At 42.3% G+C, this 62,706-nt stretch overlaps 2 protein-coding genes across 5 annotated transcripts; one reads left to right on the top strand and one right to left on the bottom strand.

Moving 5' to 3' along the window:
• Positions 1–14,195: 14,195 nt before the first annotated feature.
• Positions 14,196–33,824, bottom strand: LZIC (leucine zipper and CTNNBIP1 domain containing). Of its 3 annotated transcripts, none has more exons than XM_019541650.1 (7): positions 33,801–33,824; positions 32,356–32,485; positions 28,775–28,910; positions 26,931–27,029; positions 26,115–26,210; positions 20,107–20,188; positions 14,196–19,037 (listed from the first exon to the last, which is right to left on the bottom strand). In XM_019541650.1, the coding sequence occupies exons 2-7, from the start codon at positions 32,454–32,456 to the stop codon at positions 18,979–18,981; spliced, it is 573 nt and encodes a 190-aa protein (XP_019397195.1). In that variant the 5' UTR covers positions 32,457–32,485; positions 33,801–33,824; the 3' UTR covers positions 14,196–18,978. The 3 variants fall into 3 exon arrangements, with proteins under 3 accessions (XP_019397195.1, XP_019397193.1, XP_019397194.1); XM_019541648.1 differs by lacking the exon at positions 33,801–33,824 and adding an exon at positions 33,687–33,784; XM_019541649.1 differs by lacking the exon at positions 33,801–33,824 and adding an exon at positions 33,286–33,357.
• Positions 33,825–34,032: 208 nt separating this feature from the next.
• Positions 34,033–60,721, top strand: NMNAT1 (nicotinamide nucleotide adenylyltransferase 1). 2 transcript variants are annotated; one of them, XM_019541652.1, is made up of 6 exons: positions 34,033–34,422; positions 47,204–47,382; positions 51,635–51,787; positions 55,407–55,590; positions 56,692–56,837; positions 58,806–60,721. In XM_019541652.1, exons 3-6 carry the CDS (start codon positions 51,670–51,672, stop codon positions 59,201–59,203), a joined length of 846 nt encoding a protein of 281 aa, XP_019397197.1. In that variant the 5' UTR covers positions 34,033–34,422; positions 47,204–47,382; positions 51,635–51,669; the 3' UTR covers positions 59,204–60,721. The 2 variants fall into 2 exon arrangements, with proteins under 2 accessions (XP_019397197.1, XP_019397196.1); XM_019541651.1 differs by lacking the exon at positions 34,033–34,422 and adding an exon at positions 46,770–46,963.
• The last annotated feature ends 1,985 nt before the right edge of the window (positions 60,722–62,706 follow it).

Below are 62,706 nucleotides of genomic sequence, written 5' to 3' on the forward strand. Positions count from 1 at the left end.
AATATACATAATTTTATTAAAGATAGCTTAATATCTAGTTGAGAACAGTCTAGAATATTCACTTTGTGTTATATCTACTGCAGTATGGACCATTTAGACACTTTAGGGATTTTATTATTACTGATACTGTGTTTTTTCCAAACAGATCTGTTCACTGCCCCAGGAATTTTACCAAGGGAGCATTCAATCAGAAGTAATTTTACATCACATATTACAAATTTGTGAGCAGTTAATTTCATAATTAGTCTATATAAGTGAATCTATTACCTCTTATCTCTGCTATAAAGCATGTATGAAAAAGCACTAGAAAGGGCCTAATATTTTCCATTGCAACTATTAAATGAACACACCCAGCTTTCCAAAGGTATTTGTGGGGTAGAGAAAGGGAAGAAGAGAAGAAAAAAAAGGTTCCTTGTCCTTTTTTTTTTTCCAGTTGGAATTTCTAACATCCACAAATCCAATATACAAACTCCTAATTATATATTGGTTTTGATGCAGATGTTTTACCATCCGTAAGTTTTGGCTTTTTGTAAATGCATGCTATAAGGGTTTTGATAGAAGGTAGCACCGAGGGAAGGAAATCTTGCTCTCAGGAGGCTCCCTGCTTCCTGAGAAGCAGGGATGCAATTTCCTTCCTCCCTAGACACAATTCTATATGTACAGTTACATTAGCCCAAACTGCAGAATAATTCTGAATGAACTCATTGATTTGACAGTCATATTTTTCCCTTAGCAAAAACCTACCAACACATGAGTTTAAAAAAAAAAATCTCCTTAAAAGTCAACTTTTTTTTACTAAGTCCTAATGAATGTTGAATTTATTTCATTTGTGCCTGGAAGAATAATAGGCATCAGTAAAGAGAATAACTAGATTAGTAGCATGGAGCACAGAGTCTCTCACAACATCTAGAAAATGATTTATTTATGGATTAACATTAGCACTGTTAAACATTTTAAAAAATAAATTAATCGTTTCAGAAGCCTTAAGTGCTTACTAGAGAGACCATGCTACTACCCAACTGCAAGAGATGTCTAGAGTTCCAATGATAAATACACTGTTTAACCAATTTAAGCAGCTTAATAACCAAAACTGGATTATATATTAGTAACAACTGTTTCAGAAACCCTGGGACTATCAACCATCACACTTGGTACAAAGCAGATCCTCTTGCAAAAGTTGAATATGATTGAGTTCTTAAATTAGCCATCGATTTAAAACGTTTCCCTGCTCTATGTTACATGTAACCATATCATTTAAAGGGGGAAAAAAAAAATCCAGGGAAGTTTGGAGGTTTTTTCATGTCCCACCTATCTTAATCCAATCACAATCTTGAAGTGAAATACCACCCTAAAGGGAAGGAGCAGATAGAGATTACTATAAAATAGTTGTAACTACCAGAAAGTTACCAGTTTATCATCTGTCCTTCATAAACAATTAATTAAAAAGCACAAAGCTAAATTCTTCCACTGTTACACATGTGGAATTTTAGGTAGAATTTACACCTGAAACATGGTGGTCTGGTAACTAAAAACAGTTATTGATAGTATGTGGAATCTTCCATAGTTTGAAATAAGATACTGTATAATCAGACTCCTGTGCATTTCGGCTGCCAAATCCATCCATTGCTGTAAATTGTAAAGTGGTTAAGCTTCCACTGCAAAAAATTCAAGTCTCTAACCTCTATGGTTTAAAACCTTTCAAATGGGAATCACAGTTAAACTGATGCGGTTTTTTTTGGAGTTTGCTGCCAGCCCCCAAAATAGCTCAGAGATATGAATGCTCTCACTCCTCTCATTTTGGTGTCAACTCTTAGAGCTAATTATATGTTAAGTGTCTGTTACTGCTGATCATTTGAACAGACATCCACTTACTGGGTTAGTCTCCAAATCTCAAAGTGTCTCTCACAAATAGTTAAGTAAATCTTCAGGTTTGCAATGGAATTAAACAGAACTCAATGCAAAAATTCAGCACACTGAAAAACAGGAAACTGGTTAAAATTGTACATTACAATATTCAACACCATAGGATAATACACTGACAGTATGATTTCATAATTTTCTTAAAAACACTTGTGTAATTTACTTGAGCACCATCGTGATTTTCAGTTTGCAGCACTGAAGAGAGTTAATGCAAAGTGTAGGTCATATTTACCATAAAAATAATGCAGTACATTGATGAAAAGCATTATGGAATTGATGTAAAGCCCAATAAAGTTAATTAAAAGCTTCCCACCAACTGCTATGACCTTTGGATCAAGCTACATATGTACACAGAGCCAAGATAATTACACTTTAATTAAACTTCACAACATTCTTATGAAGTAATTAACGTATTTTATAGAAGGATAAACTGAGTAAAACATTTTGCAACTACCCCACAGTCCCAGACAGCTGAGTGTTCAAAAAGAAACAAATAAATTTCTGTTTTCCTGTAACTTGTCCCTAGCAAATTTATAAAACATAAATTTCTTATAAGTAACTCTTAGAAAGAGTGATCACATGGAAATGCTCCTAATAACTATGAGAACAGGGACTCCCCCTAGCAACTTGCATGGGTCCCTGACTTCAAGTGGTATTATTTATGATCCCTGCCTGGTAATTCACACAATTAACAACATGAATTTTGAACATTCAAAATTAAAAAATGAGACTCAGAAGTATATATTGTTAGCTACTCTGTTGAGAAATAATTTGATCCTAGATAGGTTTTTTTTTCTTTCTTCTTTTTTATTATGAGTACTCCTGCTTGCAAAGCTCTTTTCTGGATTCATAAGTGAATGGGGGAAAAATACCTTTTACATCAATTTGAGCACTTACTCATCTCATCCTATACCAACCCAAGTTAAGAGCAGGGAATAAAACAGGAATTCTCCGTAATTTTCTGCATTACCTATCGTACAATGACCCAATATTCTTTAGACCAATATCAAATCCCACACTAAATCCCAGCTCCTCAGAAGCATTTCCTCTATAATTACAAAGGTGAATTGTTTCTGCTGCGTATTTCTTCTGGAATTGTTAAGAATTACATAGATCTGCTTACTTCAGCGCAGCCAGGCTTTTTTTCAGTGGAATATCATGGACATGCCAGAGTCCTCTAAGGTAAAAGCGTAAGTACATTAAAGAATTGAGGAAAACCTTTTGTAATTAGGTCTATATTCTAGGACAGATTGATATGGTGGGAATACATCTCATTTAAATAGTGTCCTGGCACATACTCAAAAAGCTAATTAGGTCAACTGGTGATTTTCCTTGGGGAAGACGGGGTTTCCATGCCATTATTTTACATCCTTCTAACTTGCAGGTATGGCTTCTCCATCTTCTCTCTTGGTCAGCGCAGTTCTCTCTGCATGCTGTCAGGATGGTGTTGGGCTACTAGTCTGATCTGCAACTGAGATCGCAACAGGCAGCACTCCTTCAAATAACTTTAGAAAAAGCAAATCATTCAATTAATCATGAGACCACTTCCATGCTTAGAGTTGAATGTGTTTAGATTTCCCTTCAACAAAATCCTTACACACCATTTAATTAAAGCATGCAAATATTTCAGACTATGCTTAACATTTTCAAAAGTGATGCAGAAGAGTCCATTTAAAATGGGAAATCAAAAATGTCATTTTGTGACATCTACACACTATGCTGCAAATTAACATTGAAGATTAGGAATACTGTTTATGGTAAAAATCTAATAAAGATTTATCACATATAAGCATTTCTTTAAGGAACAGTCCATGTGATATTTTAGGAAAAAAAAGATTTAAACTTGATTCATATAAATTAACCTTGGGGGAGGGCGGGCAGGAAGAACAGTTTTTGCAGATACTTTGTTTTTTTTTTCTGTTGAACAGTTTTGTTTTTCTTTCTCCTGATCTTCTATTAAGTGCAAGTCTCAGATTTTGTGGTTTATGGAAGGCTAGTTCAGAGAGAGAGCATCTGAGAGGAATACTCCATCTTGGACAGGATTTCAAAAGTGAAAGCATAATGTTAAGCTAAAACTAAATCCATTAAAAATTTGCAAATATAGTAAGATTTCAATTGCCCACCCTCCGCAGCCTCTGAGCCTCCCCTTCTAATCAACTTCCTATTTATCTCTATAATATTCTACTGATTCCCATTATACAAACATTCTTGACAACTTGGCATTCTTCTGTGTATTAACGATTCTAGGAGGGACAGGTGCTACTTTGCTGATACTTCTACGCAGCCGGAAATCCAGTCTGATGACAGTTTGGCAAATAGGAAACAGTCCACATCTGAGCACATGGAAATGTTTCAGGAAATAGCAACATTTTCATGAGACAAGCTCTACTGCATTTTTTTTCAAGTATATATAACAAAGGTCTTTGCAAATCTCTTGCTTTTCCCATGCACAGATTACTGAGCTGCATTTCTGGCATATCGAACCAGGTTAGACTATGAAGATGACTGCTTTCTATTTAAACCGTGAATAAGCATTAAAATATATTTAAAAAATATGAATGGAGTCACCTGTTCAAGAGACTAATTTCAGCTAACAAAACTCTAGAGAAGTTCAACAGAACTTCAACAGAAGTATACTCCATAGCAAGCAGATCTGATCAATTAATTTTGAACAAACTCGTTTCCCATGAAACTACCCTTAATATTCGCTATGCATAAAATGAGTCTTCCCATACAAGGTTAATAGTATTTCATTTTCCACTATACACCTATAATTTTTTTTTAATTTATGTTGGATTTGAGCAGAATTTTTTAAACATACAAACTTGCCTGGAGTCCCATCTCTCTTCCTGGTAAACCAAATGCAGAATAATGCACACTGGAGGTAGGGAGGGGGGCCCATAATCACATAAGGAGGTACACGAGTAAATAACAGATGTAAAGATACCATGTGTGGGTGTCACAGAGAACATGCTTTTTATGTTCCCTTAATAATACTTAATATTACAACACTTCTTATCTTCAAAAGAACTGAACAATATTTTTAACTGATTATTTCTGTTTATGAGGATAGGCCAAAAGCTTTAGGCACTTTTAATTAAAAAAATACATCCATCTCCTCCTTTGTGAGGTGTACACATACGCTGCATTTTCTCCTCTTCTGCAGGGCAGGGAATGCCCTTTTAGGTTCCGTGTTTGTGTAACAAGCTGGACAGAGTCCATGTCTAGCTCTCCTACACGTTACTGCTATCTAAACAACAAGCAAGTGTCCAGGCAAATGCCATTTGTGCTTTATGTATTTCCTGCCATGGCCCTCTCCAGAATGCCAAATGGGTTTCCCCAGATGATCTCAGCCTTTCCACTGGGATATCAAGAACACTGACATTAACTCGATATATTCACAGGTGCTCCAGTTTCCAGAATTCTGCTTTAATTTCTATTTTAAGGGAGCCACATTTTGGAATAGCTTATTTCAACTTGTTTGTGAGGACCCAGGCACTTCAGCAAAAGGACAGCTAACTCATACTTCAGTAAACTTGCTCAAACCTGCCTCCACCTCCCACTGCCATTTTATGATTTATTTAAACTTTGTGGCCACTTCTTAGATTTCTCCCATCTGCACGCACTTGAATGTCGACTGAAAGAGTACAAGATCCTACACACATACTACTCTTTGTTATACTACAAAAATGCTGCAAATAAAAATAAAAAAACAATTTTCCCCCCAGCTAATGGCATCATAAAGTAACTCCAGTGTTTCTACAGCACATCTGCCTATAGTTTCCATCCATGCCAAAACAGAGCAGGGACAAAAAGGCAAAGAGCCAGTTGACTGGTTGGTAAGAGGATACACACTCTCTCACACGCACACACACTTACTTGAATACAAGACAAGTTTCCCTCCTCCCCCCAAAAATGGCATGGGGAAAAAGCCCCTTGTCTTATATTTACATACAAGGTAATCTCACTAAATACATTATCTATCATAACCTGCTGCCAAAAGCAGCATGTGCTCAGTAATAGAAACCAACTGTGAAGTTGATTAAATGCAGCTAACACTGAGCATGACTATAAAACATATGCCCCACATCAGGCAAACATGCTGATGGGATTTCCCCCCCCACACACTTTTTTCTGGCCCTTAAAAACATGGGTGGGCATTCCGTCTACAGGGAACTAGCACGGGCCTGGAGGTACTACAACACCAGGTCAGCACCAGGAGGACCAGAGCCAGCCCTGACACCCTCCCTTTGGTGCCACAAAAGCTTAGTGCTCAGACAAAAGACCAAAATGCTGATGGGAACCTACCACAAGAGTAGGTTAGTACAGCCTGAATAAGAAATATGGTAGCGCTCATTAAGTGCGGTCTCCCCTTACCACCAACTGTTTGTCAAGTCATGGTGAGCCACAACACTTTGCAGTTCACCCAGAATCCCTCTGCTGCCCCATTAGCCTGGCACACACTCTATATGGCCATGTGCTCCATGAGGTGAAGCTGGACCAGGCTGCCCTGCATCTCAGTTGCAGGATTATACATTTTTTGGAGAAACCCAGGACTTATGACTGGAACCAGATGTTCTCATCACAAGTAGCAGCTAATTAGCACACAGATCCTTTGCGGGGGGGGGGGGGGGGGGGCAGGGTATTTGAAGTACACACACATACTGAGCAGTGGTGAGCTGTGGGGCCATTGTGGCTTGAAATTCTGTTGACTCTGGTGAGGCCCAGTCCAATGACCTAAGTGCTAAATTACAAGCTTTGGGCTTTGGACCCATACTATGCATAGCTTGTACTACATATAAATAGGTGCCAAAATGCTGTTCGAAAATGTGTTTATGGAGTACCCGTGCTAAACTTGCAGCAGTTAAAAAAAAAAAAAGTAACATACATAAAGTCTGGATAAAAAAACTAAGTGCTTGGGTACTATCTGAAAACTGTTACAGCCATGTTTAGTTGCAAAGTTATTGTTTCCAAATTTGCTCCTCAATTCCATGTACTCAGGGAGAGCAGGCTCTGATAGTAAGAAGAGGGGAAAGGAGCTGTAAGGGAAAGAAGTTGGGGAGAAGTAAAAAAAAAAAAAGGATTACCTGACCCTTCCCCCCTTGATTTTTTTCCCCCTGATATAGCAGTGGGAAGGGGACAAATTAAAAGCAAACCTCCAATAATTAGATTCTAGACCTGGAAAATAATAACAAATTTATACATTTTCCATGTATAGAATCCAATTACTGGAGGGGGGTGTCTTATAATCAGGGTAGTCTTCAATTCAAATAACTAATAGGCAGTTGTTGATCCTCTGAGTTATGGCATACATATCAGAGGTCTATACAGCAAGACCTTTAGCACATACGCCTAGGCATATGTGTGGATGAGTGGAGGCCACCCGAGACCTACCACCCCACTTTTGACCAGCGAGACTCCATCTAAAAGCCAGACCAAGTCCAGACAGTCAGTGCCTTGATGGCTGTGGCTTCTGCCAAAAAGCAAGACATTAAAGCTGCTGCTGACTGCCTAATGCCTCAGTGAGGGGGGAAAGGGGCTGTGACCCAGCCTAGATCCAGCTTCATGGCCTAGCTCTGACCCGGCTATGGAGGGGAGGGGTCATGGTCCAGCCCCAACCTTGCTGGGTGGAGAAAGAGAGAATGGCCTGGCTCTGATCTGGTTATGCGGGGGGAGGGTCATGACCAACTCCAACCACCCCAGGGGCTTGGCATTTTGGCAGGGGTGGCAGTATTGCCAATGCTCCCCTGCCACCAGACTTCCTAATGTGTGGGGAGCTTTGCAGGTCACATCTGGCCCACAGGTTGGAGGTTGAGGACCTCTGCTCTATACAGTACGCCCTTCTGTCTCACTTTAGTGGGACAAGACTAAGATGATCTCATTATTTAAATCAGGAAGGAGTCCAGATGGTTGGTTGGGAGTTGTTTAACTGGATTAAAAACCAGTAATCCTGCAGATTTTGGACCTCATGAATTCAAAAGACCATGTTATCCAACTTTGGTCCAACTCAGCTTGAACAACCCTAGGTGGGTATTGTGCAACGCATCCTCTCATAGGAACATTAAAGTTTGTTCCATTACTTTATCAAGAACTTAGAAATTCTTAAAATAACCCAAAAATGTGCTAAATGAAAGAGCAAACTACTCTATTCTTCAAAATCACTAACTTTTGTCTTTCCTCAGAGTAGACCAGAAGCATCATTACAAGGCTAAACAAGACCTGGATGCTAAACAGAACCCTGAGCTCACCTCTCACCCTGTTTCAGCTACTGATCTATAATATTTTTCCTGCCTTTTGACAATAATTTGCCTTCACGGTCTGTATCAACCCTTTTGCCAGCAGCCGCCTGCCGAAGTTTGAGGCAAAATATGAATCTCAAGTCAACCAACATCCAACTTTACCCTCAATATTTAAGAGGGGAGTGGCAAGTAGGGAACAATCTCCAGTAGGCCCTGAAGTCAAAAGATGCTACAAGACAATACACCTCAGAGATCAAAGCCCAGCTGTGGTACAAGAACAGACACTTGGAAACACAGGAGCTAAAGGCCTAGAGTTGTCATGGCCCTGCATGTACACCATGGCACAGGGCGCAATTCTTTGGCCTGCTCTACCTTTTCAGTCCAGGCTGTCCAGACAGAAGCTGCCAGACAACTCCACTGGAAAGCATTTCCTAGAGCCTTTGGAGGGGCTTCCTAACAGGTCCCATCCCTCTACCCACTGGGCAATCCAAGCTACGTGCCTCTCCCCCAAGGGCTGAGCCACCAGGCCCCTTCAGGCAGTGGCTCTGAGGCACTGCTGTGCAGATGGAGGTGGCGCTGAGTGGGTTGGCCCCAGGCTCCTGTAGCCCAGGGAGGCTCAGAAAGTGAAGGGGAACACGGACTGAGGCAAGATGCAGCAATGCCCAGCCAGCTGAGGGCTGGGGGGGTCAGATCCAGCAACAGAGTGAAGCTGAAGCTGCCCTGGAGCTGTCACCAGGGGAGGGACAGGAGAGGCAGGGGCTGGGGAAGGGACAGGGACAAGTCAGGGGGGCACAGGCAGCCAGTGGGGAGAGCAAGAGACAAAGAAGCCGGTGAGGGGCCACTTATCAGCCTGGGGCGCTAGGCCACAGCAAGAGCTGGATTACAAGGAATTATGTTCAGAGGTAGCTGCACCTGGTCATTCCTGCCCTGTCCAGGGCCTTGGCTACTGCCTTCCATCCTCAAGAGTCTGGCAGAAAAACTTGTGTGGGCTGTTCAGCCTAACAGGCTAAATCCAACTGAGCTCAGACAGCACTGTGGGGAGAGGACACTGCAAGCAGTCAGACCTGCAAGGTTCAGGGTAAGCAGATTGGAAGGGAACAAAATTGTATTTATTTATTTTTCAGGGCAAATCAGTTCCCAATTCATTTGGGCAAATCAAGTCATGGTCCAAATTTTGACCGAGCAGGGCTCAACTGTCAAGTCTCTGTGGCTCTACCACTGGGCAAGTATCCTCCCTCCCATACTCATCGGTTTGGGGCTCTGGATCCAGGCTGGCATCCTACCTGTAAGCTCAAGGTCCACAGACCTTTCGATTCAGATGCCGGTTTCCCTTGGTCTTAGCCAACAAGTCACAAGGTGAAACGACCGCAATACCCTTCTGCAGTGAAGCTGCAATGCAGTATTAAAACAAATCCCACTAATGCTCAAATATGGGTATGAGAATCTTCTAACTGCTTCAAGAAACTGAAAGATGAACAAAGCCCCAAGAAATGGGTCTGTCTGTGAACACAGGAAAAATTATTTTTCCAAGAACTTCCAATACATTTTTAACTCCTATAGCTTTAGGGTGATTTAAAATCCAGCAATTCAAACTATAAATCTATAACTACTTCATCAAAAAGCCAGGAGTCAAACCTAAAGCCTTGAGGAAGTAATGGCAAAAGCGTGAACTCCAAACAGGCTATATTAGGAGTTAATCTGCGACTATTTATGCAGCCAGAATGACCAAGTCTTACAGAACCAGGAAGGTTGCAATCACTGGGACGGTTATTGTAATGAAACTTTTAAAGGGATTTTGGGCAGAGGGGGCAGAGATTTTGAACAATGCAAGAACCAAACACAAAATGAGAAGTTTTAATTAAAAAAATTAACACAGATTTCTGCTTCAACTCCCCCCATTTGCAAAGGGAGAAGAATACTTCCTTACCATCCACCAGAGCTGTGGGGTAAACACATTAAGCCAATTAAACGCTAGATAGTGAAAAGGGTTAAGTGCCAAGTGTTACTTAGGAAACATATCTTTATTCTATTTTGTATTTTATCATCTTAAGTAAAAAGCAGACAAAGGGATGAAATGGGTGGCACTTCCTTTGACAGTTTGTTACTTAATGACATCAAAGCATCATGCCACTGAAATCTATACCCCACTGCCAGCTAATGAAGGTCTTAACATGAAAGCCCAAGCAAAGAGCAAACCCAAGCTGCTGACAGGAACAGGAATGGTGCAAATATGCTGGGATCTGAGATTATTACTATCACATACACACTGCACAGCAGGCAGTAATGATTATTAATTATTTAAGAAAAGAACATGAGAGCGCCAGCACAGACTGGCATAAAAAAATGCGGAAGCATCTCTCTGGGATCCTCCAGTTGGATTAATGTTAATTAGTATAGTACGAATCTGAGGGAAAGATCCAAAGCAGTCCATGGCAGTGTGGAGGTAGAAGCCTCCCCTAAAAACAATTACTTCCTTCTTTGTAATAAGGCTCCATTTGCTTTTGAGGGAAGCATGGGCAAAATGTCATTTAAAAATTAAATACCGTATGCTCTCTAGATTGCCTGCCCTCATTTGACTAACTACTTGTATAACACACAATTTCCTATAGCATTAGTTAAACCCATACCTGGAGTGCATTTCTTTAGCAAGCTTCTTAGTAGAGGAATGCTGCATGGTCTTCAGGATCCTTTAGGAATTTTAGGGACTGTTTTCTCCACTTAATTGCGTCTTCTCCACTATTTACCACCTCCAACCATAATGCTAAGTTTTTGGGCTCACCGCGTAGTACAGGTGAGCTATATTTTACACCCCTTTTTCAACTAAATACGCTGCCATCTTAATATCCTATTTTTCTTTTAGCAAAAGACAGACATTCAAGAGACCTCATTTGTATTCCTAGCTCTGCCACTGATTTGGACAAGTCATTTAGGTCTTAATCTATGGAGGTGCTAAGCACCGACAAGTCTGCCAGAGCTACATGCAAGCACTCTTTGCCTGAGCAAATGTTTCCCTTAACCTATCACTGTCTCAATTTCCCCATCCACAAAATGGTGGTAATAAAGGCTTACCAACAGCAAAGGGATGCTTGGAGGCTTACTTCTTTATGTGTTATCAATCACACTGAAGTTTGTTGACAGGTGCTCTAAAAGTGCCAAGTATTATTACAAGGCACTGATTTGCAGATTTCATGGATTTTTCAGAATAGTTCCAAGACTCTTCTCTTTACTGTTTAGCTTAATGCAACTGCTGCTAGTGAGCTACAGCATGTCCCAATTGCTTAGCCCTTCTGAGTCCTTGCTTGATACATAACAAATAGTCTCTGCTTCAATCTACTCTTTTCAGACTTTCAGTTTTACATTAATCCACTCTGAAATTCATTTAGGATGCTTTCATGGTACAGCTGCTTCCACATGCCAAGCCCCTCTGTATTTCTTGGCATTTCTTCTCATTAAGGGCTCTAGCAGCATTTGTACACACAAATCCTGCTTTCATTATTAATTGAAATAAGTCACATACAAGAATAATGCAAACTGAATTCCTCTCAAAAGATGTCTGTGGATCTCTGGTAGAGGCTTACTTTCTATTTGATCAATGTTTCCATCTCAGAATTAGTCTGAAAATTCAAAATCCCCAAAACTAAGCTTCTAGTACAAAGCACAGTCCAGTGCTTTCTGAGAAAGAAAGCAGACTTCATTAAAAATATTCCTGTGCTCTGTTACCAGTGTCCCAAAATGAGAAGGTATCAAGATGCACTTTACAACTCATCTTGACTAACAGCTACCAGGTCTCTGACATAGGACTGGGACAATATATCAGATCAGTGACACAAAGCTTTGAAAAAAAAAAAAATTCAGCTGCCTTTAGTGCACTGTTTAGAGCTTAGATGCCACAGAGATGGATGTTCAAAAAGATGACAGATTAAGATGTAGAACAAAAGACAGACATGCAGCAATGACCTTTTAAAGTAAGGGTAGGGCTTTAAAAGCCCATTTATTCATTTCAGATTTCTCAGAGGTCACATGATGAGAGATCTCTTTTCTCCTTGGCCTCATCTATAAATATTATTTAAAAAAATAAAACTGCTACATCTATATGAAACTCAGTATTCCCAAGACCACAAAGCAGTCTTGAAAGATACTGACCTACCAACATCAGAGAGGTCTATCAAGGTACTGCCCTCAGCCTTTATTTTGTTTGCAACTAGCAGTCTGTTAATCAGCAGAAGAGGCATTCTCCCTCCAGTATTGATAGTTGTATCCTCCACATATGCAAGGGGACAACCTCCAGGTGAAGCAACACTCGTGTTAGAGACCTTTTGAAGAATGAAGTCCCAAGCATTTGAGAGCTCAAGCTCAGGAACCCAAATTCTAGGCTGCTTTTGTAAAAAAAAAAAAAAGACTTGGCCTGATTTAGGTAAAGTTGTGTTTTAATAGCAAAGAACATTTTCTTGAAAGGTAAAAATGAAAATCAGGAAATGTTTTGTTGAGACTTGGATTGAAAAGTGTGTTGAATACGTTAGCTAACTTGTTCCAACCCATGTTGAAAGTCTAGGGAAGACAAGGCAGCATACCACTTTTTTTGTGTGTGGATATTCTGAGATGCAGTCTAGATTCCCAAAAGATGTCTGGAGGTTAAATCTTTTTTTTTTTCCCCTTTCCCCACCAGCCATGCCAAGAGAATGGAGTCCCTTACAGCCTACTGTCTAAAAATCATAAATATGGTAATCCAAAGAATCAAAAGTCACCATCAAGAAATCATTTGAACAAGTTTATAATGCCCTGTGACCTCTTACTTTGATCATGTTTATAGAGGGGTAGAGACTGCCAAGTAAATGGTGGGAAAAGGGAGTTAAGCAGAAGTTGAATTTGTAAGAAAAGTTTGTCCATTCCTCTAACCAAAAAAAAGGGTATAGCTGAGTCATTTAATGAAATACTAGACACAGTGTGGCAGACAAAACCTACAGAGAACTCCTCCTAGGACAGACCAAAGCTTTTTTCTTGGTACAAGATACTCAAATGTTAGCTACTTCCATGGCTCCTAGATAAGAGCTCAGGGATAAGTTAGGGAGCATTCCCATTTATCTTACTAACTGGAGGCTAAATAGACCTACAAGAGAAAAATAAATTTACTTCCTTAGTAAGCAGAGAGCCTTTATCTAGGTTATAGAGCTGGATGTGGGTGAAGGAGTGCAGGGAAGTGGGAGAAGTCATCTCTGTGACACTGGTAGCTTAGAATTTTTTTATTTTTTTTGTAAAAGCAAATTTACTTCGCTTTTCTCTGTAAGAATGTGAAGAAACAAAGATTCAGCATGTTAAAGTGTTTACAATGACTGAAAAAGATATATGGCTAAGTCTAATTTGCCTGTCACAGCTGCCACTAACCACAGAATCATAGTGTTGGAAAGGATTTCAAAGGTCATCTAGTCCAACCCCCTATTCAAAGCAGCTAAGAAGGTGGTAACATTAACACAAAATTCTCTACCAAATTGAGCTAAATTTCTGCAGCTGAATTACCTTGATAGCCTATTAGAGATCTCTTCAAATAACCTCTTGTATTTTTCCTTTAGTGATAATACAAATGACATGTTATTTTCCCATTCAAGATCAAAGAACAAGAGGGAGAAAAATATGGGGAGACAGAAATAGGAGAAGCATATGAAGTATTCACAGCTTTCGCTTTTTCTGTTACCTTTTCTTTTTGATCTTACAACCAGCAAATCGTATCACTGCAGAGGAATACGATTCAAAAGTGAAAATGATACATTGCCTAAGTGTACTGTAGGCAACTGCATTACCATGCTTGTAGTGACTTGCATTCTATAATTAAAATGGTAAATCAAATGTATGTAACATACCTTTCATCCCAAAGCAGTTTACAGTGACTTAGCCTTCTGACATTAGACAAAGAAGTACCACAATCCCCATTTTATGGAAGGGGGGTGGGGAGGGGGAGAGACACCTAGTGATTTGTCTGAGTTGAGTAGACAGCAGATCTCCTGAGTCTTAATCCTGTGTATTAACCACAAAAATCATGTCTTTCTCTGGAAACTGATTTATTGTTAAGATTTTTCTCCTAAGCAAATGACTGCCACAAAAATAAAATATGGGGTAGTTTGTTTTTCACAATGTGCAGACTCATTGGGCATAAGCTACCACTGGAGGCACAACAGCAGGATGGCTAGGTATAATAGCACACTCTTAACATGCAACATGGATTAGCTTGCTAACTCTCAGAAGTGACTAACCACTGAACCACTGACAATTAGGTTACCTCAGAGAAGCATTTATTGTAACATATATTAATAGCTCCATACTGCTAGGACCTAATGTCACGGTTAAAGTATGTACTTTGACCCCTCCCAAAATATGACTAGACATGTCTGCCTTCTGTGCAGAATCTCAGAACTACTTTGGCAGTTGAGATTAGTCATTTTTGGCATCCACCCCACTTTCACCTTCCTAAATCCCAAGAGGGAACTTCCTGAAAAGAAAACAAAGAGCAAGCCCATATGCCTCGTCTGTCTCCATGAAAACCTCTTTGCCTTTATCACCCACCAGAATAACGGTACAATTATTAATTATTACAATGATCATCGTATACTTAAAATATTGCTATATTATGTATTTGTTACAATGTAGTGTAAATGGTACAATAAACAAATATTATGAAAATAATACAATGAATGACAATGGTAATTTTGTTGCTGCAATTTCTACCATATTATTTTTGAACTGGGAGGACTTATATCCAGACACATATATCAAAATGCTTTAGAATAAAAACAATGTTTCTACTTAGCAAGTTCAGTGACAAATCACAACCCCCCTAATCATATCTGCAGGAATGTCAAGATCTCACTAAATTTTCCAGAATATGGCTGATCTCTTAAGTTGTGAATCCCTCTAGCAGCAGACATCTAGGAACAGTAAATTAAAAATAAAGAACCACTTGTGTTCTCATATACTTGACACAAAAATGCACTATACAGAAAGGGGGATACTTTTTACAGCAATTTTGCAGTCTTGCAACACGGTGACTTTGAGAAACCCACAAATGAATTAAACTATAAAAAGCAGTTCTTCTAGCAGTTAACACCACCTTTCCAGAACTGCAGAGAAAGAAAACTAATTTCCATACTGCTGTACAGTAAGCTCACTGGGATCTGTGGGAATGCTAAAAGATTTCATTTACATATTAATGCTACAAGCATTTCAGGCAGAGGAGAAATGTTACTTAGCACCAGTAATGAGCAGAGTAAAAGAGAAAAAAGAAGGAGGAGGTTAAAGTCCCCATGGGCTGTTTTGTTTTCAATAATTTTAGACTGGCTATAATGCCCTTTAATAAGCTGTCCTCTCAGCTATGAAGCTGTAGCCAGTCTTTGTCTAAGTGAAGATAATACTGCCCCAGAAAGCAAAAACAGAGTCAATTGTGATAACAGACAAAGGATCCCACCTAAATAAAAGCTCCTCTAAAATTCTTAAGTCCAGAATGCCTCACTGATGAAAGAGAAGGACTCCTCTGCATCTATACTTTTATTTTTTCCCAGCCAAGCAGTGGCTTATAAAGAGGAAAACTATCAAATATTTTTAAAATTTCTTCCTAGTTTTGCACTGAAACCTTAGTTTACAATGAGAAGAATTAGATAACACTTCATTTATTTTACCTTTCTTCCACTATCTAACTTGCAGCTAGACTGGTCCACTTTTTGTTTTCTAATTACAGCATAAGTGTTGTCACTATTTAGTCCCATAACAGGGCTCTATTATGTAGCATTTCAGGTTTTCAACACTGTATTGGGTGATACATGTACATTTTATACGGCAAACCAAACCAAATCCAAAGAAAACAACACAAACACAACCCACATAAAACTTTCTCCCAAGCCTCTAATCTGAACATAAAACAATAAAACATATTTTAAGTAAAACTACTGCTCTACAAAATTAATCAGAGAGGGAGCCACTGGGTCAAATCCAATGCTTGTGAATGCAGGTGCAACTCCATTTATGTAAATGGCATTATGCCAGTTTACCCTTCTAGTACCTTGATCACAACGGTGAATTAAAAAAATCACTGTCTGGCATAAAGACAGCTGATGTTCCAGAACCTGTACTAATTTAGAAACAGTTCTACGTACTTTTTGTCAACACATGTCTTTCCTTATTGTTATTACAAATAAATGGTATTTATATGAAATAAGGATTGAGTTTACTGAGAAAACATGATTTTTGCTCATCTTATATTACCGTTTTCCTCCTACCAGGAAAAGTGGTTCCTACAGAAATACTTATATTTTATGTGCGAAAAGCAAACAGATAAATGTAATGAAACAACATTCAGACAGACCTGTATAAACCATCAAGGCCACAGCAACTAGCTCTAGTTAGAGAGTTAAGGGGGATCTCAGAAAAAAAATCGCCTTTACTTCCCTACTGCCCAGCAAAACTTCGGAACAAATAAAGGATACTCCTTCTGCAGTAACCCAGTCTATCTGAATAGCCACAAACCTCTGTAAAGCCACTAGTCAAAACACTGCTTTAACATCTCATCCTCCTAGATCTTGGAGAAAGTCACCTCAACTATACAATGGTTGATCTTTATTTCTTCCTTCCTGATAATTTTAATCTGCTATAGCATAAGCATAAGCAGCAGTCATTGCAGCATTCAATTATTCCACTTTATATATAACTTTACCAAATCAAGGAAGAAATTTACTTTATCTTTTGGAAAGATAATTTTGATATATGTAAAGTTTCTAAGTAATCAAGAAGAGCTTTTTTACCAAATTTCTGCCTCTGTTAGGCAGCTTGTTAACATGAAGACGGACTGCATCTGTGACTCATGAACACATTAGATTTCTAAAGTCACGCATTCTCTGTGGGGTACTGTATAATAATAGTACATGTCACGCCACCCTTAGCCAACTGTTCCATTTGCCAAAGATACTTCATAATGCTTCCTCCACACTGAAAGCTTTCAAAAAAGGAAAGGATAAATCATATCTAAAATATCTAGTGAAGATGAAAACAATGAAAACATCAACTGTCCGGACACACTTTGAGTAGAGGAAAAAAAAAAAGAGACAAATTTATCGTATTACCACTTCTGGCCCATACAGATGTTAATGCATGCATTCCCAAACAGATGTACTGCAGTACTCTGCAATTCTTGCTTTGGAACCCTGTAATTCTTGCTTCCAAGTTGAAGACAGGCCGACAGACTCTCTCTCCCCCCAATACAGGCAATGAACTGACAAGCTTACTTTCTACTGTGCAGGGAAAAGACTGATTTTCCTAACTGATGCAGAACCCTGAAGTATACATCTGAGAAATGTCCCTTATGGCTAGAGGAAAGGTACGGATATAAACAATTCTAAAAAGAGAGGGTAACATTTACCAGCATGAATGGCTGTTAGGGAAGCATTCACAGCCCTTGGTACAATCAGACTAGCACGCAGAACTGAGCAAAGCAGAAATTTGACCTCCAATACGCAGCTGAGCAAGCTTCCCTAGCAAAAAAAAGCCTTTTGGCACAAGGCTTTCATAAACACTGAGCTAGAGAGTAATGCTGCCTGTACTGTACAAGTTGGAATGATATCCTGGTGCGGGAAGATACATTACCAGAACAATTAACTAAATGCAAGTCTGAAGTACTATGCACATTCTCTTCCATCTGAGCCACAAAACAACCACATCCAATCCAAAAAAAGCACATTTAAGGTCCCAGTGGTATTACTACCTATTAGTCAGTAACCTGATTGTCATCCAACAAGAGTTGTAGTGTCTCAAAAACCTAACTGTAGTTCTAGACCCAAGCAAAAAACCTGGACAGTGCAAGGTTTCTTCTTAGGAAGAGAGGCCCCATATACAAAGGAACTTAACTAATCTCATATCCAGGTCAGGAGACAACAGGGTTGCAACAGAGACCTCTGGCTCAGTTATAATGTAGATCAGGCTGATGATGGGGTCTTTTTATGTGTTTGTTTCAGCTTGCACTATATTTCACGCTGCCCTAGAAATCTGGGAACATAATGGTACCTTGTAGAGTATACAGCCTGGGGTACAGGAAGAGGTCACACAACAGGCCTCTCTTTGCCATTTCTTAATGCTCCCCTGTCATTTCAATACATGAGGTTAAATTACTCCAGAAGATTTCCAACAGGGCTTCTATTGTTTGCCAATCAAGACCAAGATACAATGGCATTCATTCATGTACAGACCAGGCAGGCACTGATGTTTTGTGTAGAGTCTCACTCCGGAGTTTGAGACAGCTTGTAGGAAGACGGGGTTCCAAACAAACAAACACTGTCATTTTTAAATAGATACAATGGGTGTGTGACTACACTGCTCAGACTCCAAACAAATTAAAAACAAAACAGGACTTTACAAACAAGCCCAAGAGCTATTTGCAGATTGATCCATTTGTTGAGATCCTGTGTTTTGGAAAAAAGCTGCTCACTGCCATCATATGCAAAAAAGACGGTACTTTAATGGTTAGAGAAATACACACTGAAAAAAAGTGGAAAACAATCTATTTTTTTCAAAGACAACAATCAGAGTAAGTTCAGTTTTTCTTGTTTAGTTTTTAAAGTACCACTTAGTGTTTAGCCTCAGTACATATACTGCGGAGGAGTGCAGACACTGAGGTCTCCAAAGTGTACCTTATGTCTGGTCACTTCATGTTATCTTGTAGTTAAGATCATGAGGTTTCAGGGTCTTTTTTTGTGCGACAATTTACATGAGAGTCTCATGAGAAAAAAAAAGAAAAGAACAACACAGTAAAAGTCCAACAGGAGAAACTCTAGTCCCACACACCTCTTCACTGTTTTGCTTTTTCTACTTCAACACTTGCCAGAGCAAAGACTTTGTCCCCAGCTCCTAGGGAAGCAAACAGAAAACAGATTGTTTTTAAACTGGAACGGAGATGAGGAGATAGAGAAAAACATACAACATTAGCAGGGAATGTGTTTGCGAGGTTATTTTGTGGTATTTTATGTAAGACAAAATAGCACAAGAGTAGGTTGGGGGCAACAAATTAAGCTTGTACATTGAAAACAAAAAAACATTTTACATGGAAATAGTTAGAGAGGCATTAGATTCTGTGCTCGGACTAATTATACAAGGACCTGAAAAAAATGTGGCCACGAGAAGAGCTTCAGGGACAAATATACCTGGAGCACATCTGTCCAACTTTCCCAGGACCTTTATACTACAGCCACAAATAATCATTCTAAGGCTAAGACTCAGGATTCAAATTCATGTTCATGCATTGGCCTGACCTGGACCCTCATGCACCTGCCCCACATTGATTGCCCCTGCTTCACTGGAAGCAAGTGTATGGCAAAGAGGGAAATGAGAAGAGAGGTTTATGGTAAATGTTTCTCTTCTTTAGTCTGAGGAAAAATTATATCAAAATTTTGTCCGGTAGGGTTCCTTTTTTCCACTCCAAAGCAGGTCTAGATGCGATACTAGATAAGAATATATACATGCACCACTTGCTGCATCTTAAATGTACTATCAGTTTCACCACTAGATGATGAGAATGGTGGCAGAAAAAGCCTTTTACTATTGTTAGTATTGCCTACAAAGTCTCTAGGCTCAGGGAAGGCAGCTCCTTTCAGTTCTGGAGAACTAGAAACCCCAAATAGCTTTAACGCTAAAAATTCTGTCCCTTTTTATTAGATATACCGTAGTTCTCCAAAGCCTGCACCATAAGTGGGACACTCAATGGTCTAGTCCATGTAAACATTTCTCCACTTTGCTTTAATTTTGGCATAGTGTTTAACTACCTCTGCTTATACTCTACTAGGAAGTATACATCATACTTCTTTTTTTAATGGCATATTTGGTTCATTTTCCCTTTTGTATCAGGACTCAGACAGACATTTTTTCACTAGTGTGCGAGGATGTTAAGATATCTGCATGTCAAGACTATGAAAAGACTTACCAAGATCACTAGAGACTCTTTCAAACTGGCTGAGGGCCGCACCTGCGTTGGTTGACAGGAAAGTCTCATCATCTGCAGTCAGCTAAATCAAGAGAGAGATGTAGTTGTGAACTGGAAAGCTTAACTGCACCTTTTTTTTTTTTTTGCTTCTTAAGGATATATTCCATCCATCCCTCCATCCCTGTGCTTATATGAAAGATTTCAGGATGTACGACTTGAAAAATCTGCTCTGCTTTTAAAATGATAGCGCTATCCGCCTGGTGGAATCCAGATTTAGGTGCAGTGAAAGGTTTCAAATTAATTTTCATAGCTGTGAACATATTCTGTCCACCCAAAAAGGATAATGCACCTTCTGCCAACTGCAACTTGGAATCACTTCCAGCTTTGGCCACATCAAGACCCCATATGTCCTAGAGCTGTTCCCATAATAACCCTGAAAACCTTCTAGTTCTATGTATATGTATTTTGGCTCATGTGCAACGCACTCTGATGCTAGTGCTAGAGATACGATATTAAGCATCTATGATACTGAAGTAATAACACAAAGTTGGGAAAGCCAGAAAATTCAGAGTTGAGACTCACTTCCCATTTAGTAACCCCCTAAAGCAATATATTTTTAAAATAACGAAACACAAACAGATGCTCTAGATACCAACCTCTCAAACTGTCGACTATCATTATATTATCAATTTGTCCTAAAAAATGAAGTATGATGCCTTCATTTTGGAACATTTTTGATGCTCTCTGTTTTCATCCCTATTCATCTATCAGCCGCAAGGACCACCATATATAGAGCTACAATTCTCCTGGAAGAGGATGACTGTTCCGAATTCCTTTCAGAATCGACGCTATATTAAGTTACTGTTAAATCAACCAGAGGCAATGCTTTCTCCAGGATTTTCCTTGCCCTCTGAAGAATTCACAGCATCTTAGTACTTGTGGAATAGAAGACTGGGCCTACAAAATTGACCCAGAAACAGCACTTATAAACAGCTAAGTTCTGGAAAGGCCCTATATTTTGATTTAAAAAGGGGGAAAAAACAACTTTCCAAGTGACAGTTTATACAGAGAAAACTTCCAGGACAATACATGGAGGCACAATAAGCACAGCTCTTTTTAATAAACATACAAAGCTGATTTAGACCAATGGCAAAAACCAAGTGTTCATGAAAGACTTAATTAGCTGAAGAAGAGAAACATTGGATACAAGTCAGGGAAGTAATGGGGGAGATCAAGAGTCCCTTTGAAACATTTCAGGCTTCTTTCCAAACTTTAATTCTTGAAAATATAACGTATACAAAATATCAGGTAAACACACTACTATAGCAAGGCGGGGGTGGGGTGAGCAGGGCAACCGCCCAGGTGCTGAATTGAGGGGGTGTCAATAGGTGCTGCCCAGCTGGGCAGGGTGCGGGATGGAGCTGTGAGCAGTTTGTTTGGGGGGGGGGGGGTAGGGCAGGGCAGCTTCTGTTGCCGTGTGCATTCTCGGGCAAGCATGGGGGAGGCATGTGCCCCCTGGGTCTGCGCATGGGATGAGGATGGGCTGCTGCTATGGGCTTGCCCTGGGCAAACTTCCTTGCTATGGTACTGAGTAAACGAGGTCAACACTAGAGACTAACTGGAAGCACACCCTGTTAAGTTCAAGTGAAACAATTACATAACTTAGCCCTGCTGCACAACTAAGTTTTTAGTTCCATTTCAACCCCAACATTGACCAATCATATCACTGAAACGCGCTTAGCCCTTACACTGCACTTCATTTCAAAGCAATGTGCAAACATTTAACTAATCCTCATAGCCCCTCTGTGATGTAGGTTCATCGTTATTTTAAAGATACTAAGAAAGAGAGATCAAGTGATTTAGCCAATGCTTCATAGTTGATCACTGCCATTTGAGGTTAGAACTACAAAGACCTTGAGCATTACTATTCTGTCTAGTCTTCCACACCCTGGAAATTCCTGTACACTTTCAGAGAGAGCATTTCAACACAACACCTAAAATCATACCAAATGGAGGACTTAAAACTACAAAATGTCTTTTAAACCTCAGGGCTGGAAATCATTTCCTCCTCTAGCATTCCTCAGCCACCCAAAAATGTACTTCAGATTTCTGTTTATTTCCTACAAGACTTGATTAAATCACTAAGGTCCCACCTACACTTTTGTTAATCGCTGCTGTAGCCAACTGGCATCTTAGTTGGCTCTAAGCATGATTTGAATCCATACAAAACAAAGGAGCCTCCTGGATCCTTAAGTTCAGTCAATTGTGCTCACAGATGTTCAGCCCTTTTTAATGTATACTCACAAAAAAATAAAAGAAATCAATCTCAATAATCATTCTCAGTAAAGGATCTATTACAGATCCCTTTGAGGTTAAGATGGGAGTTAAGATGGATGCTTGCAGAATGGGATAGGACAGCTGATAACAAACAGTCAGGAGTAAGGTGAATTCTCTAATGAATACTTTGAAACGGTGCTCCTGCATGCAAATGATGGTTGCCTCCCCGTTCGGATATGGGGGTGGGAGGCGTGTGATAGACAACCAATGGTCAGTGTTGAACTGGTGAGGGAGCACCTAGAGCAGCCGAATGTCTTCAAGTCAGCAGGACTGGACAGACTACACCCAAGAGTGCTGAGGGAATTGGCTGGATTCATTGTGGGACTATTGACAAAGGTATTGAAGATTTGTGGGGCTTGGGAAAGGTCCCAGAAGACTGGAAAAGGACCAATGTGGCATCAATCTTTAAGAAAGGAAGGAGGGAGAATCTGGAAAACTATAGGCCAGTCAGTTTTACCTTGATACTGGGTAAAATTTTGGAAAAAATTATCAAGAAGTCCATTTGTGAGAGACTAGCAGAAGGCATGATGCTGAAGGATAGCCAACATGGTTTCATTGTGAGCAGGTCATGTCTGACCAACCTAGTCTCCTTCTATGATCAAGTAATGAACCACTTAGATGTGGGAGACGTGGTTGATGTCATATACTTGGATTTTAAAAAGGCCTTTGATAGGGGCTTCCAGGATGCTCTTACACAAAAAAAACTGGGGGATTGTGGGTTGGCAAAGTACAGAGTCAGGTGGGTTGGGAACTGGTTGAGGGGTTGAACCCAGAGAGTGTTAGTAGACTGGTCTGTATAGTCTTGGTGGGAAGTGTCCTGTAGGGTTTGGTTCTTGGCCCTCTGCTGTTCAACCTTTTTATCAATGATTTAGATGAGGATGTCCACAGACGAGAGCAGGCTGGCCAAGTCTGCGGACGATACTAAGTTATTGGGAAAAGAGGTCATACTAGAGGATAGTATGTGCCAAGCAGACCTGAACAAGCTGGAAAGGTGGATGGAGTGGAACTGGATACAGTTCAATAAGGATAAATACAGAGTGCTATACCTGGGGAGAAGTAACCAGTGACATGAATATAGGTTAGGAGAAGATTATCTGGCCAGCACGAAGGCTGAAAGGGAGTCCTCGGGCTTATGATTGATCACAGGATGAACATGAGGCACCAGTGCAATGCTGTAGTCAGAGCTGACAGCACACTGGGATGTGTTAGCCGATGTGTCGCAAGCAAAGCTAAGGAAGCAATACTTTCTCTCTACTTGGCGTTGGTGAGACCCCAGCTGGAATACTGTGTCCAGTTCTGGGAGCCGCACTTCAAAAAAGACATGGAGAATCTTGAAAGGGTCCAGAGAAGGGCCACAAGAATGATTAAGGCCCTGGAGGACAGATCTTATAAGGAAAGACTAAGAGATCTGGGGCTGTTCACCCTGGGGAAGAAAAGACTGGGGCGGGACTTGGTAGCTGTCTATAAGTATTTAAGGGGTGAATATCAGGAGCTGAGAAAAAAAGCTGTTCACTAGGGCTCCCCAGGGGAGAACAAGGAGCAATGGCCATAAACTGTTAAAGGATGGTTTCAGGTTGCAAGAAAACTCTTACAGTAAGGATGACCAGAATCTGGAATAGACTTCCCAAGGAGGTGGTGCAGTCCCCAACCTTGGAAGTTTTTAAGAGGAGACTGGACAGACTCTGAATTACTGGAGATGGGGACTGCTCATTGAAAGCTTGTTGATGGAGGACTTTAGTCTTCTGAATGTTAGGCATCAGTCCCATTTTTTTGAGATGCCTCGGTAAAGATTTTGACAATTGCCTGAAGGTCTGCTTCTCAGCAAGGACACGTCCCAACTGAGTTCTATTCTCCTGGCTCAGTCAAGGTGAAGGCTCAAGAAGAGGGCAGAGAAAGTGCTTCAAAAGATATCTTCAAGGCCAACTTGAAAAAATGCAGCACGGACATCAACTCATGGGAGACTATCGCCCAGGACCACCCCAAATTAAGGAAAAGTGTGCTTCAAGGATCTCAGTACTTTGAAACCTTATGACAACAACAGGAGACAAAAGTGGGAACAGCAGTAACAGTGTGTCACGGACTGAATCAGGAACTCAGAACCACCCAACCCACACAGAACCATGTGCCCAAGCTACAACTGTCAATCCCAGATAGGCCTTGTCAGCCATCCTTGGGCCCACAGATAGGACAATCGTGGAAGACAACCATCCTTGACTGCAAGGGATTGCTGATGGCACACAAAACACCTCCCTGTTTATAGCGCCAATGATACTAGTTTGTCTGGAGTTCAATCCTCTCAGCTCCCTGTCCAGAGCTGTACTCAGCAAACATTTAAGGAAAACTTTTAAGTAGGCATGTAACATTTACTCATATTTTTCAGATTCTATTCATATATACATAGTTAGCACATCAGATATACAGGCAGAAATAGCTGACAAATGGTTCTGTAGTCTTTCCTCACAACTTAAAGAATGCAACTCAACTGTCTTTCTAGGTCAGATAAAAATGCAATGTATTTGTATTTCTAGTGTATGTGGGACTTAATTTCTAAAAAAAACTGTAAGGAAAGAAGCTCATTTTGTTTTATTAGGAAGTGGTGTTACTGACTCTTGCAGGAAAAATAATGATAAACATACCTCAGAATGTTAAAAAAAGTTTATTATTTTAAATACATAGAATTAAGGCTACCCTGTATTGCATTAACATATTAGAGACTTAAAGTAACTCTTGCATGTCTTTCTTCAAAATCTTTCTAAGCATTAAAATATTCTGGGAAACTTCAGCAATAGAATTATATTGGAGGAAAGTAGCTGTAATAACTGTAAATAAGGCTGCCTAAAATACTAGAGTTCATATGAGCTTTCTAAAACCAGAGTGCTATTAAAGGAAAACAACAAATGAATTATTATCCAAGTAACAGAGCAGCAAAAAATACACTGAGTCACTTAAAAGCTATTGTGTATGTGATACTATGAGACTGGATGGCACTCTCAGGGGAAACCACTCCTTCTGGAAAGCTGATATACAGGTTATTAAACAGAACAAACCGTATAGCTATAGAGGGACCATTTGCTTCACAGGCTGGCAAAAGAAAGAATTATTTGCTTCCCTTCCTCCCTCTAGTGGTTAAAGGAAGGGATTAGCCAGGGCTCCAGAATTTCCATGACTCAGGAAGGCAAACCTCAGCAGGTAACTTCACCTCTCAATTAACTTTGCTCACTTGTCTAATGGGTATAATGCCCACCTTTCAGAAGTGGGGCAAGACTTAATGTGGGTTTGACCTTTAATATTTCCTTCCAGATGGATGAGTGGGCAGTTAATAAGGAAGAGACTAGTCTTGTAGCTTGTTATAAACAAATTGATGGTACTTATACATGATGCATTCAGGTGACACAGCAAAGAGCAAGGTAGTAATTAACCACAAATTAAAGAGTCTATATTCACGCTCAGTAGTATTTGCTGTGCTCACTAATGTATACTCTTTGGAAGGGGGGGTAGTATTGAAACATAATATATATTTTGTACCATGAGGCTTGTTTTTGATTTCCATGTTTGTGTTACATTTCAGGCACACAGGTAAATAAAAATTATGTTTCAGCTAAAAAAAATTATCTGGTTTATTGCTGCTTCATAGTTCAATGAATAACAGCTACCAATCCCAATACCGGTACCTTCTCTCCAAGCTTCCTGAGGGCAGTTAGGATTTCCACCTTCTGTTGCGTGTAAAGGTCTCGTCCCAGTTTCCCAACCATAAGGTCTCGGTCCATCTATACAAAGTAAATCCAACTGTATAAAACATTGAAAGAGACTAAAGAGCCAACATACGGAATCTTTTAAAAAAAAAATTCTGTGAAATAATATATTACACAAAATACTTGTGAAATTAAGGAACTAAAATCTGGGCACTATAAAATTTGCTAATTCTTCCTCATATAGTTCTGAAAATACTTTTCAATCCTAACCTTAGCATGCATGGCTGTCCCCATTTTAGAGCTCTTCTGGAAAGTGACAGCCAATACTGTTAAAATGCAGGGCCATGTTCTGAAAATGAACACGCATTAAAACCTAGGATAAGAATGTTATACTTCATCTTATTTATGCCATAGTTGGAATTTGAATATAGATTTCTGACGAGGTAAGATTAGTGCACCATCCAGCCCTGCAATCAGGTCCCAGTGTCATGGTCTTCTTCCGTTTTTTTTTATCTGAGAAACTGCCAATGTTTCTGCATCCCAATTCACTACTGGTTGCCAGATTTTTGTGCAGGGGAGGGAGGTAGAAAAATGCTACCTAAAATTTTAGTTTCTGCCCCTACGAATGAAGTAACAGTTTGAGTATGACCAGATTCTGAAAAATAACAGACAATACTCTGTCACTTCCTGGTGTCAATATAAAATTCAGAGGCAATGTTAATTTGTGCACATTGGAAAGGCAATAATCTAACTGACTGCAACAAATAAACCTACTGAAATGATGGAAAACTTTACCTCAGCCAGCCTTGTCCGTAATTGCCTTGGCTGTTTCTTTGCAAACATTCTAATGACTTCTGGAGTTTTAAAAGCCTGGCTGATGGCAGCTTGTATAGCCTGGAAAAAAAGGAAACAAGGAAAAGAATAAGCACAGCTAGAGCAAAAGGTATAAACCACAATCACATTACACTGGTCTTACAAGGGCTGGAGAGCATCCTCAGTATCCTCTGCTGCAGCTGGCAAGAGACATTCAGCTCTTTGTTTGCATAACCATGCACAAGATTGGGGGACAAATATAACCCAAAAAGCAGGACTTTTAAAATTCACTGGCTAATTGAAGTAGAAAACACTTCCAAGTTCCTCAGTAGCAGAAATTAAAATGTCGAGTCATTATGATCAGGGCTCATGTTAGAGATGATATCTTTTATTAGACCAACAAGATTTTTGCAAGAAAAATGCTTTAATTGCAAGCTTTCGGGCACAAATACCCTTCATCAGGCACTGGAGAAAAGACTAAAACTTCTCCTGGGTAGAAATGAAAGTTCATATGTCATAGGATTTCACAGAGGAGAGAGCAGATGGAAAGCTCCTCTGGAGAGGCAGTTCTTAGTTGATGAAGAGTCTGTCAGCTCGACTCATCCCCTGCCTGCACAGCAGCAGTGGGGGCAGTGGCATGGGGTCGTGCCCCTCACTGCTGCCATGCACGCAGGGCATGCATTGCCAGGGCAGTGCGGGGCTCACAGTGACAAACAGATTTGCTGCATGGCCCCGCTCTGCCAGGTCATACCCACCAGGCTGTGGAGGCCCCAGGGGAGGGCAGCAGGGTGGGAAACCTCAGCCCGCAACTTGCAGCCTGCACCCACCCCATATACAGATCTGGGGGGCACAGGTCCCTCCTGGCCCCAGGAATGCATGCAGCAGGGGGCGCTTCCCCCCCACCTGAGGCTGCAGTAGGCAGGGAGCAGGGGGGAGCCAGGCTTCAGGCTCTGCTCCACTGCAGCAGGCGCTGTTTCCTGCTGGGGGCAGGTGGCTGTGGACCTGGATCCCTGGCCCCATAGCCCTGGCAGCTTGGGGTCCCCTCCAGCAAGGCTGGAGGTGGTAGCGGGTTGTGGGTGGGAGGCAAGGGGCACAAGCAGGACTGGGGGATTTTAATTACAGATTTCAGGGTTTTTAAAACACAGAATTTGCAATGTTTTATCAGGGAAAACCAGGATCCCTGCTTATAATGCCCTTAAATATCAACCAGGTGAAATTTATGAGCTATAGATCAGTTTCACTTTTGTTATTCAGACCCCTCTGTGGAGTATCAATGTTGATAGTAATTATATAACCACTATCCTGATGGTCAACAGTTTCCCAAGCATCTTCAGAAGCAGGGCCTAGACCTACTCACTTATGACAGGACCCAGAAATATAAGCTGGATAAGTGACCGACTTCCCTTCCTTCCACATAGGGTTCTGCTCCTGGTAGGGAGTAGCTGGCCAAGATCTGGAGACAGCACCTTTCCTTCTCCCAGCAGATAAAGAAAGGACTGAGTGTGTTGTCCTGACAATAAACAGCGGGGTTTCCCCCAACATTGTTCCTACCATACTCCAGTAAATGGCTGTCCGCAATCAAGTTAGACAACTCTCTTCCTATATATGTTATGCTCCTGGATCTTTAATGGGTGAGTTTATAATTTAAAACTGGATGCAACAGATAGCTACTCAGTGGAATATATATTTTGCGCACACAGATGTATGCATTAAACAGACAAATATCAGTATCTAGGTGTCAGAAAAACTAGCACATCATTACACCCTGTTTCATACATCAGAAGTCCTTTAGGAAGTTATCAAAGTGATTTATGAATCAATCTTACCAGCTGCATCCCGCTGAGTTCATCTACCAAAGTCATATTTCCAGACATGATCTTCTTCAGTGATTCATTGAACTCACTCAGCTGTTCTAGGGTTTCTTTTTTGGTTTCTTCATACTCATCTGCATCCAGTTCCTCTCTGAAGGAGAGTCAAAAAGCTGAATTAATTCACAGAATGACACCCCCCTTCCCAAAAATTACGAGTAAACTAGTTATCAATTACTGACTGCATACTTAAAGCATATGTAACACCCTTCTCATCTATAGTACTTGTACTAAGCCACTGATCTGGCTCCTTGCCCATTAGTCAGGCCAAGAATGAGAAATGCAGCAAAACTGTATTTTGGACACTATGCATAAGGGAAAAAAGGTATTTTATAAATCAAGCAGCGGGGTAGGGACCCTTGCGCTTTTATATAATGCAACATATCGCTCTTTTAGGCTTTTAAGTTCCAGCCTTTTGGAAGGGACCCTCAACTTTTTACTTTAGAAAAACTAACATTTCTTCTCTTTCCATCAAGTTATTGTAACCGTAATATAGTTCTAAATAAGTTAAAACAAGTTACAACAAAATAATAATTAATTAAACAAACAAAATGGTTTTCAGACCATCTTTAGACACAGGGTGAAGGTTTCCAAGTTTACGCTAGTCACAAAAAGGAAGGAAATGAGGTGCAGGACTTTGATACCCTTACGGACCACTTGCACAGCTGAAGCTCAGTAATACCAAAGTCTCATTTCAAGAATGATTATGAAGAGGCCACCACCAAGAACAGTACAGTACCCACAACCAAACACAACATTACACCCCAAAAAGTGCTGAGAAGAGCATCTTATGCACTGGTCTCCAACCTTTTTAAGCAGATCACCTTTGGCATTTAAAAGCAACCCAAAATCTACTGTGAGCTGCTGCCTCCACCCCCACTTTCTCCCCTGCCCCTCCCCCAGCAGGCAAATTAAGGCAGAGGGAGAAAAATGTATTTGGGAGCATGCCTCCACAGCAGGTAAGTCCCACCCGGCCAGGGCCCCACTCAATTTACCCCAACTCCTGCCTCTGTGGCACTGTCCCTGACTGCAGGGGCCTCAATCTAGCTCTCGCCCCTTCCCTCCCCCATGGACTGACCTGCTGGGCTGGGGCATACGCATGTGGGCACTCAGCCCCCCACCCCAGCCTCAGATCACCTCCAAGAGGCTTCAAGATCCACAGGTCTTAGGTATATTACTTCTATTTCTACATCCCAAGCTGTTGTTGGCTTTTTCTGCAAGAGCACAACCCTATTGATTCAGTCTTTGATCCACCATAGCCCCTCAACCCTTCTCTCTGGAAGTTTAGTTGCAATCATACTCTCTTTTTAATAAATACTACTTCCTCCTCTCCCATACTTTGCCTAATTAGGTCATATGCTGCTTGAAATGAAGACGCTTACTACAAGTATAGTGCCTAACAATGGACACCAATCTCAGTTGGGGCCTTAAGCTTATGGTAATATAATATAAATTATTACTCCTCTCACTTTCTTAAAGAACTGTACTTTCAATACAAGGTATGAGCCCATTTTCTGCTTTCTTGCTTGCTCTTCACTTGTTTCTTATCACAGCAATCTTTCCTCTGGCTCAAAAAAGATGAACACTACTTCCTTCAGTGCAGGGAAGGGCAATTATTTTGGCTAGCAGGCCACTTAACAAGCTCTGGTGAGCTGTTGAGGGCCAGACACAAAATCTTTCAGAAGACGTTTTACCAAATTACAGATAAAAAAAAAAAAAAAATCATATACTAAAAATCAAACATCTACTATAACATATTTAAATTTCATTTAAAATATTTTTTGCCCTGATTTATGTGATTTTGAGTAGTGTATAAGGAGGTAATCGCATAATAGCTCAAAATAAAGTCATACTCTTTATACTGTGTGTGAGGCAGGATGGGAGGGGGAAAATGTGTGTGTGGGGGGCTACCCATTGGCCAAGTCCCAGGAGCCAGGTGGGGGGGAGGAAAGGGAATGGGGGACACAGGGCACATGTGGAGTTTGCTTGGGTGAAGCCATCCACCTCCTCCCCTCCAGCCCACGGCCGCCCTGCAGTGCCCACACAGAACCAAGACCTACTCACTCCTGCCTGGGGCACTGTTAATGGCCCTGATCAACATGCACAGCTTCCCAGCAGGGCTATTCCTGGTGTGGCTGCAACCACTTGGTTGCTGCTCAGCTCCCCCCACTACACCACTCCAAACAGCAGGTAGTGCAGGGAGATGTAGCAGCTGTGGGGATGCATGTCACGCACCACGCACCCAACCAGGTAGGGGGAAAGCTGCAACAGGGCAGCTCCTGCCCCAGTGTGCAAGGCTCCAGCTCCAGGCCACCCTCCACCCACTCGTGGCTGCGAAACATGCTGGGGGGGGGGGGTGTGAAGTGGGTGGAAGACGGCCAGGAGCTGGAGCTGGAGCCCTATGTGCTGGGGCAGGAAAGTCTCCCAACTGCAGCTTCCCCCTGACCTGGTCTGGCATTTGGTGCCCAGAACGCATCCTCTCAGCTGTTATCACTTTCCCACACTATCTGCTGCTCAGAGCAGTACAACAGGAGCAGAAAAAGGAAGAGCCGCTGGAGGCAGGGGGAGCTGAGCAGTACCCTGGCAGCTGCAACCACACCAAGAGCAGCCCCGCTGGGAAGCTGTGCATGCTGGCAGTGCGTGGGGCTGAGCCCCACCCACTCCCTCTCAGGGCAGCCCCAAGCCGAGCGCCACAGGGGTAGCCAAGGGTTTAATGCAATCAATTGGTGGGCATCCACCCGTGGGTTCAATCCAATCCAATCAGTTGGCAGGCCTTATTTTTGCCTACCTCTGCTCTAGGGCCTATCAGTGACATGCCGTGAGTTGGCTAAGTAGACCATGAAGGAGAACCCTTCAAGTGTCTTGGCAAGTCACTAGCTCCTAAATATACACAGGTGTACCTGTCACCTGGGAAAGCATGTTCCAGGTAGCTCTCTAGTATGTCATTGGCTATATCAAGTCACAGAGACTTAGTTAGCTACTACTGAATGGCTCCTGAAAGGAAACGGTAAAGCCACATTGTTACAGCTATTGAGAATTACTGAGAGAAAACATCAGAAACAACACACTGAAGAAATCATTTCTGAACTGGCATGGACCCAACAGACTTTCTCCATCTAATTTTTATAAATTCATTAAGAGTTAATACACAAGGACATCACAAAGTCTATTTGAATGTATGCCAAGTTACGCACACGACCAAACATCTGATTAAAACTAAGCACAGGTATAAAGAAGTACATAATTTATGAAAGATAGCAAACACTAAAAGTCTGAATTTTTCATTAACTGGAAAAAGATGCATCATCTTAAGTCCACACTTTATTCATGAGTTTGAAATCTCCAAGGTGATAGTAAAGAACATTCCTAGCTTCCTCCATTTTTTCTTTTATTTGCATAAGGGAAGTGAAACATTCACTTGAATTTGTCCTGCATTGTTTCTTCTTGGCTTCCTTGGCTGCTTTATACACAACACTCCAGCAAGGATTCTACCAGAAAAAAATATTTGCACTTAAAAGGGAGACACTGCCTTTTATTACCTGCATTCCTCCAGGTCTTGCAGCTGCTGCATTAATCTGTCCAACTGCTCTTCCAAGTTCTGTTTTAGCTTACTAGTCTCTGTTGTTCCTCTTGAAGCCATTTTAAAATCTTTGCATGGGAAGAGCTCACCTATAAAACAGAGAGCACATTTTACTGATATGAAGACATTTCTCAGTGCAAACTGAAAGGTAGTACTGACAAGCATGGCTTCTATATCAGAATAAGTGTCAGCATACAATAAGACTATGCTTAAAAGATGATCCAAAAACCACTAGCAGCCTGAAGGCTCCTACCTAGGAATAGCTAAAATAAAGTATCTTGAAACTGTAAAAGTAGACTAGGAAGGCACAGGTGGCACTATGAGAATATTCTTCTCTTTACAGAGTGGTCCAAGTGAAAGAGTTCAGCAGGCACAGTAGAGACAAAATAGAAAAACATCAGAAAGCAAAAAGAAATTACTAAAGTCAGTCTACACCTTAGAGAACTGAAAGCATCATTTATGTCTCAGAAAACTGAAGACAACCTTTAATCATCTATTTGAAAATTATGATAAAGGGAAAACACTAGGCTTGAGTCTGGATGACTCAAACACTGAGACATTCATAAAACAAAACCTAAAAACTTTCTATGTTCCTACCAAATTTTCACTTTTTAGAATAATTAATCTAGAACGAGGTACCCAATGCTACAAGAGTCACCACTCCTGTGTTCATGATCAGCCCAGAATCATAGCAAAGTAGGGGTGGCAGGGACCTCAGGAAGTTGTCTAGTCTAGGCCTGTGCTTTAGGCAGGATCAGCCCTGTCTAAACCATTTCAGACAAATGTTAGTCTAACCTGCTTCTACATCCCTTGCCAGCTGCATCTCAGTTTCTGCTTTAGCTCTTCCGGTTTTCTCACTGTGTGCTTGTGCGATACTTATTATAGTCATCCAAGTGGCCAATTTTTCACTCACTGTAAGGTTCTTTTTTAACTTTTAACTCACTGAAGAGTTCACCTTTTTGCCAAGGTGGTCTCCCCACCCTTTGTACCAGACAGCCTGAGAGCTGCGAGCGCCCCCTCATCTGTTGCAGGGGCCTGCGGGCAGCACACCGGGCAGGCTCTGCTCCCACCCCCGTGACTCCGGCTTCACCCGCCGCTCCTACTCCCAGCCCGTCCACGGCTCCATCCCACATGGGGATGCGGGGAGCAGTAGCGCAGGGGGCAGGTGTAGCCCCAGCCTGCGAGACCCCAACAACGCTCCCGATGCAGCCCGCGGGCTCCAGACATTGCCCGCCCTGCCCTCGGGCCTCCGGTTCTCTCCCTGCCCCTCAGATCGCCCTGATTCCGCACGGAGAAATCTTGGCTCTTCTCTCCTCCTTGGCTCCGGGTCGCCTGGTTCTGTTCTCCCCTGCCAGACCCAGGCACCCACGGAAGTCCCAGCCCGCCGGCCGCAGGACCGCTCACCTTAGGCGGGGCGGCCGCCTCAGACCCTATTCAGCTTCACTGCACGCAGGGGAATCCCGCCCGGACCTGCATGCACTTCCGGTCGGGGGACACTTTCCAGCAACGAACACTCGCGTACTTCCGGCCGGGGGACATTTTCCAGCGCCGGACCCGCGTGTAGTTCTGACTGGGGGACAGTTTCTGGTGCTGGACTCGCGCGCACTTCCGGCCGGGTGCGTGCTGCCCCGGGCGCTCTGTTTAGCACGCGGCGGCGCGCGGGCACGTGCTGGTGGCTCTTGGGGCGGTCTCGCCCCTCGGGGTTGGGGTCTGTTGTCCCCCAGCTCCTCTCTGGGGTGGCCGGACCCAGATGGGGATCGTGCGGGTCTGGCGCTGATGGAGCAGCCCCGGATATCCAACGGGGTCAGACTGGACATGCCGTCCTGAGGCAGCGGGGGGAGGGCGGCTGTTCCCAAGCCTTCAGCCTACCTGGCAGTTCCCAGCTCCCATCGTAGAGCAGCAGGGCTGGAAGGGACCTCCACAGGTCCCCTGCCTGAGGCAGGGTCACTCCTATCCCAGCCCTCCCGTACAAACTGTCATCTAAACTAAGGACCGTCAACCCTGACAGGACACAGACCTAACACAGGTAAAGCAGGGGAACCGTAGCAGCCAGCGTCCTACCTCTTTGAAATGTGGTGGGTGAATGCTCAGGGGGTCCGTGGAGGTGGGATTGTTTCTGGGGTGTGCAGAGTGCTGTTGAGAAGCGCCAGGTCCAGTGGCAACATGTAGGGGGTGCATGGCACGTGCCTCCCCTGACTCGGGAGCCACCAGTTGCCCGGGGTCAGGTCCTAATTCAGGGCCCTGTCCTGTACACCCATCACCTGTACATAGTTCTTTCTCTCTTGGGATGTCTCACTGGTGTTAGTATGAGGGTTGCAGGAGCAGATTTGACATTCGTAGATTTGTTTGTAAATGCCCCCAGCAAAACTATACCTGACACTGCTCTCATTGAGAGACACCGAGGTAAGTAGAACAGACTGAAAACGTACTGATAACTGGTCATTTTCCAAAGAACAAAACCATATCTTTGTCCTGCAGTATAAAGTCACAACCTTCTTGAGCCATGGTTCTCAAACTTTTTTTTTGTACCAGGACCCATCTGTAAACATCAGTGGCCAGTCCTGAGCCAGTGCCCCTCACTCCCGGCCTGCTGCCCCCAGTGTGTGAGGCAGGGGCTGGGTGTGTGGGGAATGGGAGGGTCCCCCAAGCAGTCCCTTGCAGACTGGAACTCTGCCAGCCTGCAAGAGAAGCCATGGTTTCCCATGTTTTTCACCTTTAAAAGATAATCCATTTTTAAAGTTGTTTGATCCATTTTTAAAGTTTGTTTGCAACGTTTTCACATATTCTTGCGTCCCACTTCTGGGTCATGACCCACAGGTTGAGAAATAGCATTCTAGGGCGTATGTATATGCCTAGTTCTGCTGTATTTGAATGTTAAGAGGATTGTCAGGAAGAGTGAATGGCACATTGGCTGCTGCTGCTTTTTTACGGGGAAAAAGGGAAAAAAATTATGTTCACCGTTGTTCTTTCTTCAAAATGAAGATGAGCTGAAAGTGTGGCCTGGGAGCCACTGCCCTTTTAATGGGAGATTTGAGAAATACAGGGAGTGGGTGGGCATGAGTGAACACAAGGGTGAGTGCATTAACATATGGCAAGGATGAAAAAGTGATCATTCATTTTTGTTTGGAAGATGCATGATTGGGAAGGAGAAAGAGGAAGAGTGACAAACAGAGAACAAAAGAAGGGGAAGAGGCAGACAAGAATCACATCCTCATAACATTCAAAACTATTGCAATATTTCCCAGGTTTGCTTTATTCTGAAAGTGAAAATGCCACAAAAAGTGCATGTGTAACAGTTTGGCAGACATTTTCAGCATTTTCTTGTGCAGATGCACATGACAATTTCAGAACAATATGGCATGGACTTACTGAAAATGTTGGATACGTAAAACGTATGTGTGCCTCCATGTGTTGTCACTGTTAATTTTCCTACTGGAAAGTAAAGCTAAATGTTTGGTAAAAAGAATGTGGCAGTGAAAAGGAGTTTTTATGGGTATTAAGAAATGGAGGTTTTGTTAATACCCATTGAAATATGCAACAATGTGTACTAATTTGTAACAAAATGTATTATTAGTTCCTAGCAATTTATTATGTCACTTAGGCTACAAACAGACATTACAGGACAAACTGTGCATGTGTTTGTCCTGGAACATTTTTGTTCCAGGATTGGTGTGCATACGCATCATCCTTCCAGTCAGGGATTTGGTAGCAGCTGAATGATTTGCTGCTTTTCTGCCATTGATCCCATGATGCGATCCCAGGACAAACATTCAGACATACTTTGTGATATCCTGCAGCAAACTGTTATCACATCTTAGCACTTTGTGAACCTTTTAAGGTTTTGTCCCAGGACAGTGGACATGGACATCTGAACAACTGCACTCTGTCCTGAGATAAAATGACTTATCCCAGGACAAATGTGACTTTGTTTGTAGCCTTATGTTAATTCTATGGAGAATCTCTCTGAGAATTAATTTTCTTTATACCTTCATTTTGATTCCTTATCTCAGGTATCATTAGGGAGACTTATTTTCTGTGTTTTATTTTGTAGCTGGCGTGAAGAGTTAGATGCTATGAAACTGCTCTAAGCTTTACATCCATGTAAGAAGTTTTTTTCGCTGTACATACCAAGGACTTGGCTTTTGGGGATCTGAGAGGATAAAGAACAAAGAACTGTTGTTACTGTTGCAAGTATTTAGAGGTCATGGTCATGCCGGGGTGGTTTGGACAGTGTGTTAATTCAGTACACAATAGTGCTAGATAATACAAAATCAACAGTATTGCATAGTCAGAATAAATGACTTGAGTGGATATTCTCTTTTATATGGGTTCATTCACCCCTCCTGTCTGGTTCATTCTTTTAAATCTTCTCTCCCTGGAAGAAATTGTGAATGCAGTATAATGAGTGGGCAGAGTTGGTTTTGTTTTGGGGTGGCGGGAGAAGAGGGAGGGATAGGTTTTTTCTTTTGCACAAATACATGTGTATTGTTCTGTTTAACTTAAAAAGGAAGAAGTGCACCTTTGCATTTTAAGTGGAGGACATGGAGGTTTATGGTAGCTTTTACTTTCCAGGCAAGTGTATTGCACAGTCTGGCATCAGAGGCAAAAAACAGGTGTCTTCTGCAACAGATCCTAGTGGTAGACAGTTTCATTATGCCTCAGAAATGGACATTTTTACTTTAGTCGCCATCTTGACTTCTTAAATAATTTTGTAATAGTCTTGAACTCGACTTGATATTCTGTGGAAATGCAGCATAGAGAGAAAAGGGCGGATTGGCATGCTCCTAGTAGCCTGTGTTACTAAGGAGGCATGCTGCCATGTTCTGAATTAGTTAGAGCTTTCTAAAGACTGGTGGCTGCATGCCTGATTTTGAAGATGACAGAAACCTGTATAACTTAAACCCAGTCACCTTCGCCAGGCAAAAGTGGAGACTTCCAGCCAGCCAGAGGTGAGAGAAAGCATTGCTTGTAGGCACTTCAACAGGAGAGCTTAAGAGTGAGGTAGAATGCATACAGTCCTCTCAGTTCTGAATTAAGTTTTCCAATGGTACTTGCTTAACTTTGAATGAAGGAGATGCACTGTCACTGCCAAATTTTCAAAATCCTTTCCTCTGCTCCATCTTACTCAGAACTAGTTTTACTGAATGGCTATTCATCCATGAGGGGAGCTTATTCAAACTCTGTGCCATCATGGTGTGGTTGATGAATCATTTATCGTTTAGGAAAAGACACCTATGCCCTTCAGTGACCATGTCCTTTTCCACATAGAAAAAGAAATATTTAGGAGGTCCTCCGGAAGAAGAAACTACCTTCCTGGGCCACAAAGCATCGCTAGGAAGTTTAACGGGCAATTTCTTGATTTAAGAGATTACTCTACAGTATTGTCAGAAAATTTATTAGAGTATTAGACTCTTCTTCTGTTTAACCCAACTCTATCAGACAGTTGAGAGAGACTCCATTGTAATAACATGAAACGGACAAAAATGGGGCAAAAAGGACTAAGTGAATCTGATGTTGTGGTCCTGTCCTAGACCAGGCCCCTAATCTAGCTGTGTCAACCACTGACCTTTTCTTATTTAGAAATAATATCTCTTAAGTTATTAAAAAGAATTTTCTCAGAACAGAAATTAATGGTAGAGGCAAGAACATTACCTAAATCTAAGCTATTTTACCAGTAAATGGTGAAGCTATGGTTTAGCTTGTTCTGGAACAGAATTGTACAGTGTACTTATTTATTTTTCTTATCTGTCCCTAAGAATACAATAGAGAGGCTTGTGCAAATGTTCCTAAGGCATCCACAGTAAGAACACAGTTACAGTTTACATCAGGTGAACCTGGTTCGTGGTTTTAGTTCAACAGATTGTTTTAAAAATCGTTTCTACAGTCCATAAAAATGGTTATTTTATACAAGCTAGCTCTGCATCCAGCACAGGTCTTTAAAGAGTTGCAACAAAGATCCAGGCCAGTGACTCTCAACCAGAGTGTCATGGCACCCTGGGGTGCCTGATCCTTTGAAGGGTGTCAGGAGAGGTGAGGAGATGAGCATAGGTTCAGGTTTGTCCCCTACCCCCACTGCCCAGCTCCTCTGCAAGGAGGTAAGCTCTGTAACGTATAAAATATATCAAGTAGTTTTTGAAACTGGGTGCCACTCGCACAGAAGTTATGAAGGGGGCGCCTGAAGTCTAAAAAGGTTAAAAACCACTGATCTAGGCAATAGTTGGCTTCTTTTTTAACAAGTTTTTTGGCAAGGGGCAAGTGGTAAGAGAGAAAAACAGAACAATTCCAAGTTCCAGTTTAAAGCTTATCTTGATTTCCCACACTCAGTCTAAATCAGGTAGTAGCATTTCCACACTTGTATAGTAGAGCTTTTTGAAGTAAAAGAATAAAAGCTAAAAATAGTAGTATGGGCTAAGAAACTGTTTTGTAGAACGCTGATGTTGCGACAACAAGGTTGAAGTTGACTCAGTGAGCAGTTTTTTCATAATGTGCACCTGATATACAAGTACCATAAGTCTGATGTATTCCAAATTGCCTGCAATGCAGTAGTTTAAATTAGTCTGACAGAAGTTTCTCAACATTTTTAATTTTGTGTACAAGAATAGTTTTGTAACTACGGAAGTATTTCAGGCAAATTCATCTGATGCCAATGGAGTGAACTTGACAGTCCAACAATAGATAGGCCCTAAGCCTTACCATTCTCTTCTAGGAGGTGCTAATGCATTCCCCTTTTTGCCGTAGTATCAAGGTGTTTCCAGGCTGAATATAAATGTCACCTCACCCTGAGTGTACCCCAGTTGCAAAGTTGCCACTCAAGGCAGAAGGATAACTGTATCTGATCTCATCCCTTCTGCTGCCTTTGCCAGCTATAGACAGCTGTGTTTCCTGAGAAAATGGTGCTGGACCACAGATGTCAGAAGGAATTAGGAAGATGAAAGTATGCGTGAATAATCAGATCTTTCTATAAATACCTCTCAATTTGTAAACAGACACAGAGTGAGTTAGAAGCAAGTTTATGATGCAGTTTAATAGCTGCCTGTTTTTCTAGACTGTAAAATTAGCTGCCATGATGTAAAAGACCATTTGATCCCTATTGCAGAAAAAGGCACCATATATTTCTATCCTAAGATTTCTCATTATCTCCCCCTTTTTTTTAGAAGCAGAAAATCAGCCCTATTCAGCTGTGCAATCTGAGACACTTTCTTCTTTTGAAACTGGAGCTTTGTGCATTACAAAGGCAAGTCCAGCTCCTTCCTTCTCCTGTTCCCATAGCAACTCTTCCAGCTGATGCCAGTGTAAGGTCTGCACTCCCAGCAGTACCAACCCTTCAAGTCCTGGACTGCTAACTACTTTGTGCTAATGAAGAAGAGTATTAGAAAAATTCTGCAGGAAAAAAACCTCTTGAAAGCCCTAAAAAGTACTGACACTTCCAGAGTGAACCTCAAAGACACCAGAGCTGTTCCATTTCCATTCATGTGGCACCTGATTTTAGTATGTATTAGGAGTTAACAATTTAGCTGTGAATATCTCTTCAAACTCTTCCCACTGTGGCTACTGCAAGGTTCAGTCAGTTTCTTCGTTATGAAAGGGGTGGGAAAGCGAGAGCAACCTTGTGGGAACTTGCCAGGCAAGGATGTTGCTGTGGAAACAATGGAAGGCTATTCAGTGCTCAGCATGGAGGCTTCAAACATGCTACAGACAACTACAGCAGGAGGCTGACTCATAGCATTTTCTAGTTTCAGTGTGTCTATTTAAGATCAGTTGGGAGAAGCCATACTGGGAAGCCAGAACATTTCCATGAAGAAGTACACTAAGATACATTTAGGGTTGTGGGAAGATGGTAAGAGAATGAAGTGAGCAGAAAGGGGTATGCTGTACCCATGTATAGATGATCAGAGTTTCTTTAGTTTTGTCTACCCTGTTAAACTACTTCCACAGAAGCTAGTCTCAAAATATAACATCTAGAACAATCTAAGTTCTAGTTTAAAGGATACTATCACACCTTGCATATAAACTGAACATTAAAACAAATAAAACACCCAACTAATTAACCTGTCATCATGCAAGCTGTTAGCTTACTATTTTTGCTCTATTCAGTTCCCACAACCAAAATGGACAGGTCAGTATCACTTTTTTATACAAGTTAATCCAGGGGTTTTCAACCTTTTTGGGTCAGTGTACCCCTGGCAGGTGGATGCAGAGCAGTGTACCCCTGGCAGGTGGATGCCAAGCGTGGGTAAGTGGCATGTAGCCGAATATGGAGAGGCGGCAGCTGCTGCATGTGATCTTCCACTGCATCTGGCCAAGTGGACAGCACCTACAGGGGATGGTGCATGGCACCATTCCCTACCTGCCTGCCTGCATGTATCCTGTAGGGCCTTCTCAAGTACCCGAATTAATCTGTAACAAGCTAACACCATGGTGCTGTTTCTAATGCTTCAGTAGAACATTTAAATATTTTTACTTCCCATTTTTTAAAAGGAATTTAATAGAAGCCTTCATGGGCTTTACTTCAAACTCAAATATTTGGCCTAATTATTTCACAGCATCCCTTATTTCAAGTTATCAACTCATATTTTTAAATACAGGTAGATCAAGATAAAGGGAAAATGTGCAAAACTAATTCTACACAGAGTAAAAAGTTAAATTCTCACTTTAAAAAATGTGCACAGGTACCTGCTGAAGTCGTGCTGCTCATTGTCGACATCATAGAAACACAGTAAAGTTCAGGGACGATTTTGACCTGTGTAAGAAAGCAACTGTCAAAAAGATTTCTTGTTATCAGAATAGTTGCATGCTTGTTAGAGTTTTTAGTTGATCAGTGAAAACAGTGGCAACTATTTTAACATTACAATTCAAGATATGAAGGTGAAGAAAATATACTAAATTCTTCTAGTTCTAATCAAATTAATGTATTACAGGTAGGTAAATGTAATGCTAGTTTTATGTATTACTGTTCCATTCTGTTTGCCAAGAAATTGAAATTTTCATCCATTCACAGAAAAATCCAGACATTATACCCTAAATTACTGTGAAAAGATAATTAAGTAGTTGAACAAAAGTATAAGCTAGGTATAAGAACTGTCACTGTAGTTAATAGCATTTTTATGGCTCTTCTGAAACCAAAAATTTGCTTCCTAAAATATTCAAAATATTTAAAAGCCTTCAATAATCAAAGGTTCCCTTTAGAGGAAGTAGAAAAATATTTTACTTAAAATAAGTGGAGTGAAGGTTTGAATACATACACACTGTGTAGCCAAGACAATAGTACAGACTCCTTGAGGGAATGATCTACTACTGAATATGCAGAAGATCACTTTCAGCTCCCAGGAGGTAGGCTTTGTAAAATTAAGCACTGATGGCAGCCCTAAAAAGATAGCATGAGAATAATCAAGATAACACTTGCTTTAAAGTTCATCCTGATGAAAGAGTTCAAAACGATAATCTTTCCTCTTTTGAGCTGTCTTTATCTTGCTTGCTCTTTTGTAGAACTGGTCAGTATTCCATTTGGCTTCTAAAAATATAACTACAGTATTTGTCTACCAGCATAAAAACACTGAAAGTTAACCGCCCACTTAAGTCTGTAACCTCAAATAGCTCGCCCTTATTTTCTCTTCCTGCCTTGCCATAATAACACTATTATATCTCTTTCACTTGTGTTCCCGCTAGGTCTATTAGCAAAATGTCTGTGATAATTCATACCTGTGTAAGTTGCCAAATGACAAAAGTGGTACATATGTATCGATATTATCTCTTGGACAATGGATGTATATATTTTTTCATCTTCCATCTTAATCCTGGCAGCAGGCTGCATCAGGACACTAGAATTAAACATTTAACTGAATTGGCTGTAAAAGAACTAGAAAAGTATCTGGGACACTGCCACCCAGTTCCTGCTCCTGGTGCTTCTTACAAACTTTTGAGATCTAAATCAAGTCCTGTTTCCTTGCTGTCCCATATAGCTCCGTGTAAAATTCTGATAATCATAAAACTCACCAAAGGTGAAGAAAACAAAGATGATACCACCAACCAAGCTGTTCGGAAGTGTCTGGCTGATGCATTGGGAGAAGTTTGGTCTGAAAAGCAACCTAGAGAGAACAGTTACATTTTGATTAAACAAAATACTTGTTGTTGTATTATTTTTGTTAATTGTCTCTCATGTTATGAGAAAAAGCTATCAGCCTTTTCTACTATCCCCATTTATGCATTTCAGAGGCACGTACGAATCTGTTAGAGAGCACTGTTTTGAGATAGCAGTACTATGTTGATACAAATCAGAGAAAATCAACAACTTTAAACCTGGGACTGAGAACTGTTAAAGTAATAGCATCTGGCTCAAGCTAGATTGGCATTAGTTCTCCCTGCCGAAGCAAAGCTCCTGCTCTATCTACCACCTGCTATTTAAAATGTAGAATGATGGCTGTCAGGATACCACTAAAACAGTCCAGTAGAGGTTATTCTTTAACAAAAAGTAGAATAACACCATACTGAAGACATCTGGGATATTTGGATTACTTAAAGAGTTCTGTCACAGGCAGGACCTTAGCGGGCACTGGACTATATAAAGTTGTGTCCCTCAGTTGTGTAGAGATCTCTTTTACACCAAATGACCACACAAAACCTCCTGTAACACTAGAAGTTCCCTAACAGAAGGCTACTTGAAGGAAATAATAGATAACCACTTAGATATAACTGCAAGAAGATTTTCCGGTCCTATCCCTTCCTATAATGGAGTTTTCAGTCACGTCTTCAGGGGAGCGATAACAGCTGCTAGTCCCCTTGTCAGGTGAGAACAAAAACTGGGACAGGCTATGATTTCCCTCAAATGTCTCAGAATACTCAAATCGGCTCCTCGGGTAAGATAGCTGCTACGTTTTTTTCTCCACTGGTCTCAGAAGTCATAGTGCATACATCAAACCTGTCAAGTCTTGCTGGTTAAACTCTCTTTATAAGAAAACATTGAAGATTGTTAATTCCAAAAACACACACTACAACCTGATGGAGAAGAAAATAAACTGAATGACATTGTAACTTGGTTGCTCGCTATGCAGTAAAATAATCCACCTAACCCACAGCTCTTGTAAGTGATTACATGTGACATTAAACTCCTTAGTCCCATGTTTAAAGCTAGCAAAGAACTTAACAGCTGCATTTCAAAGGTGATGAGCACTTAACTACTGCCAAAATGGGTTGGGATTAATTTGTAAGTCTAAAACAGGGGTGTCAAACACATGGCTCGCAGGCCAGATGTGGCCTGTGGAGCCATGTGATCTGACCTGTAGATCTCTGGACTGACCCCTTGCACCATATGAGGTGTGCACCGCTCTTGGTTCCCTGCGCCGCATGCAATGCACAGGCTGGACCCGGTGCTGCATGCACACAAGGAGACAGGCATGTACTGCAAGTGGCACCTGCACTGGACCAACCCTGTATGCTAACTCCAGTGTGCACAAGTAGCTTGGGGGCCAGATCCAAACCAGCCCTGGAGCCAGTGCGCAGGGCTGGTCCAGCAGGGTGCAACATGCAGCCTGCTCCCCAGATCCTGTGCAGTGTGCAGCACCGAGTCCAGCCTGTGGGCTGCACACAGTCAAGCCCTGAGATGGGGCTGGTGCAAGCTATGGGCAGTGTGCAGACTGAGCCTGGCACCATGGGTGTTGCATGGCCACAGGGGGTTAGTCCTGATATGGCCTACAGACAGGCCCAGTGATCCTGTGACACCACTAGTCTAAAAAAATTCAAACCTTTCCCTAGGATAAGAACTGGTACTGCTAGATCATGCTTAAATTAAGTGAAGCTGGAGTTAGCACTGTTTTTAGCACAAAGTTTTATCAACTGAACTGTAAAAGATACAGAATTCTCCCACTATCAGCCATGCAGCTTTACTTCTAAAAGTGAGTATGAAAACAAGGGCATACCACTGTGTTATCTAGACCCTCTCGGCACAGGCAAGGCCTAAATCTCTTGATCCTATACAATAGGAGTAGCAGCCATTTAGTTCCATTTTCCATTCATCTAACATTGTGTGGTCCAGTCCTATGAGATGCCTTTCTCTGAACATACCTCCTTCAGATCATTTTAGTAATTTAGGCTTTCCAACTTACTCTCATCCTGATTTGGACCATTTTTATATTTTGATTTTTCTTGTCACAAGGTGCTTTTTTTTTTCTTTTACTTACATTCAGTCTTCCCTAACACACCACTGCTTATACTGATTCAGTCTGCAGTTATTTTTGCCATTTTCTCTGAAAGCGTTGTCTGATTAAGAATATTCTAAATCATTTACTGTATTTTTTCCATAAACACCCCCTCTCATAAACAGTCCTGAAACAGAACCGTAATTACGCTCTGAGTTGATGATGTTTGGACAGCCACCAGCTCAGGTGGTAGGCTGTGAGAACCTGGGAGAAAATCATAGGTGGGCTGCCTCAAATCCTCAAGAACCTGGAAGGAGGAGAAAGGCTTTAAGTCCGTTAATATTGGGGTGGTGATAATTTGTTTACCAGCTCCTAGGACTGACCCATGGACTTGAGAAGTATTCACATGTATGGACATGATGCTCAGGCCACCGCACCACCTTGTAGTGCCTTGTGATTCTTTCAAGGGTGCTGCAGGATGCCATGCTAAGTCAGCACTGCTAGGTGTGCAAATGTGATTCATCAGATAAACCCAGGGATTTCAAATAGGACTCTGCAGTGTTAAAACCATTCTGACTCGCTGTGGCCTCTCTGAATACTTTGCAGCAGAAATGCTTTATTTTTTCAGAGTCAAAAAAATTAGTGAAAGCGAAGAGCTGGCATTTTCCAAGGGGTGCCTTGAGTCTAAAAACATTGGGAACCACTGCTGCCTACTTGGTCATGGCAAACACAGAGCGCATTGACTGTAATGAAACGGACAGAATTAGTACAGAGCAGGGAGGTGTAGGACTGTTTGCATCTCCACTCCTCTTCGAACAAGAGTAAAAGAAAAAAAGTTTGCCTTAAAAAACAAGTAATCGTTCCCAAGCATATCTGTTGTTACAGTGCTTCTCTTGCTGATGACGGGTACTAGAGAGATTGTGGGGGGAAGAAGTTCAGGACAGGAAGAACTTGTGCACAAACCAGATCTTTCCTCCTGCTTTCTAACTACAACTGTATCTTGTGGACAACCTGGGCAGGTTCAACTTGCACACGGACACATAGAAAACAACTTCCACTCAAAAACAGTTGAAGTGTGCAAAAGAGAAAAATAAATGCCCACCACTTAAGTTTAGGTAGAGTGGAATAATAGTTGTTTCAGGCTTTGTCCCTGTAATTTCCATTTCTGGTATAAAGTATATCATTTTACCCAGGGGGAAAAAAATTATGCCAGATTTCTTAGCACAAACTTTCCAGTGTTGGAAAATAATTACTAAAATATTTATAGTTTATTTAAGAGGAGACTGGATAGGTATCTGGCTGGGGTATTATGATCCCAGCACTCGTTCCTGCCCGTGGCAGGGGGTCGGACTTGATGATCTGTTCGGGTCCCTTCGGACCCTAGAAACTATGAAACTTCGCCCCGGCCCAGAGGAGCCAAAATTTGTGGCGGGCTTGGCTTTCCATTCAATTTCTTCCCCCCTCTCGTGCGGCGGCCGGCGGTATTTCTCACGAACCTCCCCCAACACCACCGCTCGCACAGACTCGGAAACTGAGGCGGTTGCGTCCAGTCTGGCACCTCCTCACGGCAGGGCCAGCCCCAGCTAGATCACCCCAGCCGAGGCTTTGTCTAAAAACGTCTGAGGAGGGGGATTTGGGGTGGGAGAGAGGCTCGCCCTCCCTGGGGAGCCTGCCTCCCTGCTTTCCTACCCTCCTCGGCAGAAAGTTTTCCCTGACATCCAACCTAAACGTCCCTTGCTGCAGCTGGAGCCCATCGCCCCGCGCTCTGCCACCAGTCCGGCTCCATCCTCTTGGCGGGGTTTGTTAAATCCCCGCTCGGTTTTTCCTGCTGCGGACGAAATAAACCCCGCTGCCCCGCCGCTGCTGCATGCCCGGGCCCCTGCCCCGCTCACCCCGCGGCCGCTACCGGCACAGCCTGCGGAGCGCCCCCTGCAGCGCCCGCGCGCCCCTCACCACCAGCCAGTTCGTCACGACGAGCGAGACCAGCAGCGCGATGGCCAGGGACTGAGCCAGCAGCCGCAGCGGCACGAGCACCAGCATGGCCGGGCGGGACCGGGGAGCAAGCCGCCTTCCCTTGCCCCGAAGGAGAGTTGCTTTGGCCGGGGCGGGGAGGGCAGGAACCACCAACCCCGCCGCTTAGGCCAGGCGCTGCGGTGTTTGCTCGTGCCAGACTGGGAGGGCAGTTCGTGAGACCATTGCAGAAGGGAGCGGGGGAGCTGCCAAACTATCCTCTTACAGAGAACAAGGCGTGTTGCAGGAGCAAACACTTGCAGAGCCTCGGAGGACTTATTTTTAGCCCCTGCTTTGTAGCCGACTGACATTTAGTCACTCGATTTGGGCTCGGTTTGCTTTTCTGATTTGGTGTCGGATGGTGAACATCCCTGTGGGCTGATCTAGCGCTCAGGCTCCAGGAAAAGTGGATTGTGGAGAAGGGGGGTTGGTTTTACTTTCCCCTCTGTTTTTGGTTGGTTTGTTTGTTTTGTTTTTTACTTGCAAACCAAGAATTTCCGAAATAACTCAAAAGAAAGGGGGGGGCTACATAGTAATGCAAAGGTTGTATGCTAAGTTAACAGCACATAACAGTAAGCTGGCGATCGCTTTGCCTTTAGAGCAACTTTTCTGTTTCTTGCGGTCACATTTCAAAAGTGCCAGCTCAAGTATTTTGTCTGTGTGCAGCTTCTGCAGGAAGAGCAGACCCTTCTCTAACGTCCGGATAACATCCTCAGTCGTGTAAGAGCGATGTAGCCATGACGGTCCAGAAATTATGCGAGAGGCAAGGGTTTATGCCAACTACATGGGTGATCTGAGAAAGTCCTCCTGAGACAACTAACAGGGACTATTTTTACTTGGTTCAGGTAAACCGTGCAATTGATGAATGCTGTGTTTGCTGTGGTCAAATGTGGCACTAACAGCGCTGCTTCTGTTCCGAGCAAGCGGTAATTTGGCAGCTTCCTCCTAACATGGCTCCCATCACGGGTGCTGAATGTTTCGCTGTTTAAAAATAAAGGCCTCTCTCCCTTCCCATTCTGCAACAGAAATAATGTTATCATTTGTGGGTGTGAGCTGTGCTTGTTTCTCTCTCACTTCTTCTCTGTGAAGAATTTATTAGGGGAAAAGCAGAGTTAAAGAAATGATTTTTCTGAAAGCAGCAATTCTGCTAGTTTGCAGGATTGAGTCTAGGGCCAACTTCTGCAAAAGTTCTGCTGAAAATATTACAGGCTGCTAACTGAGGACAGCCACAAGTTAAATGTGTTTGAAACACCTGGTGCTTTTGTTTTCTTGACTAAAACTATTTACTAATAGTGAGCTGCCAAATATACAAACTCCAGGACCTTTAAACTTTAATGACACCATGTGTCACTATTCTTTGAACCTTGGCCACCCGCTGAATATCTTTTGTGCCATTTTATCTGCACAGTGATTGATGCACATTAACGCTGAGGGAAATCAAGACCCTACTGGGTCCCCTGTAACTAAGCATAGACTGGTGGGCAGATGGTGACAGCAACTTACACTTTATGATGTTTTCATAGAGAAAGTTGAAAGGGCATGGGCTTTTTGATAAGCACATCAGAGGTCGACTACAGTGATGCTAGCTCTTATGATTTTATTTAGAGTCTTACAGTTTTTTAATTAAACCCCCAACTACTGGAATCCACAGGAATGAGTTCTTTCTTTTTAAGTACGTTTCTAACTCTCATATAGAAGGGCTTGAAAACAGAAATGCAGAGCATGCTAATGGCTTGGAATGAATGTTAAATAAAATTTCTAAAAACAAAAAAAGGTGTGGGGGTGGAGGGGTGTACTTTAATAATTGCATGTTAATGGGACTGGGTTGACTCATGATTAGGGGCCTACCTAAATCTCAGTGAAACAGGGATTTTCATGGGCTACTCATGGCTCAGGGAGCCAATTTCATGGTCTTTTTGTGGCAAGCCCTCCTTCCTCCCCTGCTAATTGGCCAAGTGGTCTTGGCAGCCCCACAGCTTGCTGCTAATTGGCTGAGAGGCAAAAACTGTGGCATAATTATATAGGGAAGTTCACTGAAATATCAAATAAATTGCTGCATTATTATAAATCTGAGTATTAAATTTGTATCTAAATTGAAATAGTATGGCTCTACATTTATATACAATATGAATTGTAACTAATATCATCATAATTTATTATTAGCGTTCTACACAAAGTTTAGTCATCCTAAATAATGCTAACCTGGATAGAAACAATTCATGTTAGTTGTTAAATGCTGTCATGCAGCATCCACCAGCAGTTGCAGCTGACATCCTGTGTCTCCGCGGTGTGAACGCTTGTCCATACACTGAGGCGGCACATTCTGTATCCACTGAATTGGGTGGAATTTTAAGGCAGCATTTTGCCAAGTTGTAGAGATGTGGTAACCAATCAGAAATAGACTCCCAAAACAGTCATAGTCAAAGACATCTGGCACTTCAACAAAATTCGTGTAAGCAGCATGTTCCTTCTCATGCTCTTTCTGCCATCCAGGGATTCATTTCAGTAGCTGAGGGTCAAAACTCAGAAAAGGCACCTGGTTGAGGTAAAAAATGCAAATGGCACTGAAAAAGGAAACAGTTGTTTAAACTGCGGTGGTAATGTTTGATCGTACTTCTAGTACTGATTCAGCTTTGCAGTTCTTGTCTCTGCTGGTTTTCACGTTGCCAGTTTGAAAGTTGTGATCCCATGCCTTTGACCCAACTTACTGAATTAATTAGCTTGTTGTATGCTTGATGGATCAAAGCCTACCAACTTTCAAACCGCATTAGACACTCCATGAACCAAATCACATTTTCAGCTCCAAACTTAACTTGATCTTCAATGTCACCCTGTCATAAGAGATCACATAATTTAAGCATGCACTGTGTGCCAGATGTGATTTCAGGCTCCTCACACACACATTGCTGGTAGTATCTCATATTCTTTGTGCGGTAACAAGCTGCCTTAAACCATGAATTCCACCTTTTAAACACTAGCTCGGGTGGAAGTGACACAGTCATATGTAAATCCCCACCTTGATTGGTGATAGGCTCCCTGCAACAAAGCTTATGGTGTGGACAATGTTTGACAATTTACCACCATGTATCTGCACATAAGGTTTCCACTTTTTAAAAAAGAGGAAACCAGACTATGCACATCAGGAAAACATGTCCGCCAGGTGTCACTTACTGAAGAAAGGTTTTATGCGTTTCGGGTGACATGATTTCATGGAGCACATCACAGAGAGCTTTGCGCACATACATTGCATAATCAGACACAAATGCTGAGATCTTGTAAACTACGGCTTAGAATTTAACAACAGTCTTCACTACAGCTTGTGCTATGATAGAAAAATTGACAGATGCAAAGTGAATTGGCTCTGTTTAAAAAACAGGCAAGTTATGGTCTATACAGCTCCCAGGTACAAATAAAATGTGCAGAACATAGTTATCTTAGACAGCTGTTGCTTCATCTGTTACAATCGAGACTGATTCATATTCTGCCAATGCAGATTTTGTAGATGGAACATACAAAGCAATTACTCTTGGTAGATCATCTTGGCAAAGCTCGTCTGGACATGGGAAGCTGCCAGAATTTGGCACATATTAGTTCAAGTAGTCTCTTAATTTAGGGTTATCAGTTTTCTCCAGAGGAATGTTGATGGCCATGAATGCCTCCACTAGCATGAATGTAACCTCTCTTCTTGTCAGACTGCTTTCTGTGGTTCTTTTAAAGATCAAGGACATAGTCATTTGTTTCTTGCTCTGACCTTTAGTCTCTGCAGCAGCCTTTTGCTTTATATGAGTCGGACTCCAAATGCTTATCGATGAATGAGCTGGGGAAAAACAGCAGAGTCACGCTGCACAATGAACAAAACAATTTACCACCATGTATCTGCACATAAGGTTCCTACAGGGAACTGCCTTATGTGATCCTGAGCTGAAATGTATTTTGTTTTTTGGATTTCTTTTTGTTCATCTTCAGGCTTCAGCATTGCTGTAGCATTGTATCTGGCTTCTTAAAAGATGGCGCCAAAACCCTTTAACTTTTCTGACTGGCACCTTCACCAAGTCTACATCACTTGCTCAGTCTCTCAGTAGCTCTCAAACCACATGCTTTGTGGTTTCAAGGATTGCCACGCTCTCTTTGTATTCCGGTAAGCTTTTTTTTTCAGGTGATTCTGCACAAAATTATGGCAAATACAAAGGTCACAAAACTGCAATTTAAATAGGTCCCTACTCATGATGTTTGTATACTTAGGGTGGCAGCAGTGCTGTTCTCTACTTTATATACTATGCTTAGTACCTAGGCTCTCAGTTGTTGTTTAGGACAGTTGTCTAGCGATATGGCATGCCAAATCTCATGCAGTCTTCTCCTTACTCTCTTCCTTCTGCATCCTTCACAAAACTTTGAGGATCCCTACCTTACATTTCCCATTCTTAAGATCTGCAGAGGAGTCACAGTCCTGTCTGGGACAAAAAGATACCAGTTTGCCATCTACACAGCACCTTCTGGACACAGGGTGTAGCTACATGAGCTGTTAACTCTCAGCAATAAACTGTGGAACATGTTGCTCCCAGGAAGCTCCCGGGTGTGCGGCTTACATGTGCACCTGGACCGCAGCACACTGAGCTGGATTGCAGCAGCCCTGGCTAGCAGGAGACCCAGGGGGTCAGCGTGCCAGCCTGGGGAGTCAGCCTGCCAGCCTGGGGTTGCTCCAACTGGACTCAGTGTGCTGTGGAGGGGCTGGCTGGGGCATAAGGAAGCTTCAGTGCAGGGCTAACCCTTGTATTTACAAGTCCTATCCTGCTGTGGAGCTCATTAGTTTTGTGTACCCTAATAGAGGCGTACATGTAGATGCTGAGACGTTTACCATGCAGTTAATTAGTCATCTACACAGTAAACGTCTTGCATAGATGTGCCCACAGTGGAACAATTAGATTCAGTGATGTTAACTTTCTAACTCCAGAAATGTAAGATTGTGTAAGAAATTGTAGAGCCAGTGCTGATGTTAGAAAGACAGGCTAATCATTTATAACCTGGCCATCTTCTGCTTTATTTGTCCTTCAGTTAGGAACAGAAATAACTTTTTAATCTCCTCTCCCCTTTCTGTAGCTTTCGGCAGGGAGTCTGAAGTTATTCACTTGGGTATGGAAAATCCAGACAACAGGACAGAGATTGTGCTGGTAGCCTGTGGCTCCTTCAATCCAATCACCAACATGCACCTAAGGTTATTTGAACTGGCTAAAGACTACTTGCAGGAAACAGGTAGGGATAATGACTTAGCTAACTCAAAATGAAGAACTCTGAGATGGGTGTGATTGTGTTTCCAGCCCCATCTGTATGTGTAGTTGTTTGCAGCAGTTTGCGTTTGCTTTGGATACACACTCACAAGATGCAGAGATGTGCACATGTATGTGCAATACTAATTAAGCCAGGCAAAGTAAATTAGTAGAGTCCTCCATATTTGTCGTTTGTCACTCATGTTGGGTGGAAGCCAAAAAAATTAGTTTTATTATTTTTCCTTTCGAATCACAAAATGTCAGAAAAACATACTTATTGCTATCTTTCAAATAAGTGATTAGACCTTCTGCTGCATATTTAAAAATACTGGGGAACTGCTCTGCTACTTGCACATATTTTGTGCTGAGAAACAATGAAGGTATAGGATATTGGCGTAATCTCTCTCAAATTTTTCTCAGCCTGTCTCTTCCTCTTTTCACTCTCAAAGAGGTATACAGAAGGGTAACAAAAATGATTAGGGAACAGAAGGGCTTGCATATAAGGCGAAACTAAGTAAACTAGGCCTGTTCAGTGTAGAATAGAGACACCTGAGAGGGGGGGACACGATATGGGTTTACAAAACACTGACTGGCAAAGAGAAAGTAAACAGGGATTTATTATTTACTGTCTCTCTCAATACAAGAACTAAGGGTCACAAAATCAAACTAGTAGGAAGTATGTTTAGAACTAACAAAAGGAAATTATTTTTCACACAGCAGGTAATTCAAGCGTGGAACTCATTACCACCAGATGTTGTGGAAACTGACAGTTCAGCCAGATTCAAAAGGGGATTAGACAAATTCTCAGAGGAAAGAGGCATCAATAGCCACTGAGCATGGTAGGGTAGGGATATGGGCTCTGAATTAGAACCTCCTAGACCTTTAATGTGGAGGCTGCGAGTGAGAGAGGAACAGTAGAAAAAAAGCCCAATGTCATATCCAGTTTCATAGTTTCTAGTGTCAGAAGGGACCTTAGTAGCTCATCTAGTCCAACCCCCTGCCATGGCAGGAAAGAGTACTGGGGTCAAATGACCCCAACAAGGTGTACATCTAACCTCCTCTTAACGACCCCCAGGGTAGGAGCCAGCACCACTTCTCTTGGAAGTTGTTTCCAGATCCTAGCCGCCCTGACTGTGAAGTAGCGCCTCCTGGTATCTAGCTTAAATCTACCCTCTGCCAGCTTGTGACTGTTATTCCTGGTCACTCGTGGCAGTGCTCGGGGGAACAGGGACTCCCCCAATGCCTGCTGATCCCCCCTGACTAGTTTGTAACAGGCCACTAGATCCCCCCCCCAGCCTTCTCTTGTGGAGGCTGAACAGGTTCAGGTCCCGGTGCCTCTCCTCGTAGGGCCTGCCCTGTTGTCCCCTGATCATGCGAGTGGTCCTCCTGTGGACCCTCTCCATGTTGTCCACATCCCTCTTGAAGTGCGGCGCCCAGAACTGGACGCAGTACTCCAGCTGCGGCCTGACTAGTGCCACACAGAGGGGAAGGATCACCTCCTTGGACCTGCTTGAGATGCATCTGTGGATGCACAACAAGGTGCGGTTGGCCTTCCTGACTGCATCCCCACACTGCCGGCCCATGTTCATCTTGGAGTCAATGATGACTCTCCCTTTCAGCATCCACTCTCCACCACTGTGACACAGGATGCTGGATAAGATGGACCTATGGTCTGACCCAGTAAATGTCAATTCTTATGTTCTCAACGGATGACCAGAAGTATGATGAAGGCTGTAAGCCTGGTGCATCGTTAGCTGCTCATGTTGGACTCATTTTCATCATTTTATCCTTCATATCCCCAGATTATGCACTTTATTCCAGCCATTAAGGAAAAAGCCTTCTATGAAAATGGTGCAGTAGTATACAGCAGCAGCTCATATCTTCAGCTCTGGCCTCTGCTACTGCCTCTAAATAGGCCCTACGTATTGCAAAAGGACTCAGCTCCTGAGTCTATGTGTTTCAAAGCCATCCTGAGTCTCTCAGGCACAGACTCTATTTAACAACCTTCTGAGGCAGTGAGAGAGAGCTGTAACTTGGAACTCCCTCACCTCCCTCCCCATGGTCCAGTTGCCTGAGACCTCAGAATTAGTGCCCCACCTTTGGGCCTTCAGTTGCTTAGACACATTTTCCCATAACCCTGGCTGTTGAAACTCTGGTTTCCAGTTACACTTTTCAGGTACAACAGCTCAATAAGGCTAGGGACATGTGGCTTGTAAAAGACTGTCTTTAACTGCACACATTTCACTTTTAACAGGACTGGAGGGTTCCAGTTTTGGGAAAAACAGCAGCAGCCTGAACTCAGCGCCTAGATCTGATCTAGCCGTCTTTGTAAGCCCTGCCAGTGTCCTTCAGTTGGGCAGTTCTTCTTGCTGTTCTTAGCCTGGTATTCTTCCATGTACTTGTAGCATATTCCCTTGCTTAGAAAAGCAGCTCTCTTTCAAAAGAGTCTTTTTCCAGATTTTGTCCATAAACTCCGGGTGAGGGAGTTCCAACTTACAGCATTCTCATGTTAGCTTAATTCAGGGTCAGTAGTCTTACTGGTAGAAAATCTGTAGTTCCAGTAAGGAGGAGTCATTCAATATTGATGGCTCTTGTTTGCTGTGCTACAACTTTTCAGCTCTTTTAACTATGGCTGAGATATTCGTATGGCTCAGTCTTTGGACAACTTCAGTGACACGTTGGTCAGGCCGCAGCTGGAGTACTGCATCCAGTTCTGGGTGCCGCACTTCAGGAGGGATGTGGACAACATGGAGAGGGTCCACAGGAGGCCACTCGCATGATCAGGGGGCAGCAGGACAGGCCCTACGAGGAGAGGCTCTGGGACCTAAACCTGTTCAGCCTCCACAAGAGAAGGCTGATGGGGATCTAGTGGCCTGTTACAAAATAGTCAGAGGGGACCAGCAGGCACTGGTGGAGTCCCTGTTCCCCCAAGCACTACCAGGAGTGACTAGAAATAACGGTCACAAGCTGGCAGAGGGTAAATTCAGATTAGACATCAGGAGGCGTGACTTCACGGTCAGGGCGGCTAGGATCTGGAACCAACTTCTAAGAGAAGTGGTGCTGGCTCCTACCCTGGGGGTCTTTAAAAGGAGGTTAGATGTACACCTTGCTGGGGTCATTTGACCCCAGTACCCTTTCCTGCCATGGCAGGGGGTCGGACTTGATGATCTGCTCAGGTCCCTTCTGACCCTACAAACTATGAAACTGCAGAACAATATGAAGGAGGTGCTACTCCCAGATTAAGGTCATAATAGGAGATGAAGTCCCCAGAGCAAAAAATGGGGTCCACAACTCACAATTAAACTGGCAGTTTGACACAGACATACCTCATCTGTTAGAGCCACCTCCCACCCATTTCTCTCTGTAGTCTCTATTTCCCACCTTCAGCAGTACGATTCAAATTCTTTTGCACAGCTTTACCCCATGCATTGGCAAGAGCACACAGCACTTTTCCAACTTCAGTGGGCTGTGTTATTTATAAGGGTTCTGTTTAAAAACTGGAATTCATGCTCTCTTAAATAACATAATGCATATGAAGTACCTTACACATAATACCATGAAGTTACATCTATTCAATGTTGGTTGGTGCATTTTTTTTCCCACAGGAAAATACAAAGTAATCAAAGGAATCATTTCACCAGTCAGTGATGCATATCGAAAGAAAGGTCTGATCAATGCCAGTCACCGGGTAACCATGGCAAAACTAGCTACGCAAAGCTCAGACTGGGTGGAAGTTGATGACTGGGAAAGCTGTCAGAATGAGTGGTCGGAGACGCTCAGAGTCTTAAGGTATCACACAGCCACACACTGAAAAACACATTTATACCTGGAAGAGAATCAGGAAGAGTATAATTTAAAAGGCTACATGGCTAGGTACCAATTCTGCAACCCTTATGACATGATTAGTCCCATTGAAGTCAAAGGGAGTGTCTGTGTGAGCAAGAATTTTTTCCACATAAGTCAGAGTTGTAGTACTAAGCCCTGTAGCAGGTTGACGCTCCCTTAGGCAGAATCAGGAGCCAGTTTCCTTATAAAACTAGTGAGTTCTTAGTTCTAGTCCTTTTATTATCCATATGGAAAGTGTCTTACTACAGGTACAAAGACAAAATCAAACCTCTGGTGTTTCTTCAGACCTGGAGGAGCAACACAGTCCTTGTGCTTCTCCTTAAGCACCAGTCTCCTCTCCTCCCCCAGCTTTCCTTCCTGGGAGCTCTTAACTTCCTCTGAGCCCACCACATCATCTCTGTCAGCTGAGCCAGTGGTCTTAAGCAGGTAGGCTATTCCCCTTAATCCTCTGCAGCTGGGTTCCAGCCCCACATACAGCTGTATGACGAGCCTCTAAACAGATGAACATTTCCATGTCATTTATTTACATACTTTTTGGTAAGTTTTAGTGCTGAAAAAGGTGGGGGACTCAACAGTGGCTCAAGCCAGGAGTAGAGTGGCAACATGCTCCGCAGGCTTCCCCCATTCAACTCTGCTGATGCCCACTGCTGCTCTAAGGTACTTTTAAAAGGTGCTATGAGAATCTCCTAAAGGAATGTCTTTTTTTTGATCTTCTTGTCTATAAGGCGTAAGCTGTTTCCCTAGTAGTGCCCCTGTCCCTGCCTTCCTACTTTAGGTGGTTTCTGACACTCTGACTGTATTCAGTTTCTTCCTTTTTTAAAATAAACTTACTTTGTTGATCCTCTACCTGGCCCCAGCATGTTGGCCTTCACAGGACTCAGATCTTGCAGTCCATGGTCAGAGCAGATCGGTTCTTGGATAAGAGGCATACAGGGAAAGTACTGGGTACTGCAAGAGGAAGCAATGAAAAGTTATACAGTAGGTGGTATTCTTCCTGCTCTATCGCACACTTCTAATACTGTCTGCAATTAATTTTTTTTGTAGATACCATCATCAGAAATGTATGTCTTCTAATCCTACTAACAGCCCACAGAGGACTGCCCCTCTTACAAAGCTGGGACGGAAGAGAAAAAAGGAAGGAAATAGTCATGTTCCCATTAAAAAGAATCAACAAAACCCAGGAACAAAGAGTTAAGTGCATTTGTAAAAGTAATCCCTATAAGAATGCTTTTTTTCATTCCTAGGCCACAGGACTCTGTTCTAAGGAAGCCTTTTCCTTTTACTGTTATCTTTCAAAAGCACCTTATTTTATTACAGAACGTTAGCTTAACCTTCACATCTGTGTGGTTAAAGATCTAAAGTGAACTGACTTGCTTAAGTCCTGGAGACCCTTCATTAACAGTTCTTGATTTCTGCCAGTGAGCCCCTTTTACTCTTCCACACTATTTTTTCCCCATGTTTTGTCTGTGTGTTGTTTTTTGCATTTTTGTAAATCCGTTTTCTGTCAGTTTTTCACATTAGTCTCCCCTGGCTAGAAGCTACTGGTGTCAGCCACACACGAAAGATAAAAAAGTAGCAAACAAAATGAACTAACGTTTTGCAGTAGGCCTGTGCAAAGTGGCTAGTATTCACTTCGGATTCAGATTCAGCTGATTCGGGGGACAGTGATTTGATTTGGTGATTCAGATCGCTGTCCCGAATCAGCCAGGTGAGGCCCATCCCCCACCCGCTCTCCCAGCCCAACAATGGCTGCTATCCCTGCCCTAGCTCCTGGCACTTGGGAAAAAAAACCTGGACTCAGCGGGTGCTGCTGGGTGGGGGACAATCCCTGCTGCCCCCCACTCCCCATGCTGCATGGGGGGCTCTGCACAAATCCCCTGACCCTTCCCTGCTCCCCCAGTGCCCCCCTTTGGCTACTCCACCCGCCTCAGCTCTGGCCCCTTAAAAAAACAAAACTGTGAAACACCCCCTCTCCCCCGGACTCACTGTTCCTGCTGGTGGAGGGCAATCCCCACTGCCCCCCGCTGTATGGGGGGGCTCTTCCATGAACCCCCCGAAGCCTGAAGGCAACTGCAGGAGCGGTGAGCCCGGGATTTTTCACAGGGTTTTTTTTTTCTTACAGGGCTGGAGCTGGGGCAGGCAGGGCAGCCATGAGGGGGGCTGGGACAGCGGCGGGAAGGGCGGGGGACTCGGGGGACTTGTGCAGAACCCCTCATGCAGCGCGGGACAGTGAGGGGCAGCAAGGATTGCCTCCCTGCCTGGCAACACCCTGTGAGTCACCGGGAGCTGGGGCGGGCAGGACAGTCATGGGAGGCTGGGGGAGCAGGCACGGGATGGGGCCTTGCAGGGAATCTTTTCCGAAGATTCGGAGAGCTTTGAATTGATTCAGACCTTTTTATTGGTCCCCTGATTCGATTCGGAATTGCAGACTCAGCCACTGAATCGGTCTGAATCTCCTCCAAATCGAATCAGCACCCAAAGCTTCGCACAGCCCTATTGTGGAGGATTTCTCAGCCTGTAAAAAGGAAGGGTGCATTACTACATTCCTGTCACCACGTGGCACCATGTGACGTTGTAAATCAGTGGCATTCCCAAGCTCACTTCCATTAGGACAGTTCCTACTGGTAGGAACTGCGAGCTTCTTTAAAATATAGATACACCCTGAGGGAGCGCACAGTCTGTTTTGGAATATAAAATCAGGAAAAGGGAAGAAACTAGGTTTCTAATTGTTTTTTCCTCCTCTAACCCCAGAGGAATGTCAGATAAGTATGCATTAGAAATCCCTCTGGATGTTAGTCTTCTGTAGAGCTCTCTGTCACTTTTAATCTGCACAGTGACGGCCTGCTTTTTCAGAAGGCCAGCAAAGGACTGTTCCTTGGAGTATATTATCCAGTACTTTTGGCCAAGTAACAGGGGGTTTACTATTTCCTGTGGAAAAATATCCTGTTCAGAGGCTAATAGTAATCGTTAGAATACATTTTTTTTCTTGTGTTCCCTTTTTTTAATGCTCAGTCTGAAAGTTCCTTTTCTTAATTCCACCTCTTTTATCTCAACTTTTGCCAGGATATGGAGAGGTAGCTTAAAAATTAAATGTACTTGTAGAGTAAGAAAATAGCACAGTGACTAAAGCCACATCCTTGTTCATCCCCCTTCTCTAGGTGTCCCACAGATTAAGCTACTCTGTGGCAGTGACATAGTAGAATCCTTTGGAGTGCCCAACCTATGGAAATCAGAAGACATCACTGAAATTGTGGCAGACTATGGCCTTGTGTGCATCAACAGGGCTGGATACAATGTCCAGAAATTTATCTATGAGTCTGACATACTGTGGGAACACAGGAATAACATTCACGTGGTGGACGAGTGGATCACCAATGATATCTCCTCTACCAAGATCCGTAGAGCACTACGCAGACGCCAGAGTATCAGGTATTTGGTACCTGATGCAGTTCAGGCTTACATTGAAAAACATGATCTGTATAGTCCAGGGAGCGAAGACAAGAATGCTGAGGAAATTCTGGCTCCTTTACAGAAACATGCAAGTTCAAAGCAGTAGCAGACTTGTAATCAGTCCTTCTTTCTTTATGCTGTAAAAATGGAAATTGAACTTTTCTAGTGAATCTGCATGCAACTGCCATAGAATTTAGCTGGAGTTTTGTGTTCACAAGGATTCAGAAGCCCACAATGGTGGGCCTCCACCATTTAGAAGCTTGATTTCCTTCAGTGTCTTCCACCTTATTGTTGTCATTTACCATTGTTCAGAGCGAGAATAAATTGGGTGCAAAATGTTTTACCTTCACTTTGCCAAAGTAGAAATGGCAACAAACGAGGCAAGGCAATGGAAAATCACAGCAAAGCTTAAGCTTTTACATTTAAGTTTAGTAAAATCTACTGTTGCATATCTTTATGGATTTTTTTTATACATTCAGCAACAAATGTTTTTGCTGTGTGTGCGCACACACATTTAAATATTTTCACAAAGGAATGTGAATAAAGCATGACAATAAACTCTGGTGTGTGAATACCTGGAAGTGAAACTGCCTGGAAATGGATTAAACTCATCTGTTTATTTTCCCAGTTCAGAGAGAGTAATTTCCAGTATTGTAAAAACATCATGAAAAATGACCAAGATTTCCGGAGAAAACCGCAGTTGCCTGAGAAAAATAAAAGTTGCAGCTGCAGACTGTAACCCCTTGGATCCAGAATAAACCTGCTGTAACCCAGGAAATTTTAGCCTGGCTCCAACCTGGGGTAACATCCCCCAGGGCAAGTTAGTTTCTTCTCAGGACAGCAATTGGTTTGCACCTGCCTGCTTTGAAGAAGTTACCTCCAAGCTTTTGGCTTAAGGGTCTCTGTCTTGGAGTGGCTCTGGGAGTAGCGTTAGAGCCCAACGAAAGCAAAATAATTTCAAGACAGTTACCCTCCAGCTGTCTTTATTTGAAAGCTTGATAACGTTTTTAAAAAACTGTTACATTTCCTTTCTTATCAGCGATACAGAGTAATTACCATACACCAAAATCCGGAGCATATAGTCTTACTCATTTCAAATACTTTATTGTTCCTACAGTATTATATCATAAAACAAAGAACAATGAGAAGGATTGAAAGCCACTTGCTAGAAAAAAATGTACATTGTAGCACCAGCAGCATTGTCACAGCTGAATGGTTTAAACAAGAAGGGATAGCATGAGATGAGCCTCCAGCTATATACAAAGACAGTGAATAACTTCATTCCTTTGTTTCCCCCTAGAGGCCTTAGTCTTTGAGATATGTTTAGTGCTAATCAGGAGCAGGAAATGGTATCATAATTGCCTTATTTTAAGCTCAACACTGTTTCTCATGAAGAGACAGACCTATTTCAGAATCTCAGTCCAGCTACTGCTTTAATAAGTAAAGGCTAAGAATGGCGTTACTGCACCGATGTACTGTAAATGACTGCTTTTTTTCAAAGGATGAATAAGATTTGATTTCTGTACCCAGCCGGAATTGCTTTTTGTAAGTGGAAATGAGGAGGAGAGAACAGGATTTCAATGTTAACTAAATATGTACGTTTTTATTTACTAAAAATTGGTTTCTGAAGTGACCAAAAAGCAAAACAAAGTAATCTATGCTAGTATTTTAGTGTGAGCTAGAACGCACTGTAAAGCTTGAAAATACTAGTGAATTCTGTTTCCTCTTTTCCATCACTCTCTGCTGTCTGGGTGAATTAAGTGCCTTACCAAACATTCTGGGACTTACTGAGCTATTGTCTAAATAGAATAAGGATGCTGTTGACCTATTGTCTCTCCAACAATGCTCTAAGGTGAACAGTGCATAGCCTGTCCAAATGGACATACACATGATGGAATTCTTTTGTGCTTTAAAACCTCTTTTGGTTCCTGCCCATCACTAACCTAGGAGCATCTGTAAGGTTGTTTTTTTTTAATATGGCAAGATGAGATTAAACTAAGTGGATTTCTAATTCTGCAAAGTGGCAAAAATTGTGTCAGGTATGTGTTCTCAGTGATTTTCAGATTAAATGTATTCAGTGCACAACAGGTACAGCTATGCAAATGCCCACTGGGTTTTGAAAGACAACAGCTTGTGCATCATCAGCTATCATAGGCCAAGTTATGCTTCAAAGTTGACTCAGCAATCCCACATCTTTAACTATTTGGACCTTGGTAAACGGTTTTATTGATGTTGCACAGGAAGGGAAAAAAATCCATCTTCTACTTTCAAGCTGTCCCTCTTTCTCTTCTTTCTCCCTGCCCCCCGCTACATTGATTTTGCCAAACTGACAAAAAGGAGTCCAGATTTAGTTCTAATAAATAAAGTTAGCTAATGTACCTGTGAATACACAGACAGAGCAGACATCTTAAGCAAGTTCACAGACAACAAAACTGGGAAAGATTATCGACACATTGGAGGATGCAAGTGCAATTCAGAAGGATCTCAACAGATTGGAAAGTTGGGCTACAGCTAACAAGATGAAGTTCAGTGCAGACAAATGTAAGGTACTATACCTTAAGAGGAATAATCAAAAATACAAATACAATATGTGACGGCTGGATGGCAGTTCTTTGGAAAACAAACTGGGAGTCCTGGTAGATCGCACACACTATATGAGTCTGCATCAACAGAAGCATTAGGTGTAAGACACAGGAGGTGATAGTGCCTCTCTACTTGGAACTGGTTAGGCATCATTTGGGATACTGTGTGGAGTTCTGGGCTCCACGTTTTAAAAAGGATGGGGAGAAGTTAGAGCAGGTCCAGAGACAGGCAACAGGGAAAGCACCTTTTCTCTTGCTGCAGAGAGGAGGACGTGAACCAATGGCTTGAAGTTGCAGCAAAGTAAATTTAAAATAAATACCTGGAGAAACTTCTTCACTGTTAGAAAAGTGAGGTAGTGGAAAGGACTGCCTAGGAAAATTATGGACTCTCCATCACTGGTGCTGTTCAAGAAGAGGTTGGTCAGGGGTGATATAGGTGTAGTTATTCTCCTATTTTCTACCATGGGTATTTCCCATGCTTCTGGGCTTTGCTGGTTGCCCCTCCCCTCCTCTTTTTCTACTATATGTGTTAGATTGTTTCTCTACAGAGAGGCTATACTCAGAAACTTATCCCTCAAAACTTCTGAATATTCTGCACCAAATGTTTCTTTTTTGTTTATATCGTCCCCCCCACTTGTGTTTGTCTCCAGACTCTTCCTCCTTGCCCAGATCTACTTCACTCCCAACAATCCTCTATTTGTTTAACTTCTTGAAACTGTGCTTTTTACGAGAGGTAAGGGCTTGACTCTGTGTACACAAACTTGCAAAGAGAATAGGGCTGATGAGTAGGTAATCAGGTCTGTTATCTCATCTCCGTGTACTGCTGTTATCAAGGATGCTATCTCTGGAGACAACAATGGACAGTTTGAGAAATGAAACTAAACATCAGAGATGCTTAATGGGATCTTCTAGACTGAGCACTGAGTCCCATTGAGTAGAGTAATTTTCTTTAATCTTTACTAATCTATAGAGGAGCCTCTGGGAACCATAAAGTTGGGCTCCTAATATATTCCATGGCACATTGTGA

Source organism: Crocodylus porosus, unplaced genomic scaffold (genome assembly GCF_001723895.1).
Source record: "Crocodylus porosus isolate Cpor-Errol unplaced genomic scaffold, CroPor_comp1, whole genome shotgun sequence".
Taxonomy (NCBI): domain Eukaryota; kingdom Metazoa; phylum Chordata; order Crocodylia; family Crocodylidae; genus Crocodylus; species Crocodylus porosus.

Bases quoted from the DNA above. Each gene is read 5' to 3' on its own strand.
- NMNAT1 (XM_019541652.1), top strand. From the start codon at position 51,670: ATGGAAAATCCAGACAACAGGACAGAGATTGTGCTGGTAGCCTGTGGC. The intron at 51,788-55,406 runs GTAGGGATAATG...TTTTTCCCACAG, and splicing joins AGACTACTTGCAGGAAACAG to GAAAATACAAAGTAATCAAA. The intron at 55,591-56,691 runs GTATCACACAGC...TTTTTTTTGTAG, and splicing joins GAGACGCTCAGAGTCTTAAG to ATACCATCATCAGAAATGTA.
- LZIC (XM_019541650.1), bottom strand. From the start codon at position 32,456: ATGGCTTCAAGAGGAACAACAGAGACTAGTAAGCTAAAACAGAACTTG. The intron at 28,911-32,355 runs GTAATAAAAGGC...ACTCTCCTTCAG, and splicing joins CAAGACCTGGAGGAATGCAG to AGAGGAACTGGATGCAGATG. The intron at 26,211-26,930 runs GTAAAGTTTTCC...TACTTTGTATAG, and splicing joins TACGGACAAGGCTGGCTGAG to ATGGACCGAGACCTTATGGT.